We start from the raw sequence: 55,514 nt of genomic DNA, 5'->3' as shown, positions 1-55,514 counted from the left end.
GAAGAATATGCAACTATGTGCTGGGGGCTTTGGGGAGAAAAAGGAAAAAATAAAATCTTAAAAAAAAAATTGTATTAAAAAAACAATCTTTAAAAAAAAAAAAAAAGAAAAAAAAATGTTCCTCTGCCGTGGGCCCCAACCTGGCAGTCAGAAACTTGTGGTACACAAGCGTTTGTCTCCATCAGTAGATAGGAAATGTCTGTCAGAGGGGAATGAGGGTGATTCTACAACTGATATTAAAGACATTTCTTGGGCAGAAAGACTCAGTCTTATAAGCTGTCAATTATACCTGAATTAACCTCAAAATTCAGCATAACTTTTTGGGGGGAGGGCATGGACAAAATAATATAAAGTTTCACATTAAACAAACTTGTAAGAGCCAGGATAAATCTGGGGGTGGGGGTGGGGGAAGAATATCAAAACATATTATAAAGCTAGTTGTAAAAAGTAGTTTGGTAGCATAGAATAGAAAGGTCACCAGAGGAAGAGAGCCTAAACACAGACCAACTACCTGTGGGACTAAAGTACACGACAAAGGTGGCATTCAAAATCAGGGGGGAAAGATGGATTATTTCATAAATCATGGTGGGTCAACAGATTAGCTGCTGAGGATGTTAGCCAGAGGCATGGGGAAGGGTGCCAGATCCCTTCCTAGGATACCATATTTAAGTGAAAAAAAATGAAACCATGAGAATACTAGGATAGATGGGTTATCCTAGAATACTAGGATAGGATTTTTTAAATTAATTTCTGAAGTGGGAAAGGTATTTAGAAGCAAGACTTAAGACTCAGAGGCCATAAAGGAAAACACCGATAAATCTGACCACATAAATATTGTGGCAAAAATTACCATCAACATACTCATCGAAAGATAAACAGGGAGAAAATATTTACAGCAGATGCAAGATAAAGGACTAATTTTCTTAATATACATGAATTCTTATAAATCCATAAGGAAAAGATGAAACATGAAATAAAAATTGGCAAAGAATACAAACAGGCAGTTCTCAGACAATAAATCAAAATGACAATATTAAAATATCTCAACTTCATAATCAACACAATGCATATAAAATGCATAAAATCATTCATCTTTCATGTTGACAAAGATGAAAAAGTATACTACAGTACTGGCAAGGATGTGGGGCTCCACACTCCACACTGTTGGTGGGGGTGTAAATTCATAGAGCCTTTAGAGGAGACAACTTGGCAGCATCTTTATAATCCAAACAGCAAACACCCTTTGACTCAGTGAGTTATACAAACATATCCTACAGGGATGTTTTCGCAGCTAAGGAGATATCTTCCCAAAGATGTTCACTAGAGCAGTGTTTGTAACACAAAAACAAAAACAAGCAAAAACATTGTAATAACCAATGAATGCCACCAGAGAATGGATACTAAGTTGGGGTACATTTATCAAGTAAAATGCTATGTAGCCATTAATAAGCATGAGGTAGCTATGTATTGATAGGGAAAGATTTTCAAGCCTGTGTAAGTAAAAAAGTAAGATGCAGAATAGTATATATAATATGATCCCATTTATTTAAAAAATAAAGATTACATATTTGCTTATATATGCATAAAAATTTTCTAAAGATTACAAAAGAAATTGTTAATAGAGGTTACCTGTGGGGATTAGAACTGTGGGGTAACATGCAAGGAGGGAGACTTCATTTACATTTTATAGCCTTCTATGCTGTTTTGAATTTCTCACCATGTATACTTCTTAAAACATAAAATTGACCTATTCAAAGACTGTGAACCATTCTTTTATGTACGTTTCTTTAAGATCTATATTTCACCTTTTTCAAGGCAAATTGACTTGAGGTACTCCAAGTTTCTGCAAATATAGTTCTATAGTTATTAGCAGGGTCACACCCATTTGACAGGTTTTTAAAAATCACATATTGCTATATATATATATTTTTTTTTTTTTTTTTTTGAGGAAGATTAGCCCTGAGCTAACATCTGCCGCCAATCCTCCTCTTTTTGCTGAGGAAGACTGGCCCTGAGCTAACATCCATGCCCATCCTCCTCTACTTTATATGTGGGACGCCTGCCACATCATGGCTTCCCAAGTGGTGCCATGTCTGCACCCGGGATCTGAACCGGCGAACCCCGGGCCGCTGAAGCGGAACGTGTAAACTTAACCACTGCGCCACCAGGCCGGCCCCTATTGCTGTATTTTTAAAGATGACAAACATTTACTTAAATAGGATGCTTTGCTGGAGATTCTTCTTTTTCTAACTCACTTTTGAAATTATAGAAGGAATATGATCATTGCAGAAAACTGGGAAAACATGTAAGGGTGCAAAAAAGAGAACTAAAGCCACACACCACCACTCTCACACTGTGAACGTTTGGTGCGTTTTCTTTGCATTACATTAATACATAGTACTATCTGATATAAAATGTGTTTACAAAGCTGAGATCATACTGTACCTACAGCTCTGTATCCTGTTCTTCACCCCCAACACACAGTAGGTACTCAATAAATATGTTAAGTTGAATTGCTGAATTAGTGTTGTACCATTTCTTCTCATCAAAAGTTAATTATTTCTACAGAAGGCATTTAGTTGGTTTCTAGTTCTTAAGTAAAATAAATAAAACTTAATTAATATGTTTATACCTAAACTTTGTCTGCATTTATGATCATTTCTTAGAAAAAATTATCGGATCAAAGAGTATGAAATATTTAATTGATTTAATCTGATAATATTTTTCAGAAAGATCATACCAGTTTTTTACTCCTAGCAACAGCGTAGCCTGTTTCCTTGCCAACGCTATTACCATTTTTAAAAGTCATTGTTACGTCAGGGGTAAAAACCAGAAAGTTTGCTCTGAGAAAATTTCTTCCTCCCATTAGAAAATAAAGTCGGAGTCCTTCTACATGTGTTCACTCAAGAGTGCTATCTTGCAACCAAAAAACAGAGTTAAAGGAGAAACTGTCAAGCTTACTCCCTTTTTCAAACATCATTGGTTTAGTGGTCTTCACTGCCAAAAATATATGGATAAAGTAGCATGTAAGTCAGATTAAGAATCTGTTTAAAATTCTTAATAACAAATGAGCAAATGGCATATCTTTATTGCATACTCCTTGTCCTGCACCACAGGTATTCTAGCTCTTTCAAGCACGATTATGGAGAGCAGAATTTCAGTACTAAGCTGAGAGAGAACTAGTTGTGGACTAGCAGCTGTGTTGCATCTGGTAAGAGCGAAGACCAAACAGGACGCAAAAAAAATGATGACTCGCTGACTTAGGAGAGACAGTAACACAGCGTCAATCTGTGTCAGAAAATTCCTTCCTTCAGTGATGGTTAAGGTAAGGTAGTCAGCGACTTTCCTGAGACAGCTCCAGGGCAGTAGTGGAGGAAACTATCAGAGACACATAACCTCAACAGAGCCCTGTGCAACAAAAAGATGCTAGGATAACACAAGTTAAAGCAAAAATAAGATCATTCCGATTTTTGGAAAAGATTTTTTATTCAGTGTTTAAGATTAAAAACTACAAGATTTTGCTTGCAGCTGATGAGCAAAAAGAGAAAAGTTAAACATAAATTGTCATCTGATTGGCTAGTTAAAATGCTCTGACTCAGAGTCCAATTACTCAGTGACAGACCAGTTACTCTGTGTGGGCTTAAGAGTTCTGGAGCAAAATCGCTCTAAACAGAACATATGATCTGAAAGCAAAGGGCTAAGGGGTACATGAAATACTAAGTAAGAAAGCTGACAAAGGAAGGTTGTGGCGGACCTTTTGATTCTTTTAGGCTTCTAGCAGTTGGTTACCATAGGCAAAGACCTACCAGCCAGTTATTTTATCTCTTGACTTGTCTGAGTTAAACAACTTTAACCCACTAAGCAGGAATAAAGAGATGTTCTATAGATCAGTTAGAAAACATTAAAGCAGTCCCACCTCTCCAGTAGAATTTTAGTTGAATTAAATCATAAGAGAAACAATAATTATTGCACATATTGTACTTGTCACACTACATCTGTTGAGTAGAATTTCCATTCCAAGTGTTGTTTTCATCTTCACCATCATCTTGAGTCCTCAATCTATATATCTTCCCCTCCTTTTTAAAGTCTTCCCCCCTTTTCTCCAGCACTCTTTTTCTGACTGGTTCCCTGATATAAAAAAAAGGGAGAAAAGAGAAGGCAATATAAAATGAAGATAGCAGTAATACAAAGCTGTTTCTTTTAAACTTCTACTGATATAGGCAACTATATTTTAAGCAAAGTCCACAGGAGATAATTAAATCTATTAACAGTACTAGACTTATACGTCTTTGGCAGTTTAACTTCATCTGTTTTCCAAGCAAAACCAGCCAAATCATATTTTCCATTTCAATGTACTTCTTGATGACTTACTAAGTTTTAGAAGAGTGGGACCATCTGCCAACTAATCTTTCCTATCTTATTTATGCAAGCTGATATATTCACTGAAACACGTATAACCTACACAGCACCCTAAAGGCTATTCAAAGCTCCATTCATAGCCTAACTTACAGAAATGGTCAATTAGCAATTTTCAATCCTTTCATAATCTTTAAGAATGATTTATTTATATATAAACAATTAATAACAAATAGAACATCTTCGTCTACGGGAAGGAAAAGGGGTGAAATTTAAGTTAATACATTTTCCAACACTAGGGGGAGGAGAGAGAGGAAAAAAAAAAACAGAAAACTAACAGTGGAACACAAAGCTTCGACCTTCCAGATACACATTCATCCCATCCTTTGCCCCAACCCAAGACCTCTTCCTTTACTTGAAAAAGTTTTAAAAACCCACACAGCAAGCTATGCTATATTATAGCAATTCAGGATTAAACACTTCCACCCATTGCTCAGTAAGAGTTCTAAAATTCAGCACTAAAGAGGCCTAATTTATATGCTATTCTAAGACTAGAGAATTTCCCTTTGTCCCCACTTGAGTAATGTACTAAACGCATAATTGGTCCTCCTGACTAATAGTTAAGAAAAAAATCAGGATAAAGGCTAAATCAGCCCAATCACAATATTTACACAACTCTTCATCTAGAGAATCAACAGGAGACAAGACTACGGATCTCCTTACTGATGAAAGACAGAGGCAAGGATTTTCATTATTTATCACATAGGATTGCTATGAGGATTTGCTATAATGCCTATTAACAGCCCATTAGAGTTTTTAACAGTATATATTATAATAAATTGTGGTATTATTTAATTATTAGAAAGGGGAATAGAGGCTGGCCCAGTGGTGCAGCGGTTAAGTGCGCACATTCCGCTTCAGGGGCCTGGAGTTCACCAGTTCAGATCCTGGGTGCGGACATGGCACTGCTTGGCACGCCATGCTGTGGTAGGTGTCCCACATATAAAGTAGAGGAAGACTGGCATGGATGTTAGCTCAGAGCCAGTCTTCCTCAGCAAAAAGAGGAGGATTGGCAGCAGTTAGCTCAGGGCTAATCTTCCTCAAAAAAAAAAACAAAAACAAAAAAGAAAGGGGTATAATCTCACCTTCTAGGAAAATACTTCTTGTTAGCCTGTTTCAAATATGCAGAATCTTAACAGAGGTATGAGCTAAAATCATTAGTGTTGTCTATTAGTATTACCATTCTAACCTTGGCCATCTGCAATAAAAGGCCTCTTGCTTAAAGGACTAGTCCAAAATAATTCTCTGAAAGAGGCACCATTTTCAAGTGAATATCCAATTTCCTTGGTTTGGTTCTTCTCTGAATGACCCAGAGAAGGTGGTCAGCCACCTGATCACAGAACCACCAGGGTTAAAATTATCTAGTGCAGGGGCTGGCCCCATGGCTGAGTGGTTAAGTTCGCGCGCTCCGCTTCGGCGGCCCAGGGTTTCGCCAGTTTGAATCCTGGGTGCAGACATGGCACCGCTCATCAAGCCATGCTGAGGCGGCATACCACATGCCATATCTAGAAGGACCCATAACTAAGAATACACAACTATGTACCAGGGGGCTTTGGGAGAAAAAGGAAAAATGAAATCTTTAAAAAAAAAAAATTGGTGAATGCTGTTAAATGATACCTCACTAAAGCTGCCTTTAAACAAATATATATTATCTAGTGCACAATGATCCCTCTAAAGAAATTATGCAAGATGACTGTGAGAAATTAATGGAATGAAATATCTTTTCAGACAAAACATGGCTAGCAAGAAAGATATTACTATTTAGACCTGAAAAAAAAACTACCTTACAGTTACAGGATAAAGAGAATACAATAAATGAAATAAGAGCAACAGAGGTGAAGTTGCTTTCCACAGAACAGCTTTTAGAAAGACGGCTGAGAATACTCAGGTAGTAAGCTTCCCAGGAGAGATGATATAATAAAGCTTCAGAACATTTGGGGTTTGTCCCTTATACAGAAAGAAGGCAAGGTGTCCGTAACAAAATTTTTCATTTTGAGTAAGGTATTGGGTGTTACCAACATATTTTGCGAATGGGGAAAACAGACAGATACCTTTTTTCTGAGTTACTAGACGATCCAAGGTTTGAAGGTTCTAATGCTGCTGCTCTCACTGAGGTCTGTGCAGGAGGAGGACTACTAAACAAGAAGTTGCTAATCAGTCTCCAGATGGCAAGGAATGGGTAAAGCACCGTCCCCAACAACGTCCAAAAGTCTCCACTGGAAGAATGTACCATGGATGCAGTTGGTCTTCCTGCCTGAAAATTAAGAAATAAACCAAGATAAAGACTACATCAGCCCAGTCACATCACACTCAAGGTATCTTTTATCTGGACAAGAAAGTCCTAGTGATTTAGTTTACTGCACAAAGGTAAAATTACCATCTTTTGCTGTTTTACAAGTGTTTATAAACTTCTGGGAACTCCTGGAGCTGTTTTTTAAAGGAGTAATCACAACATAGAAATTAGAAAGTAGTTCTCAGTGAAATGAATCAATATTTTTAAGACAACTAAACTTGTGTAATGCAATTAACAACTTTAATAAGAAAAGTAGAGGCCGGCCCCGTGGCCAAGTGGTTAAGTTCACGCGCTCTGCTTTGACGGCCCAGGGTTTCGCTGGTTCGGATCCTGGGCGCAGACATGGCACCACTCATCAGGCCATGCTGAGGTGGCGTCCCACATGCCACAACTAGAGGGACCCACAATTAAAAATATAAAACTACGTAGTGGGGAGCTTTGGGAAGAAAAAGGAAAAATAAAATCTTAAAAAAAAAAAAGTTTTTCTTGATGATTAAAAAAAGGGAAAGGCTTCAAACCTCAGGGAATCCCATTAATCCTGATTATTGGAAGGCTAACTGTTGTAGGTGTGGGGCTCTGGTTTACAGCAGGGAGATCCACACTAACCAAGATACAGAAGACGCAGGTACACCTTTCACCTTCTCTTCTGCTCATTACAAGAAACGACTAAGAGTAGAACAAACAGGACTGTAAGAATAGAAACAATTTATACGTCTATACATACTGGCAACAGTACCACTGAAGCACTTGGGGCAAGTTCCAAATCCAGTAACTTCTTTTTATAATCTTCTTTGGTAAATTCCCTCCTGGGAAACATGGTTGCTAATGAAAAATTACCGTAAGTGTTGCCAACAGTCTGTAACATAAGAATAAGTTTTAAAACCTTACAAAGGTGCCTTTTAAAAATTAGGTATTACATATTCATATGCATCCAAAATGACCACTTTAATTAAAATTGCCTTGATTTTAAAAGTTCATTTAAATGTAAACTCAAAAACATTTATAAAACTTTGTGCTTCAAAGAGTAGCTGAAAACTATCAAATCCAAACAGTATTTAAAAGCTTTTATAACTCAAAAATGACCACAAAATAACAAGAATATAGTTCCTAAAAACATACAAATAAACTCAATGAAAAGGAACAAGTATATATCTCTTTTAAGTTATGGCTGGAGTTTGCCGTTAGTTTTCACTATCCTCTGGCAAACTTACATTAATATTACACAAATACACATTTGGATTATAGGTATTCCCTATTAAAAATCTGGAATAGAAAAAAAAAATCTGGAATAGATCAGAATTTCCCTCATATATATATGTAACATCAGGAGTTTTTGCCTCCTCTTTGACTCAAAGAAGAAATGGTTCATAATGAACCCACACTATACATATAATCCCAGATCCAGGAACTTACATTTAGCAGCATCACAATTTGTCACCTATACTTGTAAAATCTTAGACAACTGTTTATTTTTCCCTAGAAGATTCCAAAGAAAGAAAGTAACACTTTTGTCCTTTGTAAATTTTTACGGTAGGTATACATACCTCTCACTGTTCTCACTCTAACATAGGACATACAAAAATACAAAATTAGGTCATTGTACTGAGGTGAAGTTCTAACACGACTGATGCAATTAAAGATCTCTCTCTCTCTCTTTTTTTTTTTTTCATTTCCTCATGTGGCTCCCTCTTCAATGACCTGTGGCAGAAGCAATGAGACTCAGGCCAGGGGTACCCTCTTTGGGGAGGCCCAAGATGGAGCTCCAAGTTAAAAGAAGAATGAAAGAGGCTCTTTGGGGTTGGTTCTACATTAAAGCTTAGGTAGAAAGAGTTCTTAAAGTAAGTTTTTATATTGTCCAGCCCAGCTCACAAGTGGAGGAAGGGAGACAGCTTTCGAGGTATCCTTCCTTTGCGACCCATAAGTGAGGTAGCGGGCTGAATGCAGAGAAGAGGCCCAGTGAAAAGGTCTGAACACTAATTTTAACCTTCAAGTGATACAGGATAAATACTAGTACATACATGTAATGAGTCTAGACCCTAAAGGACATTTGATGCCTAGAATCCATTTTGAATAAGGAACCAATCAAAGAATCAAAACTAATTGGAGATTACTCCTATCTTATTTTCTAAGATACCAAATTTCACACCCATTCAGATTCTGAGTAAGGTCATGTTCTGGAAGTAAATTCCTGAAGAAGATACTTGTTGCGAAATAAAGATTATTGACCTTTAGGCTTGACCAACTGGCAGATGGTGGGAAAATGACCAACAGAAAATGTGACGAGAGAGGATCAAGAAAAACTGTGTCCTTTTACAGGGGACAACTCCCTCAGATTAGATCTTTAGATAAATCACTTGTTTTTCACTCCTCCACTTGAGTGTACTAAGCAGTGAGAAAAGTTTCCAGAGCTATTGTACAGATCAGCAAATTCCTATTTTTGCACAAGCAGATATGCTGTTCCCGTATGGCACTACCACATGATGGAAGCTAAACAACACCCAGAGGTGTGTTTGCCTCACTCTTGAGGATACGTCACGACCTTCACCTTCTTCAAATTCCGCTTGGAAATCTTCCCTTCCCACATTTTAATAACCTATTCATCTACCTTTACTACAACTCAAGACATAAATTTACCTGTGCAGCAAACTGCCTTGCTTCTTCTAGAGGAGCATCAGAAGGGAACTGATTTGTAAAGGAAGAACCATCAGGAAGACGAAATTGAATTCTTGCAACAGTGCTGTGAAAAAAAGAAAATTAAAGTCAGCATCTTTACCTCTAAATAGTCTCAAAGAATATCATTAAAAGTTAGAGAAAATGGAAGCAGGTTTTTTTCACAATGTTGGATCTTTTCATTTATTATTTTTTAATAATAGCTTTATTGAGATAAAATTCAGCCTTTTACAATTCAGTGGTTTTCCAAATAGAGTTGTACAACTATCACCACTATCTAATTCCAGAACATTTTCATCACTCCAAACCCATTAGCAGTTACTCCCCATTCCTCCCTCACCTAGCCCCTGGCAACCACTTATCTTACTGTCTCTATAGATTTGTTTATTTAAGCCATTTCATATAATGGAATCATACAGTGTGTGACTTTTTGGTAACCGGCATCTTCCATGTGGCATTATGTTTTCAAGGTTCATCCATATGGTAGCATGTGGCAGTACTTCATTCTTTTTATTGCTGAATATTCCACTGTATGGGAAATACTATATTTTGTTTGTCCATTCTTCACTTGATGGGCATTTGGGTTATCACCACATTTTAGCTATTATGAAGTATGCTGCTATAAATATTCACGTACAGGTTTTTGTGTGGACATATGTTTTCAATTCTCTTGGATATATACTAAGTGTAGAGTTGCTGGATTATATGGTAACTCCATGTTTAACATTTTGAGAAACTGCTAAGTTGTTTTCCCATAGCAGCTGCACCATTTTATAATCCTATTCACAATGTAGAAAGGTTCTAAACTCTCACATCCTTGTCAAGACTTGTCTCTTTAAATTTAGGCATCCTAAAGGGTATGAAATAGTATCTCACTGTGGTTTTGATTTGATTCCCTAATGGCTAGTGAGGTTGAGCATCTTTTCACATGCTTATTGGCCATTTGTATGTCCTCTCTGGAGAAACAGCTATTCAAATCCCTTCCCCATATTTAAACTAGGTTGTTAGCTTTTTATTGGTGAGTTGTTTAAAATTCCTTTTTATAACCTAGACACAAGTCCTTTATCAAATACACGGTGTACAAATGTTTTCTCCAATTCTATGGACTGTCTTTTCACTTTCTTGATGAAATCCTTTGAAGCACAAAAGTTCTTAATTTTGATCAAGTACAACTTATCTATTGCTTTCTTTTGTTGCTTGTGCTTTTGGGGTCATAATCTAAGAATCCATTGCCCATTCCAAGATCACAAGATGTTCTCATTTGACTATTCTGGGTCCCTTTCGTTTTCATATAATTTTAGCATCAGATTCCTGCAAAAATTTTGGCCAAAAAAAACAGCTGGTATTTTGATAGGGATTGTGTTGAATCTACAGATCAGTTTGGGGAGTACTGACATCTTAACAATATTAAGTCTTCCGATCTATGAACACAGATTGACTTTCCATGTATTTAGGGCTCCTTTAATTCATTTAACAATGTTCTCTAGTTTTCAGTGTACAAGTCTTATGCTTTTGTTAAATATATTCTTAAGTGTTTTATTACTTTTGGAAAATAGTTTCTAAAAAGTATTTTTTCTGATTACAAAAGTAACACTTGTTAATTTTATAATACGGAAAATACAGAAAAGTACGGAGAAGAAAATAAGTTATTAACCATAATCCAACTAATAGGATATACTGGAAATCTGAATTTTTGTCTTTGCAACATATTTTTGTTTTGGGAACTGCCTTATCCCTGCTTCATGTCCTTCATTCTGATATGATTATCAATAACATTTCCCCCATCTCCTTCACCACAAGGGTGGGTAGGTCAACTACCCCAACCAGAGTCCATACAAGTGAACACCGTGATTGGTTTGGAGGTGGCCACATCACCCAAGCAGGGCCAATCAGAATTCTCCTCAGTGAATGATATGGGCTTTGAGAGAATGGATAGTCTTTCTTCTCTGGTATCAAGAGCTCAAGATCCTGAAGGTGCCAGGAGGCCCTGGGCTCTCCTGACACCATTTGAAGAGTTTCTCTGAGAATAAAGCTAAAACAGAAGAAACCAAGAGATTAAAAAAGAGAAAGAGGAAAAAGTCCTAATAATATCCTTTAGCTCCCCGGATCTAGGTATGCCTAACCAAAGACATCACTGCAACTACAAGTGCAAAGCCAATGGATTCCTTCTTTTGCTTAATCCTATTTGACCTGAAATTCTGACAACTAAAGAACCTGAATACACATGAGATAATCACTATAAGCATTTTGTGGTAGGTGCTTTCTGTCTTTTGAAAAGAGATCTCTTGAGTCCTGTTTTAAAAGTCATTCATTTAGTACAGTTATACTGTACATTCACATTCAATGAGAATACCATTGGCAGCTGCCAAACTGGTCAATATGTCCTACTGAAAGTACTTATTATAGTCACAGCACACATTGGTGTTAAAAAGCAGCCCACAAACACTGTTCTGTTTAGCTGCCACATACACACAGATGGTTCAGCAGGAAATAAAATACCTTCTTTCTCTTGCGGAAGAGTCCCTCTTGACTTCCATTTCTGCCTGTTTGGCCAGCAAGGCAGCAGCTTTAGCAGCTTCTACTTCTTCCTTTGTCTTTGCAAAACGAGCAGCTCTCTCTGCACGGTCCTTTAAAAGAGTTGTTAGACACTAATTATCTCTCACTGCCAGAATGATCTATTCACACATTTCTAAACACAAATGCATGAAATTCCTTAAAGCCGTACAGGAACTTTATCACTATGGATCTGGTATTTTTCAGTTTTATCAACTATCCGGGACCAGAGTTGTTATTAAACAAACAAGGACTTGATTTTGGTCACTACTATATCTCCAGAGCCTAGAACAAGGTCTGGCACATGGACAATCAATAAATATTTGTTGAAAGAACAAATGAACAAACAACGGTAAGGTAGGCATCGTTTTCATATGCATTACAACTGCATAATTTTAAAAGCAATTATTGCAAAACATCCTAAGATTTACTTGATGTGTCTAAATTCTTTGAATGTCTCAAAACAGAATGCTTGTAACTAGAGGAGACTGCTAGGTAACCAACTCTTAACTTATTTTCTAGGGAATCTTTGAAAACTACTTTTCAACCACTGATAAAATTCATAACATGGTGAAAAATTACTTTGAAAAAATCATCTCCATCTTAATCCTATCTGTATTTTAATTCAATATACAATTTCTAGTAAAAGGAAGATGAGAATTGGTACTCTCTGAGTCACCAAAATCTACTATTTTTGTGTGCGCTGTCCGGTAGTAAACCAAAACCATTGTGCATGGAAAAATAATTTCACAAATGTTCCAAATTCAAATATTAAAAATAAACTTAATACTCACCAACGCAATCTGCTGTTTTATACGCTCTCGAGCTGCCCTATCTTCTGCCTTTTCTCTGTTTCTTTCCTCTAACATTCTTTTTGTTAATTCTTCTTCTTGCTTTCTTTTATAATCCAACATCTCTTTTCCAGTTTTTCTCCTCTCAATTTCCTTCTTAATCTCTCTCTGAATTAAGGAGAAAGTAAGCTTTATGAGCCAAAAACAATTTAGTAATCTGCCCTAGATATTATTTTGTATGCAGGAAAAGCTGCTTGTAGGGTACAGCTAAAGAAAACAATTTCAGGGCTGGCGCCATGGCCGAGTGGTTAAGTTCTCGCACTCCGCTTCGGCGGCCCAGGGTTTCGCCAGTTTGAATCCTGGGCACGGACATGGCACCACTCATCAGGCCATGCTGAGTAGGCATCCCACATGCCACAACTAGAAGGACCCACAACTAAAAATACACAACTATGTACTGAGAGGCTTTGGGGAGAAACAGGAAAAATAAAATCTTTAAAAAAAGAAAAAAGTAGAAAGTAACTTCATAAAATGTAAGGGTCTAGTAGAATTTATTAACAACATGGGTTAATGGTCAAATGTCTATCAACTTATAAATCTTTGCCAGTAGTTCTGTTAAGATTATGATGTGGTTGGGGCTGGCCCCGAGGTCAAGTGGTTAAGTTTGGGCGCTCCACTTTGACGGCCTGGGGTTTCGCCAGTTCGGATCCTGGGCGTGGACATGGCACCGCTTGTCAGGCCACATTGAGGACCGTCCCACATGCCACAACTAGAAAGACCTACAACTAAAAAATATACAACTACATACTGGGGGGATTTGGGGAGAAAATGCAGGAGGGGAAAAAAAAGAATTTGGCAAAAATCAATGTAAGAATTCTGGGATAATTAATTGGCTATAAGATATTCACAATAAAGAATTTTGTATATTTTTAAAAAAAAGATTATGATGTGGTCAATGTAATTTGAACACAAGCAGAATTACAGGTCTTTGCTTTCTAAGGTGAATGTGCTCCCCCCACGAACAACAAGCCCATCATTTATCTGGCTTAAAGAAATGATAACCTTTCTATACTAGAACCCCAAAGAGATGATGCAGTTTAGGTGCACATGGTGAGAAAAATGAATGGTGCACTAGAATGCAGCAACACCAGAGGGAAAATTCAGCAAAACGTCTACAAATTTCTTTTTCACAAAAAGGAACTAAAAATGAGACCTGCATCAGACCAAACAATTTTAGTTCAAGTCCCTTTATCCTTAGTGTAAAGACTCATTGCAGAGGGAGAAAAGATGATCCAACTTCTTCCTAGCAACTTACAAAAAGAACACAAAAAAGTGCACACTCTGATCCTACTAGAGAAGACAGATAACTCGCCTCATCCCTCACTGTGCTGCAACACTGAGCCATAACCAGGAAGCCACCCTAGGTCTGCCAAATTGAACAGGGAATCAACATGCCCTCACTTAATGGAAGAGTGAAACAATAGGTACATGAACTCTACCTGCTCTTCCTCTTTCCTTTTCTCTTCTCTCCTTTCTTCAAGTTTTTTGGTTAATCTGTATTTTAAAAGTTAAAAAAAATACATTAACGGAAACACATCATATTAATATAAATTACATTTATAAGATTTATTTAGCTAAAAACAACTGGGGAAATGTAGAAACAAACAAACAAAAAAGCTCCTAAAGGCAAAGCAACAGCTTACCTGCCTGGCCTCCAGCCCCCAGAGAAATCCATGGTGAGTTGGTGGGAGCCACCAGAAGCTCAGCTCCAGCTCTAGGAGCCTTACCTGCTACTTACCATTAGTTCCCTTTTTTCTCCCCTGATTTATCTCATATTGATTTAAAAATATACACATACATCTTCAAACAAATATAAATCAATGACTTACAAATGCTTTACCCCTTACATTGACATAAAAAGCAATATGGCATAAAATTATTAAAAATAAAAGCAAAAAACTGTAGACAAGCATTTATAAAAACTAATAATACCAAAATTTATTTCCAACTGTAAGAACTTCATCATTTAAAAACTAATGATTCTGAAAGGAGATAGTGGTAATGGTTGCACAACCTTGTGAACATATTAAAACCCACAGAATTGTATGCTTTGAATTTTATGGTATGTGAATTATATCTCAATTTTAAAAACTTAATGGCACTTTGAGAAGGATTTGGGTTACACAGCTATATGTATTTGCTAAAACTCAGCTGAACAACTTGTGCCAGAAATCAAGGGAGTACTCGAAGAATGATGGGGACGTATGTCAAAATGACAAAATATCCAGCATAATGAGGATTCTACCAGCCAAATTTGGGACAATCTGTGTACCAAAAAGAATCATAAAATAAATGAATTGTAATACATTAGAGAAATAAAAGGATCCATGAAACGTCTTACTGCTGAAGGGAGTTATAAATTGGTATAATCACTTTGGAAAACTGTTTGGCCAGTATCTATGACCCAGAAATTGCCACTCTACAAACATGCCCAAAGATGTGTTCACTAAGACAAGTACAAGAATGTTCAGAGCAGCCCTATTTCTAACAGCTCCAAACTGAAAACAACTGAAATATCCATCAACAGCAGAATGGATAAATAAACCACGGTGAAGTCAAATAAGAGCACACTATACACAGCAATGAGAGAGCAACGATTACTGACACATGCAACAACACAGGAGAGCCTCACCAATACAAGGCTGAACAAAGGCTACACGTGGTATGATTCCATTATGAAGTTCACAAACAGGCAAAACTCATCTATGGTGTTAAGATTCAAGATAGTGGTTATCTGTGGGAGGGAAGCAGTAATGAAGAAAGGGGCACTAGGCCCCCATGGCATGTAGTACACTGGTAATTTTCTATTTCTTGATCTGGGTGCTGGTGTCCAATAAGAAGTTTACTGAGAAAAACGGGGGATAGAAAGCAGGAGGAGGTAGAGCAAAGCACTTCTCTACAGAAGAATGCTAGCTAATAAATGAAGGAGGAACAGAATTAGGGGGAAAAAAATCACCATTTTTAGCTACCATGAAATAACTGATGCAAGCAAAAATCAATGGGTGCCAAAGCCACTGAGTCAAAGTTTTTGAGGAGCAGCATATTCACTGTTTCAAAGAATCACCCCATAGATAACTCATTAATTAGGGAAAAGGGTATCTTTATAATGGAGAAATCTAACAGATACCGTCCTAACCAATGATTAAACTTATCACCAATACTGCAGATATCTGACATTATTTACCTCCTGTGAGTAATGGGAAGGACAAAAGACTACCTAGGAAATATTCTCATCAAAGTTTAAACTAAATCTAGAATGATGGAACAGGGACCAGACCAAGAAACATTCTAGAAACAACTAGCCTAGACTCTTAAAAAATGTCCAAGTCATGAAAAATGAAAACAAAAACAAAAAAGAAACAAAAGAAATATTTTGGATTAAAAGAGACTAAAGTAGGGGCCAGCCCGGTGGCGCAGCGGTTAAGTGCACACGTTCCGCTTCAGCGGCCTGGGGTTCGCCGGTTCGGATCCCGGGTGCGGACATGGCACCGCTTGGCACGCCATGCTGTGGTAGGCATCCCACATATAAAGTAGGGGAAGATGGGCATGGATGTTAACTCAGGGCCAGTCTTCCTCAGCGAAAAGAGGAGGATTGGCAGCAGTTAGCTCAGGGCTAATCGTCCTCAAATAAATAAATAAATAAAAGGGAAATTAAAAAATAATAATAAATAAATAAAAGAGACTAAAGTAAATTTGATGAATGATCCTTGACTGGATCCTGAATCAGGGAAAAAAGTTATAAAAGACATTATTAGGATAATTGGGGAAATCTGAATATGATCACATATTAGATAATCTTACTATATTTATAATTTCTCAAGTGTGATAATACTGTTGTACCGATATCTGAAAATGGCTTTATTCTTTAATTATATTCCACTTGTAGAATTCTCTTCTGAGAAAAACAGATGCAATTTTGTTCTAATCTGGTTGAAAAGTCCACTGCATCTTACTCAGTGACAAATCAACTGTTTTATCACTTTCGAATCCGGGACTCTACTGGTCTTTTATTGGCCTGAGGGATGGGGCTGGGCATGGGTCAGTGGGCACATACCCCCAGGCCCCAATCTAAGCTGGAGCCCCTGCTCAGAGCAGACAGAACCTCAGCCAATGTTTTTATTATCAGGAGATACACACTCAAGTATTTAGGGGGAAATGAAATGATGCCTGCAACTTCAAATGAATCAGCAAACAAAAGTGGTCATTATACCATTCTTTCAAGTTTTTGAGGCTCGCAACCTTTCCAGATAAAAGGCTGGAATTGTTGGTAATACACCTTATCTTTCCCAGATAATTCTGGCAATTTTTAAACATAATGATATAAACAAAATAATCCATTCTAACTACCAGATAGATCTTTTCACGTGAATCACTAAAAGATTCATATTTTACATCTTTCAGCTTTAAGAACAAAACACTATATATATTTCAATTAGTGCTAAAAAGGAAAATTTATATCTCCCAATTACAAATCATCAATCTGTTTTTTAAAAAAATCAAGTTTACTCCCTTGAGAAAAGGCAGTTCAAGAAAGAAAGTCTACATTCTTACTATGTACAAGATAGGATGAGTTTCTGAGCTGACATCAATTTGGTTTAGTCACTTTTGCCCTTAACAAATTACTTCTCCTTGAAGCTAGATGAAAAAAAAGCCTAAGACCTACTGCGGAGTAATTAGTTTTCCAAAAACTTGGTCTCTGGAAATAGACGTCATACAGCCTGGGAGGAAAGTTAGAATCCTACATTTACTAATCCATTCTGACAAAATTTAAGGCTGAGTTTTTAATTTGTATGAAACCGACTTTAAAATATCATCAAGGTTGGAGAAAAATGCACAAATTTTGCTTTATAGAGTTTTGCATTATGTAATTCTATAAATATCAAATTACACCACAGGAATTGAAGGGTCCAACTTATCTGGGCTGAAAAAAAGCAACGAAGTTCAGTTCTGTGAGACAGGGAAAACAACAGCACATTAGGGTTTCAGAGTCCAACACCCCTGCAGAGGACAAGTGAGCTGGAGGCAATAAAAGCACCACAGAGTCCACGACTAAAGAACAGTGGGGATGAAGGCAACCTTAAGGGTATAAATGATGAGCTAAGAGGACATCTGGGATAGGAATATTAAACAGATTGACATGTCATTGTCAATGAATCAGATCCCACGAAAAGAACAAAGTTCCTAATGGGTATAACTCAGAAGAATAAAACGCAGGACCTCAGTCTGTGAATTAATTAGCATTAGGACCTAGGCTTTATTGGTTAGTTGTGTCTGATAAACTAATCTCAGCAACAATTTGAGTGCTTATACAAATTATATGACCATAGGACCTGGAATCTTCAAAAGCTGTCTGAGCAGAGAACAGTTATTTCCCAATGAAACCTGTTTCATCATTAAGAGTTTGTCAAGAGGTTGAGTGGTTAAGTTCGCGTGCTCCGCTTTGGCAGCCGGGGGTTTAACCGGTTCAGATCCTAGGCTTGGACCTAGCACCACTCATCAAGCTATGCTGAGGCAGCGTCCCACATAGCACAACCAGCGGGACCACCACTACAATATATAACTATGTACTGGGGGGGCCTTGAAGAGAAAATGAAGAAGAAGAAAAAAGAAAAAAAGATTAGCAACAGATGTTAGCTCAGGTGCCAATCTTAAAGGAAAAAAAAGAGTTTGTCAGCATTTCACCAAATTTCAATATTAGTATCCTTTTCTAAAAGGCCTCAGCCCACATATACTTCACATAATGGTCCTAATGGCATACGCTTTAAAAAAATTTATCTCCAAGAGTGCTTCAAAGTTTTTTCAGTCTAAGGAATCTCAAACAACTGTAGACCCACTCTGTCCTGATATGCTAATTTTAAAAGTAATAATGCTCAATGAAGAAAATTTGGCAACTTCAGAACAAAACAAAGAAAAAAATCCCTAATTCCTCTTTCATAGATATTAGTATAAACATTTTGTTGTACGTCTTAAAGTATCTTTGACTCATTATACTATATATAACATATATACACCAGTGTGTGTACATACAACTGTTTTTTAATTAAAAATGGTATATTATATTCTTTTTGCAGAACCATACAGGCACACACGAGCAGATACTCCCTTACATAAGAAAGGAAGCTACCAAGAAACAACAGAAACTCCCCTTACCCACTGTGATTAAATAGCATCTGACCCTACTCCACAATAAAGGGCTACCTGCTGTCTTTCTTCTCATTCCCCGCAAGTCTCCACATCCTTTCCTGATTTTTTTTTTTTTTGGTGAGGAAGATTAGCCCTGAGCTAACATCTGCTGCCAACCCTCCTCTTTTTGCTGAGGAAGATAAGCTCTGAACTACTATCTGTGCCCATCTTCCTCTATTTTATTTGTGGGACATCTGCCACAGCATGGCTTGATGAACAGTATGTAGGTCCGGGCCCAGGATCTGAACCCACGAGCCCCAGGCTGCCAAAGCAGAGCATGCAGACTTAACCACTGCACCAGTGGGCCAGCCCTTCCTTTTCTGATTTTTGATTTTCACTTCACACCAGGGTGGTGCAAGTAAGGGTGCACAGTGGTGGGTCTGGTATTAGCAAAACAGAAGGAAACAAGAGGATGAGCCTCTGGGAACTTTGGTTTCCTGCTGTTCTTCCAGCCTTACCCCATTTCTCACCACTGTGAGAGGATCTATCCTGCTTTTCACCTCAAGATCCTAGCCCTGCCCTAATACCTATAAAGAAGAATCAGAATCTAGGTTTTGCTGAAATTAAGTTGATTTTTACTCAGTCATGAGCAAACCCAAATACCCAATGTCAGTAATCACTTTGAATCTTGTTTCCCCGTAGCATCTATGTGAACAAGAAAATGTCGACTCTCTAGGGAATTTTTATCTTCCATATAACACGAAGTGGTTTTAAAGTCTGAACTAAAAAATATTCCTGCTTATTCATTTACCATTAACTCATATTAACTTTTAAGAATCATAGTATAAAAGATTATGATTTCATAACTTTTATATCATTAAAAATACTAAACTAGACCACAAAAATTCAGAAATTTGTATCTGATTATTAGACTAATTACACATGACATTTAATATTAGACACCCACTTACACGGAACTCAGACTCTGTACATAGTCATAAAATTAGCAAAAGTTTTTGCCCATTTGGAACTTCTTATCCCATGGCATAGTAAGATAAAAGCAGAAATTACAGATGGTAATACACATATACCAAAATACCAGTGAAAAACAGATTCTTAGAATGATCAGACCTAAAGCTAAGAGACAACTTCAGAGACACAGAAGTTTACTTCTAGAATGTAACCTTTATGGATACAAACAAGTTGGTTAGGTAATAAAAAATTTCAACCCATAATTCTGAAATTTAATTTGTGTAATTTTAGCTTTTATTCAAATTAACAACTGAAAACCATTGTCTTTTTAACCATTATCTTTTTAAATATTATTTGCAAAAAGAGCAAACCTTTCCACTCTGACGGTGAGGTCCTCCGCAGGTCTCTGATTTGAACATCCACTAGGCTCCTGAGATGGAGTGGGAAGGCCTGAACATTCTCCTCCTTAATTATTAAATAAAAAGAAATAAGAATATTGCATTTAACGTCAATTTTTAAAACGTATAAGTCTTTTGGGTTACAACATTTGTTAATAATCTTGTTTCTTGGGGCCAGCCCCATCCCTCAGGCCAATAAAAGACCATTAAGCAGTAGAGTCCCGGATTCGAAAGTGATAAAACAGTTGATTTGTCACTGAGTAAGATGCAGTGGACTTTTCAACCAGATTAGAACAAAATTGCATCTGTTTTTCTCAGAAGAGAATTCTACAAGTGGAATATAATTAAAGAATAAAGCCATTTTCAGATATCGGTACAACAGTATTATCACACTTGAGAAATTATAAATATAGTAAGATTATCTAATATGTGATCATATTCAGATTTCCCCAATTATCCTAATAATGTCTTTTATAACTTTTTTCCCTGATTCAGGATCCAATCAAGGTTAAGTTTGTGCGCTCCACTACGGTGGCCCCAGGTTTCCCTGGTTTGGATCCTGGGCGCGGACACGGTACCACTCGTCAGGCCACACTGAGGCGGTGTCCCACGTACCACAGCTAGAAGGACCCACAACTAAAATATACAACTTTGTACTGGAGGGATTTTGGGAGAAAAAGCAGAAAGAAAGAAAAAAAGAGAAAAAAGAAGGTTGGTAACAGTTGTTAGCTCAGGTGCTAATCTTTAAAAAAAAAGAGCACAGACTCAGAATCAGAGACCCAGGTTTGCTTCCTGGGTCTGTCGGTTTAAAAAAAAATAATAATCTTGTTTCTTAAACACTACATCTTTTCCCTAAGAATGGAACAGGAAATAAGAAATGAGCTAGTACTAATTCTGAAGTTTGGATCTAGATACAATAGTATACACGTGGGAAATAAGGCAATTACCCAGTTGAGGGCCACCAAGGAAAAGGTCAGAGGTAAAACATGAAGAAACATTAACCTGGTAGGAGGGGATATAACAGAAGTAGAGTAAGCATGCCTGGCCCTGGTAGGCTTCACTCTAGAGCAGCGCTGTCCAGTAATTATACCATTAGTCACATGTGGCTCTTGAGCACTTGAAATAAGACCACTGCAGGTGAGGGACTAAATTTTTAATTGTATTTAATTTTTTTTTTTTTTTTTTGAGGACAATTAGCCCTGAACTAACTGCTGCCAATCCTCCTCTTTTCACTGAGGAAGACTGGCCCTGAACTAACATCCACGCCCATCTTCCTCTACTTTTTATGTGGGATGCCTACCACAGCATGGTGTGCCAAGCGGTGCCATGTCCACACCCAGGATCCAAACTGCCGCCAAAGTGGAACGTGCGCACTTAACCGCTGCACCACTGGGCCGGCCCCTACTTGTATTTAATTTTAATCAAAATAGTTACATGTGGCTGGGCTAAGGTATTCAACAGTGAAGCTCTAGAGGCCAAGTTTGATCCTGGGTATTACTCTAGACTTATGCAGGCCCAAAGGATCTGCTTCGGCAGACCAGAATGATTCCTTAGAGAAGCTTTTTCTATCTACACTAGTATTCTTTTAAGAATTTGCTGAAGGACAGAATTTTGTCCTGGTCTGTTGTAAAGGATGGCTATGGTCTGGGACTTCCTTTTAGGACCTCTGCCATTTCCTTCCTTAGCAGTTACCACACTTGATTCTTTTTTACTTTTTTTTTTTTTTTTTTTTTGAGGAAGATTAGCCCTGAGCTCACTACTGCCACCAATCCTCCTCTTTTTGCTGAGGAAGACTGGCCCTGAGCTAACATCCATGCCCATCTTCCTCTACTTTATACGTGTGACAGCTACCACAGCATGGCTTTTGCCAAGCAGTGCCATATCTGGACCCAGGATCCGAACTGGCGAACCCCAGGCCACTGAGAAGCAGAACGTGTAAACTTAACCACTGCGCCACCAGGCCAGCCCCTCTTCTTTACATTTTTGATCTTGGAAAGAGCAAGAACTATGGAGCAACAAAGTCTGGGTTCCAGTCCTGTTCTGTCACGTCAGTAAGTTATTTAATCTCTCTGAGCCTCATCTGTAAAGTGGGGATGGTAACCTCATAGAGTTGTTAGGAGAAATGTGTTAACAGAGGTGAAAAGCTTAGACTTTTACTAAGACTAGTACATAGTAAGTGTTTAGTTAGTATAGCAGTAGTGGAAATATTAGAATTACTAAGTAGAGCTCACAGTGCACATTTCCTCCTGCCTTTGCATTCAGTGGCATCACCTAGGTAGCTTGAAATCAGCCAGAGTAGTAGTATTTATACCTTGTAAATTAGCAAACACTACAAAGAAGGGTTTTTTTTTTTCCCTAAAGAGCCTTCTGTTAAATATTTACCAGCACACTACTGAATGCACCCCTTGGATAAGAAGTGGTAACCACTGACAGCCAGTGTGTGTTCAGTAGGAAATTAATCACTTTAGTAAATAAAATTAATGTCAAGGACATTCATATCTTGATATCAGCCAAAAATTTAACAAAACTTTTGAAGAAAACTTGTGGACAAGCTTAAAAAAAAAGTGCTGTATAACAATACAGTTAGGTGGATTTGTGGCTCATAAACAAAGAAAAATGGATACATGTCACAGAGAGGAAGATTTCCAATGGTATGCCACAGAGTTCTCTGACTTTGGCACTTTATAACTGACTTGAAAATGTAGAATACACATTTCTAACTTTATGGGTTATAAATATAATCCATATATATAACTACAATGAAGAGCTTATTAGCAGTCATATTTAACTGCTAATTACTGAATGAAAAGTTCTGGATTAAGAAAATTCTATAAGCTAAAACAACTGATAAAAATCCAAACGTAATGAAAATTTATTAGGGAAAATTCTGTCTTCAGGTTTCAAAAGACATGGATTATCAAGCATAACATATCTCCTGATGAAAAATACACAGTATCACCTATAAAGTAGTCTTGTCAAAAGAAAATAAAGAATGAACCTGAGGGGCTGGCCCCGTGGCCGAGTGGTTAAGTTCGCGCGCTCCACTGTAGGGCAGCCCAGTGTTTCATTGGTTCGAATCCTGGGCATGGACATGGCACTGCTCATCAAACCACGCTGAGGCAGCGTCCCACATGCCACAACTAGAAGGACCCACAACGAAGAATATACAACTATGTACCGGGGGGGCTTTGGGGAGAAAAAAGGAAAAAAAATAAAGTCTTTAATAATAATAAAAAAAAAGAATGAACCTGAATCTGATCAAACTTGTAGCTTTAACTAGCAATTTAGAGGAATATTTACACAATACTATGAGGATGTAGCAAAATCCACTGGGAGAAACTACAGGAAAAACCATTGTGAGAGTGGAAATCTACATATTAAAGGAAAAGTAAGACATCAACCAATAATATATTGGATTCCAATTCAAACAAACTGCAAAGTTTAATGTAAATATTGCCTAGATAATGGATGATAAAAAGGAATTACTGCTAAACTTTCTAGGTTTCATACAAATAATAGTATTGTAATAATTTTTTTAAGTTCTTATCTTTCAACTTTTATTTATTTATTTTTTTCTCCCCAAAGCCCCATTGCACAGTTGTATATCCTAGTTATAAGTCTGTCTAGTTCTTCTAAGTGAGCCATTACCTCAGCATGGCTACTGACAGATGGGTGATGTGGTTCTGGATCTGGGAAATAAACCCAGGCCGTGAAAGCAGGAGTGCTGAACTTTAACCACTGGACTATCAGGGCTGGCTCAGTTCTTTATCTTTTAGATACTAACATTTTTAAAGATGAAATGATATAATGCCTAAGATTTGTTCTAAATAATAAGTGGCAGGAGAAGTAAAGTAGGGGTCACAGATGAAACCATAGTGGTCATGAGCTAATTGAAGATAGGCAATGGGTTCATGGGATTTCTTATAGTTTTTTCTCTACTTCCACATGTTTGAAATTTTCCAAAATGAAGTTTAAGAAAAAAGAAGTTACAAAGAACTGAGATTACAGCTGGGACTCACCTCAGGTAAGACATAGTTTATAGTTTAAATCTAACCAACTTAACTGCCAACTAAAACATCAACGCTCTTTGTAGAAACGTAACAGAATCCAAAATGTCTACAACAATGTACAAGACACAATCCAAAATTTCTTAGATGTGATCCAACAGGAAAATGTGACCCCATTCTCAAGGGAAAAGACAATCAACAGAGGCCAACCAAGATAAGCTAGATACTGGCATTATGAGACAAGGACTCTAAAGCAACCAATGTAACTCAATAAAGTAAAGGAAAATCTGCTTGAAATAAATTAAAAGATAATATTAAAGGAATAATATGTGGATGAAGGGTACTCAGGAACTCTGTATAGTTTTGTCATTTCTTGTGAGTCAAACTATTTCAAAATAAAAAGTTAGAAGGCAGCAGAGGAAAAAGAGGAAGGAAGAAGAAGAAACAGAAACTCCAGAATCAGAAAATGTATTACTTGCAAATGGTACGGCCACTTTGGAAGACAGTTTGGTGGTTTCTGACAAAACTAAACATACTCTTACCATACAAGCCAGCAATCAAGCTCCTTGGTATTTATCCAAAGGAAGTGAAAACTTAGGTCCACGCAGAAACCTGCCCATGGATGTTTACAGCAGCTTTATTCATAATTGCTAAAACATGGAAGCAACTACTATGCCCTTCAGTAGGTGAATGGATTAATGAACTGTGGTACACCTAAAAACGGAATATTATTCAGCACTAAAAAGAAATGTGCTATCAAGCCATGAAAAGACATGGAGGAACCTTAAACACATATTACTAAGTGAAAGAAGCCAATCTGAAAAGGCTACATACTATATGATTCCAATTATGTGACATTCTGGAAAAGGCAAGACTATGGAGAAAGGAAAAAGATCAGTGGGGATGAATAGGTGTGGCAGACAGGACTTTTAGGGCAGTGAAATGATGCTATGATGCTCTATGTAATGATACTCTATGATACTATAATGATGAAGACATGTCATTATGTATTTGTCTAAACTCGCAGAACGTACAACACCAAGAGTGAACTGTAATATAAACTACAGACTTTACCTGATTATCATGTGTCAGTGTAGGTTCATTGGTTGTAACAAATGTACCCCTCTAGTGGAGATTACTAATAATGCAGGAGGCTATATATGTGTGGGGGAAATCTGTACTGTCTTCTTAATTTTGCTGTGAACCTAAAACTGCTCTAAAAAAAGCCTAATAAGTAATAGTTAAGAAAAAAATTCATAAATGTATTACCTAATTTTATTTAAAATAAAAAATTCACTGGATGTACTTAACGGTAGAATAGAAATAAAGACAGAGATAGTCAGTAGGTTTATAGATCAACAAGATTATCCAATCTGAAGTAGAGACAGAAAAAAAGATCGAAAGAAGTGAACCTGTGGGATAATATCAAGAAGCCTAATATACATGTAATTATTTCCAGCAAGATAGGAGAAAAAGGAACAGAAACACATTTGAAGAAATAATGGCCCCAAATTTCCCAAATTAAGTGGAAGTCATATATTTACAGATTTAAGAAGCTCAGCAAACCCCAACCAGGATAAAGCAAAGAAATACACATCTGGGCATATCATAGTCAAATTGCTGAAAACCAAAAAAAGAGAAAATCCTGAAAGAAGCCAGAGAAAAACAACACATTCCATATACGGGTAAACAATTTTCTAAATCACAGACTTGTCATCAGAAAACTATGGAGACCAGAACTCAGCAGAACATCTTTAAAATGCTGAAAAAAGTAACTATAAACCCCCAATTTTATATCCAGCAAAAACACATTTCCAGAATGAAGATAGAACAAAGACATTTTCAGATAAGAAAGAGTTAGGAGAAATATTTTGCAAACAGGCCTGAACAATAAGAAACGCTAAAGAAAATTTTTCAAGCTGAAAGAAAATGATACCAGAGGGAAACAGGTACATTCAAAAGGTAATGAAGAATTTTGAAAATGACAACTATCCAGATAAATGTAAAAGATAACTGTTCTGCTGTACACCTAGGTGGGTTACATTTATAATAGAGTCCTCCAGCCCTATGTGCATCCAGAATTTGAGTGATCTGCAGATGTAAAACCTCAAAATTGAGACTACTGAGAGGGGACCTGATAGCTGTTCTTCAAATATTCAACACCTGCTACATGTAACTGTATAAGTAGCAGTAAAGTTAACCAGAAATTATAGGGCATCAAATTTCAGCTCAATGTAAGGAAGAATTTTTCTAAAAAATTGGGCTTCCTAGCAAGGTAATGAGAGTTCCTGTCATCAAATATATTCAAACAGAGGCTTGATGATTATCTATTTGGGATGCTGGAATAGGATCATCTTTTAAGATACTAGTATTCTAACTTGATTTATCTAACCCTATGTTGCCTAATACAAAGCTCTATTACACCAAACAACTCTGACCATGATCCCTAATATACAATACAAAATTTCTCTTTTTCTTTCCTATCAACCCCTCTGCAGTCACACTTATTTCTACAAGCTCTATTTTACAATTACCTTTTAATTCAAATTTTAAAAATGCAAATACTATTCTTTTAAATGTGTATAATATTTTACAGGTTATAAAGACAATTCCAAATACACTAGTTCATTTGGATCTTTCAAAATCCTCTGGCTGGGAAGACATTTATAAAACTGCCAAGTGTCATAACGACAATCCTTAAACCACAGCACATGAGCAGAAATTACAAGTCAACTGTTCTGGACTGTTGCCTATTTGAGTTTGAAGGGCATATTCACTGATTTTATCCTCTTCTGCCACTAAATGACAAACACATACACTTAAGACAACTCTTAAATTTTAAGTTAAATGAATGTGAGGGGAAAAAAATACACTATTTTTATTTTTAAGGATATTAATCCATGGCCTTTAAAATGAAGTGAAGGAGTACTTCAACTACCCAAAAGGATACACTAAAAATTACCTGTTGCAGAATCTGACTTTGTATCTGGAGAAGTGGGTGGTGTCTCACAAAGCTCTACATTTCTGGACTGAGAGTTTTCAGAAAGGTTGTTAGGTTCAAATGAGGTGGACAGAGTAGAGACTGAACTTTCTGACTGGCTGCCATTTGCCACTGATGTTTCACCTTTTAATGAGTGCATCTAGAGAGAAAACACATTGAAATTTAATTAACAGATAAGAATCTAAATTTACCATGGCCAATAAGACCAAAATGTCAATAAGTCAATTTATACTCTACAGGAGCGAGAAGTACTAAACTAAGTAAATGAATCTAAAATGTATGATCCTAAACATGACATAATCACACTATGGAATTCAACTGCAAGGTGACAAGAGCATAAACAGATTTTTAAAGCACACTGTTGATTTTCCTTCAAATTAGAATCCAAGGAAAAAAGTTACAAGGTATATTAGCCATTCGCCCAAAGGGGATGCAAATGAAAACATGTCAAGCAATATACTGAGATCTTAATGTGACCGCAACTCTCTCTTGCAACAAAGTAATAGAGATGTGCATTATGTGGTTGAGCTAGGGATGAAAAGAGAAGGGAGAATAAGAATTCAATTAAGTATTAGGTAGGGGCACCTCTAACTTCATAATGCTATTTTCAAAACTAGTCAAGGAAGATAGTATTCACTACCTTTTAAGTTTAATGGCATGGCAAGTTCCTGAATATACAGAGCAGCTCTCAAAACATTCCAGTGTTAAGTTTCTGACATATTATTTTCCCATGTTTATACAAAGAACAATTCTGTCCCTTCTCACCTGCTGGACTTTGTGAATTCGGGTAACAAGTTCATCTGCAGAAACACTTCCTGCTATTACTTCCAAGGGAATTCCACTGTCTCCAATAAAGAAACTGGATGGGACACATACTACAGGATCTGTACAGTTTTATTAAGTCTAACAATTTATGGGAAATAAGGGAATAGTTTTATGAAACACTTCTGATAACAAAGCGAATCATTTTTGTGAATTTCACAATATAATCAGCTAACGTTTGCAAAATAATTTCAACTACCATATCATTATGCCTATAGTACATGTGATATGTGAACTGATTTAAGGTTTATTTACACTGCACATTTGAGTGGAGAACACCCACTACATTCCCCTCTATCATAACTTACATCTATCTTGCTTTTGCCAGCTACTTCTAACATTGCAACCAAACTGCTTCATACTGCTTTCCAGATATTCCCAATAAAAAACTCCCTATGACCCTATTTGCTACAATGTATTGTCTCAAAGGATACTTGGTAATATAAAGTTTCCATAGACAATAATGTATGAGTTCCTAAATAAAAACAATTTCTAAAGGTCATGAATTAACCAAAAGAAAGGTAAATCCTCAAGCAAAATATATATATAAAACCAATTCTTCATTGAAAGGATACAGATTTGTGAAAATTGTAGGCAGGCTTCACTGTAAAACAAAATCAAACAGAAAATCACTAGATGAATTCAAGCGTCTCCCAAATAGTACGTTGTTTCTATAAAAATTGACCATACCAATTACAAGTACTTTTTCTGAAACTACTAGCTCCTTTCATAGCCACCAGCTGGAAGAAGAAAAATGTAATTCTTATTTCACAGACCTTTTTTGGGTTTGTTTAATAATTTTCAGATTAAAGAGTGACTCGCTCTTGCAACCCAAACTGGTAGCTGGATCTGGTGGCTAAATATCAAGTTAGTATCTGCCATGTTGTTTCCTCAGCAGCAAGTATAGCTGAACACTATACCTTAACAAGTAACAAGAAGATACTAATGCCTATGACTTACTTGTGCAATTGATACTACTTTTTAATAACAAAGGACTCAAAACAACTTAAATATCCACCAATAAAAACTAATTATACAAACCATAAAACGTACAAAAAAGTACATCAAAATGTTACCATTTTTGTAAAAAACGGGAGGAAAACAAATACAAATATATTTTCTTGACTTGGTTGCCTCCAGAGAAGGGAACGGGGGTGGTTAGGGACACAAATGGGAGAGAGACTTTATACTATAATGCGAATACGACACACTGACCAATGTACATGAGTAATTCCAAGAATCAAATTAATGCTTCCAAGAACGAGAAATTTGTCTAATTTTTTCCAGAATATAAAGCACAATTATCATACAAATGTCTAAAACTATAATAGGAAATTATAAAGAAAAAAATTACCAAGAATCCTACCTTCTCAGAAATAATCTGTAAACTTTTGATGCGTTTCCTACCAATTTATTTTCAATGCAGGCTATTCTCCATAAATAAGTATACACTAAAATGTTCCTAGAACATTAGGTAATTCCATTATTATTGTATAATAAATAAAAATTACTTTTCATAATTCAAAAGACACACTAGGTTCTATCAGCAAGCAGTCCATAATGAAACAAATATCAACCATCACTACACACAGGTATCCCTGTATCTGCCAACAGAAATTTCATTTGTAAAATGCTAGATAGGGGCTGGCCCTGTGGCCAAGTGGTTAAGTTCACGTGCTCCACTTCGGCAGCCCAGGGTTTCACTGGTTCAGATCCTGAGTGTGGACCTAGCACCGCTCATCAAGCCATGTTGAGGCAGCGTCACACATCGCAGAATTAGAAAGACCTACAACTAGAATATACAACTATGTACTGGGGGCCTTTGGGGAGAAGAAGAAAAAAAAAAGGATCAGCAACAGATGTTAGCTCTGGGCCAATCTTAAAAAACAAAAAAAGTCATCATTCCCATAAGCATAGAGATCTGCCCCTTAAAAAACAAAAAACAAAAAAACAGGGGCCAGCCCAGTGGCACAGCAGTTAAGTTCACATGTTCCGCTTCAGCGGTTTGGGGTTCACCAGTTCAGATTCCAGGTGCGGACCCACACACCACTTGTCAAGCCATGCTGTGGCAAGCATCCCACATATAAAGTAGAGGAAGACGGGCATGGATGTTAGCTCAGGGCCAGTCTTCCTCAGCAAAAAGAGGAGGATTAGTGGCAGATGTTAGCTCAGGGCTAATCTTCCTCAAAAAAAAAAAAAAAATGCTAGATAAATTAGTCTGTATATAATTAATCTCAAGAATTCTGAAATCTTCATTTCTTCCCACATCTCCAATAAACCCCTACATTCCTCCAGCCATTACTGACTCTAAGAGGTGCTTCTGGAGGACAATGGACAATTTAATGATATGATATACATCAAAATAATAGATTATTTTTTAAAAACTATTACAGCTCAATAGACACATAATTCATTAGCTGTTGTGAGGCAGACTGTACTATGATTTGCTTTATGGTGTTTCATTAATATTGAAAATTTTTAAATAAAAGTTTACAAACACAGGTAAATTTTCAAACATTATTCATTGATACTACTAATACCAAAAGGATAGTAATACCACAATGCAACTGCTAATGAACTATGTTTCTAGGCATTGACCACTGATGGCTGCTGCTAACATCATAAAGAGAGACAACAGGGCACCATGTGCTGCTTTCTAACAGAAGAATGGAAGACATACCACCATCTATGAAGTAGTCTTGAGGGGGGAAAAAATCTAACTTAAATCCACCAGAAAATTAAATGACACTAAAAGGGCTGCAGTCAACAAAATCCATGCTGCAGGAAACTACAGAATAAATGACCTTGTTTCTTTAAAAACTAAATTACACAAGAAAAAGACAGAGAGAGAGATATACAGGGGAAGCCTACAGACTAAAAGAGACTTGAGAGAGATTAGTGCATCACAATGTGTAATAAATTAATAAATTAAATTAATAATAAAACTATGACATTGATGAGATGATTGAAAATTTGAACACTTGGTAGATATTTGATATTTGGGAATTACTATTAATTTGTTTTTGAGGTATTACCATTATGTCAAAAAAATTAAGAATCCTGCCACGACTAGAAGGACCCACAACTAAAAATATACAACAATGTACCGGGGGGCTTTGGGGAGAAAAAGGAAAAATAAAATCTTTAAAAAAAAAAAATTAAGAATCCTTACCTTTCAGAGAGACATACTAAAATATTTATAGATGAAGTGGTTTGATGACTGAGATCTGTTTCAAAATTATATAGGATGAGTGGAAATGTGTGGGGACATAGATGAAACAAGACTGACCACGAGTTGATAATTATCAAAGTAGGTGAAAAGCCATGGGGGTTCATTATTCTATTCCGTGACTTTTATATATGTGTGAAACGTTCTATACTAAAAGAAAAATTTTAAAGGGGAAAGCAGGGGTGGATTAACAAATAAAATAGACTTGTGGACATCAGGTATTATGAGGGACTTATAAGGGTCCTCACTCCTACTCAATCAAATGGCCCCATTCCCAAAAATAGGATCCAAAACAGTGGTCAATCTTTCAGAGATATTCAATAGATGATTTACAGTTACTTCCAAGTTCTTAGAAGCTGAGGATCACAGTTCTTTTGCATTCTTGGTACACGTCACATAGCTGCTTAGTAGACTAGGGGAACTTAGCTTTTTCAACAAGATATAATGATGAATTTGGAAAACGTCAATCAGAATTTAAGTCCCCAATATGCCTTAGACAAAAATCAATATTCTTATAGACTAAGAGTATCACCATAAATCACAACCAAAGACTATGGTTATAATATTTTTAAAAAATGAAAGATTAAAACATAAGCAAACCTTTTGGTATCGATTTTAATAGCAACAAAACTGTTTGAAGATGCTTCTCTCACTTTCTCATCTTCCCAACTTGCAGCCATCTGTGTTGACTGCTCATCATCACCTATAAAACATTTCAAGGATTCTTATAAGGCCAGTATCCACTGATTCTTTCCCCCTGGAAATCTGGAACTTCAAGTAAAATACAATCCCACAAATACTATTTTCTACCAAATTTGAAAACTGAATTCTTCCATAAAATGAAAAGTGTGACTACACGCATTAACATAATAAAAAGCAATGAAAAACAAAATACTGCTATTTACATTTTACAAAGTATTTTCTAAAAGACATCCAAATTATGATGCAAATAGTATTACAATAATTGGAGGTGACGGGTAGAAATGTACAGTAACTATTGCGGCTTTTGTACATATGGTTTTAGAAAATAAATGGACAATACTCTTCGTTTATGTAGCATCTTTCTATTGAGTTCAAGGACCTCCACACCACAGCATTTATTCTCCAGCATTCCTCCAAGGTAGAGAGAGGCAGGTGCAATTCTGTTTGCAGTTTTGACTTGCCTTTTATTATAGTTAGACTAATTATAAAAGTTATGCTGATCCAAAACTAATCTATGGTGACAGAATTCAGTGTAGTGGCTACCTTGGTGGAAGTGCTACTGATTGGGAAACAGCATGAAGGAGCCTTCTGGGGTGCTGGAAATGTTTATATCTTTCCTGGATGACAATTACACAGGTGTACTCATCATATATAAAAATTCACTGAGGGGCCAGCCCCGTGGCTAAGTGGTTAAGTTCACATGCTCCGCTGCAGGCGGCCCAGGGTTTCGTTGGTTTGAATCCTGGGCGTGGACATGGCACCGCTCATCGAGCCACACTGAGGCAGCGTCCCACATACCACAATTAGAAGGACCCACAACTAAGAATACACAACTATGTATTTGGGGAGAAAAAGGAAACAAATAAAAACAAAAAAATAAAAAATTCACTGAGCTGTTCACTTAACATATTTCACTTAATATACTATATGTCATATTTCAATGACAAATTGTTTTAAAAGTTACACCTATGAAGAGATTGTTTCCATTTTAGACCTGTAACATCTAGACTTTGACATAACCACTTATTAGTGGGCAGAGGGAAACTTACCTGATTAAGTGATTGAGAAACATTTCTGAGGTTGGCAGAGCTAAGTGCTTTCTCAAAGGTGAGCAACCTTTGCCAACTTATGGATAAAAAAGCTTTCAAGTCACATTTTTTGTTTTACAAAAATGAGATCATTCTATACCTACATTTTTTGTGGGGGGGAGGTTGAGGAAGATTCGCCCTGAACTAACGTCAGTGGCAATCTTCCTCTATTTTGTATGTGGGATGCCACCATAGCATGGCTTGATGAGTGATGTGTAGGTCCATACGTGGGATCCAAACCTGTGAACCCCAGGCGGTTAAAGTGGAGCGTGTGAATCTAACCACTATGCCACTGGGCCGGCCCCACACCTTCTCTTTTGTAAGCTGCTTTCTTGCCGTGTGTGCTGTCCTTCCCAATTTAATCCTCCCTTCACTTTTGCCATCTCAGTTATCTGTTTATGCTAACTCCATCCTTTCAGTGCCCAGGCCAAAAACTTTACTTATCCTTGACTGCAGTTGACTCTATCTCCAAAATATATCCAGAATTTAACTATTTCTTACCACTTTCACTGCTACCACCCTGATTTAAGCTACCACATCTCACCTAGAGAATTACAATAGCCACCTAACTGGTCCCCCTGCTCAGCCTAGTCTTGACACAGTAACTTTCTTTAAAGAGTCAGATCACATCAAGCCTCAGCTCAAAATCCTACAACGGCTCCCTATTTCCCTCAAAGTAAAAGCCAAAGTCCTTACAAATGGACTCAAGTGTCTAGTTACCTCTCTGACCTCATTTCCTTTTACTTTCTTGCTATTCCTTTCCTTTCTATTCCTCAAATACAAAAGACACTCTTGCTTTAAGGTCTTTGTACTAGTTGTTTCCTCTACCTGGAATGATCTTCCCCAGATATCTACATGGTTAACTCTCAACTCCCTTAAGTCTTCACTCAAATAATATCTTCTCAATAAAGACTTCCCTTGGGGCTGACCCAGCAGCACAGTGGTTAAGTCTGCATGCTCTGCTTCGGTGGTCTGGGGTTCATGGGTTCGGGTCCTGGGTGTGGACCTACACACCACTCATCAAGCCATGCTGTGGTGGCATCCCACATACAAAAGAGAGGAAGACTGGCACAGATGTTAGCTCAGGGCCAATCTTCCCCACCTCTCCCCCCCACCCACCCAAAAAAAGACAAAAGAAAGCCTTCTGTAATCACCACTTTAAAATTACACCCTTCAGATATTCCCAAAGCTCCCTTATTTCCTGCTCTTTTTTCTGTAATATTTATCACCTTCTAATAGACTGTTTTACTTATTATGGTTACTGTTTGTTGTTTGTCTTCCTCCATCAGAATGCAGGCTTCATGAGGGCAAGGATTGTTTTCCTTTTTATTTATTAACATAACTCAAATGTTTACAACAGAACCTGGCATACAGTAAGTAAGTACCTGGTATATAGGAGGCTCTCTACAAGCATTTTGTAGAATGAACAGCTAAATTTCTGGTATAATAAGTACCTTCACATGCCTACAATACTTGACTAATGCTGCACCTTCGAGTATATTTTGTGTAAGACAAGATCCAGGAATATCAGGAATAGGGGCTTGAGAAATCTGGCCACGGGAAAGTAAACAAGGACTAGAATGCATCCACAGACCAAGACCAAAAAGAATGCTCATTGGCAGACTCCTAGATAGTGAAGAAGCAGACGGCAAAACTATCATTTGCAGAGTGAGATCTGAGCACGTCTTCAGACACTACTGGGTGCGGAGAGCTACAAAATTCCAAGTAAATGACAAAATTATCAATGGAGAAAACAGCTATATGGGAATGTTCTTACTACAAACACTTCTTAGAGAAGGCTGTGAGGCATAAGGGATCCTTTTTATTCATTCTTTCTTTCATACATTCACTATTTTATTCCCTATTTACTTTGTGCTAGGCACTGGGCTATAAACTATAGTCATCCCTCAAAATCTGCAGGGGGATTGGCTGCAAGAACCCCTATGGATACCAAAATCCGGAAGAGGTCAAGTTGCTTATATAAAATGACCTAGTATAATGAATACAGTCCCATCTGTCCCGTCTGTTGCCCTCCAGCCACATCCATGAGTTTTCCATCTGCGGATAAGGAGAGCCAATTGTAAATATAAAACAAATGAGACATTGTCTGCCTTCAGTGGAGCTTAAAATCTAATGGTACAAAAAAATGCACTTGTTTAGTAAGCAACTATAAACAATTACAATAATAATGCTGTAAAAAAAAAAAAAAAAAAGAACAGTGGGGCCGGCCCAGTGGCACAGAGGTTAAGTTCCCACGTTCCACTTCTCAGCAACCTGGGGTTTGCCTGTTCAGATCCCGGGTGTGGACATGGCACTGCTTGGCAAAAGCCATGCTGTGGTAGGCATCCCACATATAAAGTAGAGGAAGATGGGCCTGGATGTTAGCTCAGGGCCAGTATTCCTCAGCAAAAAGAGGAGGATTGGCAGTACTTAGCTCAGGGCTAGTCTTGCTCAAAAAAGAAAAAAAGAACAGAGCTATGAGAGAAAATAAGAGGCCTCTTTAGATTGGTCAGGGAGGACCTGTCTGAGGTGATATTTAAGGTAAGACCTAAAAGATGAAAGAGGTGAGCCACGTCAAGAGCCAGAAGAGTCTGCTAAGCAAAAGAAATTTATGTGTAGGGAAAGGCCTGTGTGGTTGGGAGTATCATGAACAATAGGGAGTATAAGTTGAGAATGAAGAGTTAAGAGTCAAAAATGACACCCACGCTTGAGGTTTATCCAAATGGGTGTAAGGTGGTGCCATTTACCTAGATGCAGAACACTGGGGGAGAAAAACAGGTTCAGGCAGTAAATATACTTTTAGGCTGAAGAATCCTGAGGCATCCAAGCAGGGATGTCAAGTTAGGTAGCTGAAAATATGGATCTGCTACTTCTAAGGCTGATGCTTTTCACTCCCTCACCTATGTTGTACCATGTGGTTGGAGTACCAAATGTCACATCCCCATTAGTAACGTCTGCCCGTGACTTAGCCTAGTGGCAGCAGCAGCAGCTCCTTGACTAACAGAGGTGTAAGGCTCAATGTGAGCCATCTTAACACTACTGAGTGGGATTATTACTTGCCAAATTCAGTATCTTTAGTTTCTTATTTTTAATCAAATTACAACCTATGCTATGGAGTCAGGCGGGCCTCAGAGTTTTAGGAGAAAACATATCTTTGGTAGCATCAGCAGTAGGCAAAGCAAAAGCACTTAAAGAGAACAGTACAAACTCAGAAGCAAAGAGGTGCAGACCCTAGAACAGCCAGTAATTCCAACCTAGAAAACCTCCACTGATACAAGCTCAAGGCTTTTGTGGTCTATTTTAACCAAAAAAAGTAGTAAACAGTGTCTGTCAAGGAAATTTTAGCCCACTAGCAACACTAGTCAGGGAACTGAAACCTTTGGTTTAGGATTCTCATCAGATTATTCTTCCTTCCCAAGAACACGATCCAAATTTCCTCAGTTTTCTTTCTTTCAATTTACATAGCTATAATACTTTGAAAATTCTTGTGAATTTGTTGGCTGAACTAACATTCATCTCTCCAGTCTCCTAACATCAATCCTAAGATATTCCTCAATTCATTCATGAAAAACTCACTAATATAAACAACTCACCTAAAATGTTTCCTGCTTGAGCAGTTATATGAACCAAAGTATATCCTTAAAGACCACTCCTTCCAGCTATAAAAATCTCTTAAATTTTCCACTAAGTTGATATCTTCCTGTTGAAGTCTCAGATCTATGAAAATCACGAGTTCTAGCCGTATTCTTAAAAGTTATGAACAATGCTCTAGACAACCTGTAAGTGTTGTGGTTTCATAACTCCCCTGTCTACACATTCCTGGAGTGACACTAATCCTTCCTAGCCCTGGAGATTAACTTCCTAAAGCTCTAGAAAGTATTACGAACAGGTCAAGGGACAGACTCCTTTGACAGACTGCTAACAGTCTACCTGGACACATTCACCAAAGTCGTCAATATTCTAAAAGCATGTAATACGTGTTCATCTATAAAAAGTTAATTGAAGAATATATATATCCACACAAACCCCCAAAGACTTGTAACTTTATTTTACTATTGTAATAATTAGCACTACTCTTTCCAAATGGGTTTCCTAATGTTTCCTAGTTAAATCTAGCATTTCTTCACTCGAATTAACTCATTAGCCCAAGAGTGCCTTCCAGGAACATTTGGACACCATCAAATGTGTTTTTTGTTTAAAAATATGACTACCATAATCATAGATTTCCTGATTTCCACACCAATTTCAATAATTACATAAAGTCTACAATTGTTCAGTTTTTTCTTAAGAAACCAAAAGGACACTTTTTGAAGCTGCTAAAGAAAATTTGTCAGGACAAAATGCAAATCCTTTCTGTGACCCTGATGCATATTACTTAACCATTATGGACGTAAGTTTCCCCGTCTATAAAATAGGAATAATAAAACCTGTTCTACCGCAAGGATCAATTGAGATTTTACCTGAAAAAATAACTTAAAATGTCATAAAACTATTATTGTACTCTTAACAACCATAGTAATTATCACTTAGTTTTCCTTTTCTCTTCAATCCACTTTTTTTCCCTACAGGATTACGTCAGTTATTTATTTATGTGAAATATATCGCTAAAACAGCATAAAGAATCTACACTACTCAACCTCTTCTAATTAACCTTATTGGGCTAAAAATTCAGCATAACAATTATAAATTTCAAATTTAATGTTAAGTGAAACATATTTCAGGAACTTGTTCTTCACTGCAGTGCGTAAAGTTACCCAGCTATTATCTAGTCTCGCAAGAATCACGAGTCAATAATGAGTAAACCGTTATTCAACACAAATCGTTGAAATAATACACCTAAAATTAACAGTAGTCACAAACACTAATTTGGTTCATGTACTGAGAATCATCCAAACCGCAGGGGCATGGGTTTACTGTAAATCTAGATCTCAATAATAAAATAGGGAGTAATAAAATACGGAGCCAAATAACTCAGAGCAACACAGGGTAGTACACGTCCTCGAAACCATGGATATTAGACTAGGAAGACAACAAAAAGAACCAAAGACTGAACGTCTGCTTCTAATCGAATGGTTACAAAATCAATTTGCAAGAAAGCAGTTATGCCACATTAGACTCACCACCCCGCTATCAAAAAAAAAAAAAAAAAATCAAACCTATTAAAGCTAGAGTTTGCGTTTCAGGGACACAGGAACCCTAGTAACCGTGACCATCAGATGGTTTCTCTTTGTTGCTTACCGATGACACAGCTTTCTTCCTGACTGTCCACAACTAATTACGAACCCAACCGCCTGTCTAATAGCCTGTCCATATGCCCACCTAAGCACCAGGAACCACACGGGCGTTAAGACATCCGGAAGGGGGTCCTCGGGGACAGAGCGCGAAAGGGGGCACCCGGGGAGGGCCGTGGGGGTCTGTCTGCGCCAACGCCTCCAGCGCGGGGGGAGGCGCGGGCCTGCCTGACGCGTCCCGTCGCCCGCGCAGAGGTGTCGGCGGGGCCCAGCGGGCTTTGGGGGCGAGGCCGAGACGCGCCTCCGGTCCGGGTGCCGGGAGAAGCGGGTGGTAGGGCCAGGCCCGGTGTGCCCCAAACAGACGCGGGAGGCGCTGAGATGCCAAGGAGGGGAAGCCCGGGGCTCTCGGGGCACGGAGGAAAGGCTGGGGCCCCTGGGGTTGGAGGGAGGCCGAAGGGGGTGTCCCGGCCACATCTCAGGCCCTCGCCCCTTCACCTGCCACGAACACCACGAAGACCGAGCCGCTCCTTTTGGCCGACGCAATGGCGGCCGGAATGGCGCCCTGGAACCACAGCATCGCTCCTCTCGGGCCCAGGCGCTCGCTCCGGGTGTTGTCGCTGCGGTCCCGAAGGTGGCCCCGCCCTCCCCTTCGTAGGGCCCCGCGGCCCCCGCAGCCCCGGCCGGTCCGCCCCCAGCCTCTGGCTCTGCACTAGCGCGCAAGCCCGTCAACGGCCCCCTGGCACACGCGCAAGCGCGCGAGCGAGGCGCGCCCCGCGTCACGTGACGCCACACGTCGCCGTCCGCGCCGCGCCCGAGACCCTTGTCTCGTTGGCAAATCGGTGCGTGCGCGCGCCCGCTGGGGCTCAGGCCCTGCAGTCCCGGAAGTGGAAGGAGGCAGTGGGAAGGATGACTAACCGCTAAGGCGTGTTGGCAGTACCTTCATGAGGCATGACGGGAATTGTAGTTGTCTGAGGCTTGTTGGCCTTCATAATTGTGGAAAACGTAACTGTGGTTTCCGGGACACGGCAAAAGAGGGTCAGCAGTGAGAGCCACTTCGCAATCTATAAAGGGGAAGAGAAGATGTGGCGCTCACTAACCGAGAGATGCCATCCTCGACCTCACTGAGACCTTAAAGGTGGAGGAAATCATCCCTGCTCTGAGTGGAACCCTGTCTTAATGGGGCACGATGTAATTCTTTATTATGATGAGTGGCCATTGTGTGATAGGGTTGAGTGTCTGTCGGTATGGAAGTAAATGGGCTTTGTGGGGATTTACTGCGAGGCTTTGATTTCTATTGAACTTAATTTATCAGCCCAACCTTGAAGAAAAGAGAGGGTAAAGATCACAACAGTCCCCTTCTGTGGTGCCATACAGCACACGTAGCTGAGGGAGGTATTGGTAGAAGGCAGGCTTTAAGCAATTTTCTAGTCATTGGTCCTAGTCGTTCCAAAACCTCAAACGCTTAGCTATGTTATTGCCACAGCTGCCCTCTAAAGTAACTCAAAAGCGGAGAATAGATAATGATTTATTTTCCAGCTACTTTCCATGGTAAACAAAAGAGATGAAGAATGATTTTGTTTACAGTTTTATGCAAGCATGTTGTATAATCAAGACTGGCACTTGTGGTTGGTTGCCATTAAAATGAAAACTGATCCATATTTAATACTTTCATGAAATTACGTGGTCTCTAATAACTATTACTAAAGGCTTGTCTGGTTTATTTAAAGTTACATTTGCTGTTAGACAACCTACAACAATTAAATTTCCATTCCAGCAGTACAGCCATTTGACAATTTGCAGGACAGAGGAAGTGCTACATCAGAAAATACCACTTTCCTACAAATATTTAACCAAAAAATAGCTAACAGATTGCACTCCAATTTTTATTTACTTTTTTCTAATCAGGTCTCTCCTATAGTGTTATTATAAACTGAAACATAACGCTGATTACAGACAGTTGCTGTGTATATAGGACACCATGCCTCAGGAAGACTTAAGAGCTGATCTTCAACATCAACTTTATTTTTTATTTTGTTGAGGAAGGTTGGCCCTGAGCTAACATCTGTAACCATCTTCCTCTACTTTATGTGTGGGCTGCTGCCACCGCATGGCTTGATAAGCAGTGCATGGGTCTGTGCCCAGGATCCAAACAGCAAACCCTGGGCCACTGAAGTGGAGAACACAGACTTAACCGCTATGCAACCAGGCCAGCCCTCAACATCAACTTTAAATACATTTCTTAAAATTCAATCAACCCATAAATTCTTTCAGTAGAGCAATGTGTTATTCCTAATGTTGGAGTTAAATATTATAAGAATTATTCATAGCCTTTCGTTCATTCATCAAATGTTTACTGCTCGTCTACTATGAGCTAGACATTGTACCTGGCAGTGGTAAGGCGAGGAAGGCAGACATTGAACAAGTGATTGTGAGCCGTGATGAATGTCACAAAAGGGGAAATTCTGAGAGCTTCAGAAGTGTGATGATGTGACCAAACATGGATAGCAGGGTTAGAAAAGCCCTTCCTGGGGCCGGCCCCATGGCTGAGTGGTTAAGTTCTCACGCTCTGCTTCTGGGGCCCAGCGTTTCACCAGTTCGGATCCTGAGCGCAGATATGGCACCACTCACCAAGCCATGCTGAGGCAGCATCTCACATAGCACAACCAGAGGTGCTCACAGCTAGAATATACAACTATGTACTGGGGGCCTTTGGGAAGAAGAAGAAAAAAAAAGAAGATTGGCAACAGACGTTAGCTCAGGTGCCAATCTTTAAAAAAAAGAAAGAAAAGCCCTTCCTGAGAAAATGACATGTCAGGAGAAATCTAGCTAGGTGAAAGAGAAGACTATTCTAGGTAGAGGAAACAGCAGTGTGAAGGCTCTGAAGCAAGTTAGAACAGTACACTTGAAGAACTGAAAAATGTCCATTGTGGCTAGAACATAGAAAGGGGAGTGTAGTACAAATGAGACTGGAAAGACAGGCAAGGATTAGATCAGAGAGCGCCTTGGAAGTCATGTTAAAGATTTCAGAATTTTTTTTTTTAATATTGGCACCTGAGCTAACAAGTGTTGCCAATCTTTTTCTTCGTCTTCGTCTTCGTCTTTGTCTTCGTCTTCGTCTCCATCTCCGTCTCCTTCTCCTTCTTCTTTCTTCTCCCCAGAGCCCCCCAGTACGTAGCTGTATATTTTAGTTGTGAGTGCCTCCGGTTGTGCTATGTGGCACGCCGCCTCAGCATGGCTTGAGGAGCGGTGCCATGTCTGCGCCCAGAATCCGAATCAGCAAAGCCCTGGGCCGCCGAAGCAGAGCACGCAGACTTAACAACTCAGCCACAGGGCCAGCCCCCTCAGACATTTTTCTAAGAATTGTAGGGAGCCGTTGAAGAATTTTAAACAGAGGAGTTACGTGTTAGAGTTGAGTTTTTATGTTGTATTGTTTTTGTTTCTTTGAGGAAGACTGGCCCTGAGCTAACATCCATGCCCATCGTCCTCTACTTTATATATGGGACACCTGCCACAGCATGGCTTGATAAGTAGCGCGTAGGTCTAGGCCCAGGATCCAAACCAGTGAACTGCCAGCTACAGAAGCAGAGCACACAAACTTAACCGCTACACCACTGGGCCAGCCCCTAGATTTGTGCTTTTAGTATGCAGCTATGCTGTAATGTCCATGGATTGGATTGGAAGTGAAATGGTGCATGTGAAGAGACTGGTTAAGAGGCTATTGTCCATGAAGGGAGATGCAGAAGTGGATATTTTTGATATTTTGGAAGCAGACCCAATAGATTTTGTTGATTGTTTAGATTTGGAATTTGAGGAAGGAGTCAAGAAGAGATCTTGGGTTTCTGTCTTGAGAAATTGTGTAGAAGGTGATACTGAGATAGGGAACATTGAAGGAAGAGCAGGCTGGAGGGGAGGAGTGCATGAGGTGAGTTCAATATCAGATGTGTGTTTGGAGAGCTGGAGAGAGATTAGAGCGGAGACGTTAAGAAGGCAAGTAGATATTGGTTTGGAGCTCAGAAAACAGTTCTTACCTAGAGATAGGAATTTGAGAGTTCTCTACATACAGAGGATAATTGAGACTCTGGAGGATGCTACCACTTATGGAGTGTGCAAAGTGAGGTGAGACAAGAGTATAGGACTGATGTTTTAAGACCTCCAACATCTACAGCGTTGTATAGAAAAGTATAAGCCAGTAAAGGAAACTCAAGAAAGGTAGGAGGGGACTGTGTGTGGAGGAAAATGGGAGAGTGTAGTTCCAAAGAAGCCAAGGTTAGAGAGTTTTGAGAAGAAAGAAGCAGGAGCCATGTTCAATGCTGCTGTTGCTTCAAAATAATAAGATTTTTAAATGTCCACTGTTTTTAGCAACATAGAGGTAATTATCAACTTGGCAAGAGGGGTTTTGGTGGGATCTTCTGTGTGAAAGTCAGATGGCAATGGGTTGAAGAAAGGGGAGATAAGGAAGGGGTGTCAGTAAGTTTAAAGGGCAGGATGTAGAAAGGACATTATTTGTACTGGGAAAGCCAGCCTTTTTAAAGATTGGAGAGACTTTTACACAGTTAAATACTGAGGGCAAGGAGAGCTAGTTTGGGAGAGATGGAATACACAGGAAAAAAGGAGACCCTCCATGAGGATGGGGGGAAAGGTGAGATACGTGGCCAGTTCTACTAATAGCCACCCCACAATCATTCTTCTATGATGCCCATTATTCCTTGCTGGCAGAGCTTCCCCACTGAGAAAGGAAACTGCTAGATATTTTTTTCTCTTTGTTTTGGAAGATTGGCCCTGAGCTAATATCTGTTGCCAATCTTCCTCTTTTTTTTTCCTCCCCAAAGCCCTAGTACACAGTTGTATATCCTAGTTGCAGGTCATTCTAGTTCTTTTATGCGGGACACTGCCACAGCATGGCTTGATGAGCAGTGTGTAGGTCCGTGCCCAGGATCTGAACTGGGAAACCCTCAGCTGCCAAAGTGGAGCATGTGAACTTAACTACTCAGCCATGGGGCTGGCCCCTAAATACTTGTTTTTTCAATGTCCCCTTGCAGCCAGTAGGACCTTGTAGGAAGGGGGAGTGAGCACTTCTAGAAGTTTTCCTAATAAAAAGAGACACATGGGAGAAAGCACAACCCTTCTTTGCTGGATGTGGTTGTGTGCGTATGATGCCTGGTACTGCTGCAGCTATCTTGTCACCATGAGGAACAACAGTACCAACATTCTGAGAATGATAGAATAGAATATGGAAAGCACTTGTGTCTATGATGACACAAGTCTTGTTTTGTGAGATAATGGCCGTCCTCATTGGTTAGGCTACTGTAAGTTGGATATTGTTTGTTGTAATTACCACCATTCTGAATAAGCTGGGATGGGATCCAGAGCACAGGAGACACCCTTTACATTTTAACAGGAAGAAGAGAGGGAAAATAACTTTGGACATAAATAAGTTTATAAGTTTCAAGACAATAAGTTGAGGAAGTTTTCCTCTAAAGGTTGAGCTTTTCCCTATGAAGGAGAGGTCATTTTCTGAGAGTGATGGGGGAGGTAAGAAAATTGGCATCTTGAGGATAGGGAGCAAGGTTTGAAATAATATTGATGAGTGTTGGAGGGCAAGGGACTAGGGAAACAGGGTGTGCCAGGCAGTCCTGAGGGCCAGGTGAAATTGGTGTCCCTGAATTTGCCCGGTTGTTTGATTTTCTCCAATGGTCACTCAGTTCCTGGGGTCCAGGCACTGGGCAAGTGCAGACTTGGGTTTATCCAGGACTGTGGAGGCTAGACAGTGTGAGAAAGAACAAAGGAACAAGGGAATTTGGGAGATTAGCAAGAGTGAGCAACGTGATGGAACATGGAATCCAAACCAAATGGGGAGAGAAGTGAATGCGTTACTGCCCAGTGTGGGGGTGGGCGGGGGGTCATCTGCCCACCACAAGACATGCCAATAGTCAAGAGGCAAGGTAGTAGGAGAGAAAGGACTTTATTACAGCTTGTTAGCAAGGTGGAAGATGGCCAACTAATGTCCAAAAGAACCATGTTATAGAACAAAGACTACAGGCCAGTTATATAGGGGGCTGGTCTCCAGGTCGGGGCAGACATCTGGTGTTAGTGCTTTTTTTTCCGTGAGGAAGATTAGCCCTGAGCTAACATCTGCTGCTAATCCTCCTCTTTTTGCTGAGGAAGACTGGCCCTGAGCTCACATCAGTGCCCACCCTCCTCTACTTTATATGTGGGATGCCTACCTCAGCATAGCTTGCCAAGTGGTGCCATATCCACAGCTGGGTTCTGAACCAGCAAACCCTAGGCCGCCAAAGCAGAATGTGTGCACTTAACCACTATGCCACCGGCCGGCCCCTGGTCTTAGTTCTTGACAGTGTTTTGTTTTACAGGATATGCATCAGAGAATGGAGCAGATGCCCTATATCCTGATCTTTCAACTGTCATTGATGATGGCTATCAGCGTGGACTCTCTGCCCAGGGGTCATCACATTCCTAAGGAATTCAAAAGAACAAAGTTATCAACTTGTAGCAGCTGGGAGGGGCCACAAAATCTACAGAGCCTGGCTGGGTTAATTAATCAGAGGGCATTCGAACTTACAACATGATTTCTTTTCTACAATATGGCTTCCTTTATGTCAATTTAGTGTTGAGCTGGTATCAAATGCTGAAAGGAGACAATAGGTTAAAAAAGAAAGTGGAGGGGAGGCAAAGACCTGGAGGGTGAGGGTGTTACCAAACCAGGTTCGTTTTTGCCTGCTGCCCAGAAAGCCAAGCACCAAGACCACAAGATTGAAGCAGAGAGTTTACTCACAAGGCACCCATGCAAGGAAGCGAGAGCATGAGCCTCAGATTCACTTCCCCCAAAGTAGGGACTCAGGGATATTTATGGGATAGTGGACAAGGTGGTCTGATATGTGGAGGTAGGCGATTAGAGGTGAGGAAAGGTAATGGAGGTGATTGATGATCTGCGCAAGCAAAGTCAGGCTTCATGCCTCTTCATAGGACCCATGTTCACAAAATGGTGGCATTAGCATGATCTGAGGGTGGAGTTTTTAGCCTTTTGATGTCAAAAGGTCGCCTATCTGACATCTCCATGGGCCCAGTTGATGAGTTGGTGGTCTCAACTGGTCTGAAGTGGACAAGTAGTTCTAATTCCTGAAAAACACCTCACACACCCATTACCATGGTGACCCAGGCTCCAGGGAGATGTTATCTGTAGGAGCCTAGTGGGGGTCAGATAGTGTATTGCCTAAGCAGCACAGTTAACAATGGGTGGGTTAAACAGCTAAAAGCTATAATCAATAATTGCAAAAAGGAAGAAAGTCTTAGTTGCTAGCTACTTAACCATCAATGGCTAACTCTCTGCCAGTTTCAATCCCCCCCATCCTTTGATTATTCTTCATTCTTGAGGGGTTTGGGGCACTGATCTAGCTACTTCCTGCTGAATGGGGCGTAGATCTGGGTTAGAGGAATGAAACTGTTTAGCACTCATTCGTAAATATTCTCTTATTCCTGACTTCATGTTGACATTTTTGTATTATTAGAATTTTGTATCTTGCTCCACAGCTAAAACATCTAAAAAGCACATTTTATAAGCAAGTGTCCAACCAGAAGGATAAGAAGTATAGACAACCCAAATTTTAACAGTCCCTGAAAAATCGACCTAATACCAGTGGGGCCTCCATCTGATCTCCAGGTGGGGGCAGACATCTCGTCCCAGTTCCTGATAGTCTTTTCTGTTACTGGATATGCGTCAGAGACCAGAGCAACAGCCTAACCCCGATCTTTCAGTTGTCATTGATGATGGCCATCAATGCAGACTCTCTGCCTGGGGGTCATCACATTCCTAAGGCACTCAAAGGAAGAAAGTTATCAACTTATAGCAGCTTAGAGGGTCCATAAAATCAACAGAGCATATCTAGGCTAGTTAATCAGAGGTCATTCAAAGTTACAATATGGTTTCCTTTTTACAATATGGCTTCCCTTATGTCAACCTTGTGTTGACTGGTATCAATCCCCCCTTTTGTTGTTCATCTTCAATCTTGAGGGATAGCCTGTTGACAAGGGACATAGGTTGTTCAATCTCATTGAACCAGTCTCTTAGTAAGACTGTGATGCAGGTGGGCTCCCAAAGTCCAGCCTATATTGTGTAAGCAAGTAACCAGATATTTAATAAGAAGTGTTTCTACAGAGACAAAAAGAAAAACAAGGTTAATGATGGAAGCAAATTATAAACCTTTCTGAGCCTAGGCATCAGCCAGTCAAAAGATTTCTAGGTGTCAAGAGTCAAAGCATCTTTTGCAGTTTGAAATGTCTCTGATGATGTCATCAGGTGTTCACGTATCTTACTGAGTGTCTTGCACAGCAACAGACATGAATCTCTCTTAAGTTTATATCAAGATGTCTAGCTTCAGTTTGTAAGGCTTCAGGAAAAAGGGCAGGTTCAGTTCTCAATGATTCAAAATGAAAATGATGGGGAAAAGAATTGAAAGCGTTAGTTTGGAAATTTGCACCCAGATATTTCAAGAGACCAGAAGAATTCAAGATCCAGTCCAGTTAACAGATATAAAATAAAAACCTCAAAGACAATTATCAGAACTAGAACCTAATATCCATTATAATATACTACCATGAATGTGTAGTATAGTGTTTATTGAAACATAATTTTTCTCTCTAAAATCACCCTCATTGGGGCTGGCCCTGTGGCCGAGTGATTAAGTTCACGCACTCCACTTCAGAGGCCCAGGGTTTCATCGGTTGGGATCCTGGGTGCGGACATGGCACCGCTCATCAAGCCATGCTGAGGTGGCATCCCACATAGCACAACCAGAGGGACCTGCAACTAGAATATACAACTATGTAGTGGGGGACTTTGGGGAGAAAAAGGAAAAAATAAAATCTTTAAAATCACCCTCATTTTTAACAAAGATAGTCAAATTAAGAGTAACTGGTTTGTAAAATAAGTCTAGTTTCAATAAAACTTAATTCAGGGTCATCCCAGTAGTGCAGCGGTTAAGTTTGCAGTTCCACTTTGGTGGCCGGGGGTTCGCCCGTTTGGATCCCAGGTGCAGACACGGCACCACGTGGCAAGCCATGCTGTGGTAGGAGTCCCACATATAAAATAGAGGAAGATGGGCATGGACATTAGCTCAGGGCCAGTCTTCCTTAGAAAAAAGAGGAAGATTAGCAGTAGTTAGCTCAGGGCTAATCTTCCTTGAAAAAAAAAATTAATTCAATTATTTACATAAGTACAGCAAGAATAGCCATTGATCATACAGGCTTTTTCAAATCTGCTTTGCCGCAACTTTTTATAAGAAATCTCAGGTAGAACTTTAAAGGCCTCTTGAGGCCAGAAAAGCCAAGCCAAGGATTTGTCATCAGGTTTCACCTGCAATACCTTAGATTTGGGTGAATTCCTCTCTTCTCTGGAGGTTCCCCAAAGTATTTTGAGGTTCCAGGCAGCTGCTGGATAAGTGACCTTCCTTACTTACCTGGGGTGCTGTAATCCTTTAAACAAGGTACTAGGCTAATATTTCCAAGTGGCTTTATTCTAGGAAGTCAACCTTTATTCCTCAAAAGCTGGCTGGTCATAGCTGAGTCTGTATGTTCCTCTCAAATATGACATTGCAGTCAAAGCCTTGGTTACACAACCAATGTTTCCAAATGTCTCCTGTTATAAGGAGAACAGATTCTTAGTGAACTTATGCAAATAACTGTAGTGGCATGAAAATAACCATACTCACTCACTAAGAGTTTCCAACTTCTGCAGGGATCAGGTAGGGAGAAAAATAAATGTTTCAAATCTGCTCACAAAGGTATAATTTATCAAATTGATGTCATAGTTAGCATGAGAGAAAAAGACTTCCTTTAATCTGGAAATAAAACAGAATATCAAAAAAAATCAGCAATATCTCAAGTGAAAAGTCACACAAATCATAGTCATCCTCATCAGTTCATTCAGTCCCGTGTAATCAATTCTTGATCTTCATCTTCTGTCAGCAGTTTTGTGAGGTCATCAATTTGTCTGTTAGAGTTCTGTAATTTCTCACCCAGTTCAGTTTTATGATCTGAAAGTTTATCAGAAACCTATGTTCTAGAGTGTCAGTCCTTTCCATGAATTTCTATGAAGATGAAACATATTTTGCAAAATCATCAGAGTAAGACAACAACTGTCCATAAACAGCAAGATCCCAAAATGGCAACCGACAAAAGAAATTTGGTTAATTTTGTGACACTCAATACTTTAAAATATCAACCAGGATTATGGCTGACAACCAGGACAGATCAGAATTTTAGGAATGCTTTCTAATTTTTGAATCATTTGTATCAATAACATTTACTCGCATAATACCACCCTAGAAAGTTTATCATCACTTATTTGACAATGCTTCAAATGTAATTTAACAGAGCAAATAAGCCTAATTAGTTTAGTATTTTCCTGCTTATAGGAAGAGAGAGCAAATTTCTTTGAGAAGTCTCAGGGGCCCTCTAAATATCCTCAGAGAAATTCTCTTCCTTCTTCTAGGCCAAAAGAAAGGCTTTATTCAGGATTTGAATATTTTAGTGGGGCAGGGAGCTTGTCAAAAATATCAAAAGGTTTTAAAACGCTTGGTCAAATAGGAAACAACATTCAGGGACCGGCCCTCTAGCCCAGCGGTTAAGTCTGCGTGCTCCGCTGTGGCAGCCCAGGGTTTCGGATCCTGGGCGTGGACATGGCACTGTTGGTCAGGCTACGTTGAGGCGGTGTCCCGCATGCCACAACTAGAAGGATGTGCAACTAAGATATACAACGATATGCCAGGTGGGGATGTGGGGAGATAAAGCAGAAAAAGAAAAGATTGGCAACAGTTGTTAGCTCAGATGCCGATCTTAAAAAAAAAAAAAAAAAGAAACAGCTAAAAGCTATAATCAGTAATAGCAAAAAGGAAAAAAACTTTAGTTCCTAGCTACTTAATCACCAATGGCTACCTCTCTGCCGGTTTCAAGGGGTGGGCAAGAGACTGATCAGCAATATGGGATTCAAAAATGTTAAATTTCCTGGGAGGAAAAAAAAAACAACCAGGAATTATGGATATTCCTGATTTGAGATTCTTGAGTTTTGAAGTTCAATATTGTCCAATTAGTCAGAAGATATCCCTTCCTGAATGAAGAGGCTTTTCTTTGTTCTATCACAAAGAGTGAAAGCAGAGTCTCCTCCCTTTAATCTGTATACGAACAGCCACAGCAAACTTGCAATTCTTTTGTGCTATCTTAAATCCTTTCCATTTCAGTGTGGTCGATACTGTGGTGCCCCACCTGGAGCCCCGCTTCAGAACCATGGCACTCACTCCCCCAGCTGATGGGAGTGTTGGTTGCTGAAGGCTCAAAGCCGCGTCCTTCTCTGAGAGTTGCACTCAGCTGAGGGCACGGAGGCCTGGGTCCCTTGTCTCATTTTGGCCTCTGAAGGGCCTCCCATCTCCAGCCTTCCCCTGGGATCATCCTAGGCCTCACTGCATTTTACCAATGTTGTTACCACGGTCGCTCACTCCCTAAGAAACTTCCTGCAAGCAAATCATCTCTTAGTCTGTTTCTGTGAACCCAAATGAGACAGAACCCTAACCAACTGATTCATACAACTCTTCTAACTACTCTTTCCACACAATGATGTTATTTCCATCTTCCCCCCAAATTATTTTTAGCATGTTGTTTCCTGCTTAAAAATTTTTACTGGCTCTGTAGTGCCTCCAAAAATAAAGTACAAATTCTGTAGCCCAACATTCAAAATCCTCTATAATTTGGCTCCAACTTACTTTTCCAACATTTGTTTCTTCTACTTCCCCATCTGAGCTCTCTAGGCCAACCAGACGATTTTATTCACTGTCCAGGCCACATTCCTTGACATCTGTTTTTGTTCATAGCATGGCTCTTGCATGGAATTCTCTCCTTATTCTCAGTCAACAAATATTTGAGCGCCCATTATGGGACAGGCAGTAGACCAAGGGCAGGGATAGAACTATTTGTTATTTGATTGATGATAGATACTGTACTATTTCTGTCCTCAGAAAACTTACAGTGGGAGAGAGTGATATGTAAATATGTGACCATAATATTTTGGTTTGGATAAAATGAAAGAGACATGTACAGGGTATTGTAGAGAGGAAGGGAGAGACAGGGATGGCCTCCTGGAGGAAGTGGTGTCAACCCAATTTTTCTTTTTCTCTTTTTTTTTTGCTGAGGATGATTCACCCTGAGCTAACATCTGTGCCAATCTTCCTCTATTTTGTATGTGGGTTGCTACCACAGCATGTAGGTCCACACCCGGGAACTGAACCTGGGCTGCAGAAGCAGAACGCACTGAACTTAATCACGAAGCCACAGCCCAACCCAATTTTTCAAATGGACCTGAATCACTGATGAAAAGTTGAGCTCAATTTTACAATCAGACTGTAGCCATAGGACCGGTTCAAATTGGCCCTATCACATTAATAACAGAATGTTAAAGTTATCTTGCAGGGTCAGCGAGCCAAAACTACAAGTCAGATATCTGAAGCAAGTGCAGAAGAGAAAATTTTGACCTGAAATAACACCTAGAAACAAAGTTTCCCCCTCTCCCATGGAACCAAAGGATCAGGACACAACCAGACTCAAAAGCCAGAATGTTTTCAGAAGCAAGAGGGCCATTGTCCAGGAAGCCCCTGATGTTAAAGCCCTTTTTTATGCCTTGCCATAAATGGTCTTGTTTAAAGTCCTTCCAATCAGAATCTGTCCTGCCAGCACTTCTGCACACCAGCCTGCCCTCCTTAATCCCTTACATTTTACCCAAAACCCTGGATCAGGTAGACAGATTTGAGAGCCTTGCCTCCTGTCTCCTCGCCAGTCACCTTGCAATAAAGCCTTTTCTTTTCTCAGAAGCCTGCACCACAGTATTGGCTTCTATGTGCATCAGGCAGTGAGCTCTTGGTCAGTAACAAGACCCTTAAAACAGAAGTTTAGGGGCTGGCCCAGTGGCACAGCGGTTAGGTGCACACGTCCCGCTTTTCAGCCGTCCGGGGTTCCCCAGTTCGATCCCGGGTGTGGACATGGTACCACTTGACAAAAGCCATGCTGTGGTAGGTGTCCCATGTGTAAAGTAGAGGAAGATGGGCGTGGATGTTAGTTCAGGGCCAGTTTCCTCAGCAAAAAGAGGAGGATTGGCAGTAGTTAGCTCAAGGCTAATCTTCCTCAAATAAACAAAACAAAACAGAAGTTTGTTTATTAGTGTGCGGCAGGCAAACTATGAAATGAGTTATGCCTTGTTCTTTTCCTTCCCTCTACCGCTCCTCAGTTCTAGAGACAAAAGGCTTCTCATGAGCTGGGCTCCAACGATTTACGGGCTTCTTTGATACAAAAAAAGTGGTTTCATTGCAATGAGCTCTTCTTTAAGGGATCTTAGATATCAGGCCTGTTACCGGGTCCAGAAGCAGTGAAGAGGAAGGTCAGCTTTCCGTTGGTGTGTCTCTGACCATTGCAAGAACCCCCACCACAACAGCTCGCCCCACCTGCTTGACCCCAGTGTGAATTCTCAGAGTTTGGCTTCTTGTCATCAAAGACAAAGAGGTGCTTTACAGTGGTTTTGGGCTGAGAGGGGGAACCATCCCATTGACTGACCATAAATCATCTAGACTTCCACCTCTTGAAATCTACTGTTTCTCCTGTGGCCATCAGTACATGCTGCTTCAGGTTTGCTCAACAGAGGTCCTGCTGCTGGTTACCAAACACAGGACTCCTAACTCTCCAACTCTTGGCAGTGTGGCATCTTCAGATGTTTTAGCCCTGTGCCTGTGCTGGAGCCCATGGGCTGTATTCTGGTCTCCTGATGTTCTTATTGAGCTCGCACAAGGTTTTAGAATTTTATTTTTAGGAAGATTAGCCCTGAGCTAACTCCTGCCACCAATCCTCCTCTTTTTGCTGAGGAAGACTGGCCCTGAGCTAACATCCATGCCCATCTTCCTCTATTTTATATGTGGGATGCCTACCACAGCACGGCTTGCTGAACAGTACCATGTCCTCACCCGGGATCCGGGCTGGTGAACCCCGGGCCACCAAAGCAGAACGTGCACACTTAACCGCTGTGCCACTGGGCCAGCCCCAGAAATCACATTTCGTACTGAAGCTGGATTGGTAATATCACCTTGAAATATAAAGTCCCACAACATGCTTTAAAAAAATTTGTGTGTGTGTGTGTGTTCCATAGAAGTTTGCACCTCTTTACCACCAGAGGAGGCTGTATGACTTACATATTGCAAAGACATTTATATAAAAAACAGGTAAAGGAAAAATATTCTGTGTTGTTTTTTCTTGAGTGAAAGAGTGAAAAGTGTCAAAAAAAGGAAATTGATTATATAAAGCATAATCACTCACCGATAGCCGAGTAAGAGATTTAGTTACTCTGTAAGGCTTATGGACGCATATACAACTTAAAAAGGAGAAAAGGAACATTTGAATATGTTGTAAGCTTCACTCACAGCAATCAAATATTCATAAGTAAGGATAGGATGGCACTCTTCTCTGGCTTCTCCTATAGATCCAGGTGAATAAGACAAATCAAAAAAGGCAGGCTTGAGGCTGGCCTGGTGGCCTAGTGGTTAAGTTGAGCACGCTCCGCTTTGGTGACCTGGCTTTGTGGGTTCAGTTCCCAAGTGCGGACCTATGCCAATTGTCAGCCATGCCATGGCAGCATCCCACATGGAAGAATTAGAATGATTTAGAACTAGGATATACAACTAAGTACTGGGACTTTGGGGAGGAAAGAAAAAAAAGAGGAAGATTGGCAACAGATGTTAGCTCAGAGCCCATTTTCCTAAAAAAATAATGGAACTTACCTTTTAGGGCTATTGTCATGATTAAATAGCGATCTTTATAAGTGCTTGACACATAGTAATTAACTGCTTTGCAAATGTTAGCTATTATTTCTGCCTGCCTGCCAAAAGCATGCTTAACAAAAATATATGTGTGCCTTTCAGGATTCAAAGCATTTGACTCAGCCGGATCATCTCTTCATTTAATCACTGGACAAATACCTACTGAGAAAGGCACTGGTAGGAGGTGGGGATGTACAGACAGTCCCCGACTCACGATGGTTCGATTTACAATTTTTTAACTTTTTGATGGTGCAAAAGCAATGCACATGCAGTAGAAACCGTACTTTGAATTTTGATCTTTTCCTGGGATAGCGATATGCAGCTGGATGCTCTTTCCTGAAGCTGGGCAGTGGCAGGGAGCCACAGCTCCCAGTCAGCCATGAGATCACAGGTAGACAGCTGATACACTTACAACCACTCTGTCCCCATCCGACCATTCTGTTCTTCACTTTCAGTACAGTACTCAGTAACTTACATGAGACATTCAACACTTTGTCATAAAATAGGCTTTGTGTTAGATGATTTTGCCCAACCATAAGATAATGTGAGTGTTCTGAGCACGATTAAGGTAGGCGAGGCTAAGCTAGGACATTCAGTAGGTTAGGTGTATTTTTTTTTTTGAGGAAGATTAGCCCTGAGCTAACATCTGCTGCCAATCCTCCTCTTTTTGCTGAGGAGGACTGGCCCTGAGCTAACGTCCGTGTCCATCTTCCTCTACTTTATATGTGGGACGCCTACCACAGCATGGCTTGCCAAGCAGTGCCCTGTCCACACCCAGGATCCAAACTGGCGAACCCCGGGCCGCCGAGAAGTGGAATGTGTGAACTTAACCACTGTGCCACCAGGCCAGCCCCAGGTTAGGTGCATTAAATGCTTTTTCGACTTACAATATTTTCAACTTACCATGAGTTTATCGGGTTGTAACCCCATCATAAGTTGAGGAACATCTGATTAGTAAACAAAAGCAATAGACATTTTTCTTGCCCTGAAGATTACATACTGATGGACAGAAAAACATTAAGCAACCAATTGGCTAATTGCTCATATAATGACCATCGTGATTGATGCTTTGAAGAGAAAGTACAGGGTATTATTAGAGTTATTACTGGCAGAACGACTTAGTCTCGAGGACGGAAGTAGGGAGCTGTGGAGGATGAGCAGACTCCCTGAAGGAAATAATATTTGAGGTGAGAGATCTGAAGTATTAGTAAAAATGAACCAGAAATTGGAGGGTAGGGTGGGGAGAATAAATGTTCCAGGCAGAGGGTAAATTACATGGGGGAAAAATTCTCAAATTTCAGTGGCATAACACAAGAAAGATTCATTTCTCATTTATTTACAGAGTAATGCCAGTCAGAGGTATAAAGCAGAGTTGGTGCAAGGGGCTCTGCTCCATACCCTCGTTCAAGAACTCTTGAATCTTCCCATCCAGTGGCTCTTTGCTTTCTTGACATCTTGGAGATCTCCAACAGATCCTCTACATGCAGCCAACAAGCAAATTTCAATGTGTATAGATCACCTGATGATCTTATTAAAAATGTAGATTCTCATTCGGGTAGGTCTAGGGTTGGACCTGAGCTGATGCATTGGCATCAAGCTCTCCAGTGATACTGCCAACAGATGGTCTCTAGCCCACACTCTGATTAGCAAGAGCAGAAAGAATCTCTCAGAAGGTTTTTGTTGCCAGGCATGGAAGGGCACGCTTTTCTGCTCACATTTAGTTGGCCAAAACTCAGACACCTGGCTGTCTAGGTGCAGGGAGGGGGCTGGAAAACCTAGTCTGGTGATGTGCCAGGGAAGAGAGACACCCTCCACTCCCTCCCAGTTTGCTGAAAAACTAACCAATCTCTGCCACAGCTGGGAGAGAGCCCCAGTTTCTGGCAGAAGATTGCCACCATCTAGAATCCTGGAGACAAGAGGGCATGGCGTGTTTGAGGAGCTTAGGGAAGTCCAGTGTAATCAGAACCTGGGAAGGGAGAGGACAAGTGCCAGGTAAGCCTGGAGAGGTAGGTAGACAGAGGGCAGAGCATGCAGGACCTAGGGGGTGACATTAAGGATTTTGGACAGGCAGTGGAAAGTCACTGAAGGGTGTTAGACAAGAAAATGGCCTGATCCAATTTGTGTTTTAAAAAACTCACCCTGACTGCAGAGTGGAGAGTAGATGGTGAGGGAGATGAGAACGAGAGTGTGTGGAGAGATCGCTCAGAACCTATTGTGGTTGTCCAGGCAAGAAATGACAGGGAACCTCAGACACTATACTCCTCTCCTATGCTATAAAAGAGAGGTGAGATGATAAA

The 55,514-nt window shown here is 39.5% G+C and overlaps 1 protein-coding gene across 2 annotated transcripts; it reads right to left on the bottom strand.

Moving 5' to 3' along the window:
• Positions 1 to 1,989: 1,989 nt before the first annotated feature.
• On the bottom strand, positions 1,990 to 39,236 carry UBXN4 (UBX domain protein 4). 2 transcript variants are annotated; one of them, XM_070507601.1, is made up of 13 exons: positions 38,852 to 39,236; positions 31,936 to 32,038; positions 28,682 to 28,710; positions 28,050 to 28,168; positions 27,246 to 27,423; positions 20,250 to 20,343; positions 14,223 to 14,277; positions 12,727 to 12,891; positions 11,879 to 12,006; positions 9,344 to 9,446; positions 7,434 to 7,565; positions 6,468 to 6,670; positions 1,990 to 4,128 (listed from the first exon to the last, which is right to left on the bottom strand). In XM_070507601.1, the coding sequence occupies exons 1-13, from the start codon at positions 38,931 to 38,933 to the stop codon at positions 3,990 to 3,992; spliced, it is 1,530 nt and encodes a 509-aa protein (XP_070363702.1). In that variant the 5' UTR covers positions 38,934 to 39,236; the 3' UTR covers positions 1,990 to 3,989. The 2 variants fall into 2 exon arrangements, with proteins under 2 accessions (XP_070363702.1, XP_070363703.1); XM_070507602.1 differs by having other exon boundaries at positions 38,445 to 39,134.
• Between the last annotated feature and the right edge of the window lie 16,278 nt (positions 39,237 to 55,514).

This window comes from Equus asinus, chromosome 4 (assembly GCF_041296235.1).
Source record: "Equus asinus isolate D_3611 breed Donkey chromosome 4, EquAss-T2T_v2, whole genome shotgun sequence".
NCBI classification, from domain to species: Eukaryota; Metazoa; Chordata; class Mammalia; order Perissodactyla; family Equidae; genus Equus; species Equus asinus.
Note: the sequence above shows the minus strand (reverse complement) of the source record. Positions and strands in the feature narration are given on the sequence as shown.

Excerpts from the sequence above, each read along its gene's own strand:
- UBXN4 (XM_070507601.1), bottom strand. The coding sequence starts at position 38,933 with ATGCTGTGGTTCCAGGGCGCCATTCCGGCCGCCATTGCGTCGGCCAAA. Across the intron at positions 28,169-28,681 it reads CCTACAATTTTCACAAATCT|ATCCTGTAGTATGTGTCCCA; the intron begins GTATCCTTTCAA and ends AAAACTGTACAG. Across the intron at positions 7,566-9,343 it reads CAAGGCAGTTTGCTGCACAG|ACTGTTGGCAACACTTACGG; the intron begins GTAAATTTATGT and ends CTTATGTTACAG.